Raw genomic sequence first — 63,605 nt, forward strand, 5'->3', positions numbered from 1 at the left:
TATCTTTTAGTTTTCTCATGATTTGTTTGGTCTAATTGTGTTGCTGTTGCTGTCTTGGGGCTCTGTGGGGTCTGTTTGTGAACAGAGCCCCCGGATCAGCTTGCTTAGGGGACTCTTCTCCAGGTTCATCTCTCTGTAGGTGATGGCTTTGTTATCGAAGTTTTGGGAATCACTTCCTCTTAGGTGGTTGTAGAATTTAACGCCTCTTTTCTGGATTTTTATAATTAGTGGTTATCGGCCTAATTCTGCTCTGCATGCATTATTTGGTGTTTTCCATTGTACACAGAGAATTCTGCATCCAGAGTCTCAATTTGGTGTTTGACACATTTTGTGAATTCTTGATTGGTGAGTGGATCCCAGACGTCACAAACATCAAGGGCAATGGGTTCTATAACTGATTCAAGTATTTTTTTTGCCAGATCCTAATTGGGATGTTGAATGTTATGTTCCTTTTGATGGCGTATAAGGCCATTCTTGCCTGGTCTCTCAGATCGTTCACAGCTTTGTGGAAGTTACCTGTGGTGCTGATGTTTTGGCCTGAGGTAGGTTTAGTTTTTTGTGTGCTCTAGGGCAACGGTGTCTAGATGAAATTTGTATTTGTGGTCCTGGAAACGGGACCTTTTGTGGAACACCATTATTTTTGTCTTACTGAGATTTACTGTCAGGGCGCAGGTCTGACAGAATCTGTGTAGATGATCTAAGTGCTGCTGTATGTCATCCTTGGTTGGTGACAGAAGCACCAGATCATCAGCAAACAGTAGACATTTGACTTCAGATTCTAGTAGGGAGCTGCAGACTATTCTAGTGCCCTCACCAATTTGTTGATATATACTGTATGTTGAAGAGGGTGGGGCTCAAGCCACATCCCCCACGGCCCTGTGGAAAGCAATATGTGTGTTTTTACATTTTTTACCCCCTTTTTCTCCCCAATTTAAATCGTCTCATCGCTGTAACTCCCCAAGGTGCTCGGGAATGGAAGGTCAAGTGATGCGTCTGTAACAGTATAACTTTAGACCGTCCCCTCGCCCATACCCGGGCACGAACCAGGGACCCTGTGCACACATCAACAACAGTCACCCACGAAGCATCGTTATCCATCGCTCCACAAAAGCCGCGGCCCTTGCAGAGCAAGGGGAACTACTACTTTAAGGTCTCAGAGCAAGTGACGTCACCGATTGAAATGCTATTTAGTGCGTACCACCGCTAACTAAGCTAGCGTTTCACATCCGTTACACGTCCTCCGAAACAGGACCGCCAAACTTTGCTTCTTAACACCCGACCGCATAATGTGTCGGAGGAAACACCGTTCACCTGATGACCGAGGTCAGCCTGCAGGCGCCCGGCCTACCACAAGGAGTTGCTAGAGAGCGATGAGCCAAGTTAAGCCCCCCCAGCCAATCCTTCCCCTAACCCGGACAATGCTGGGCCAAGTGTGCGCCGTGCTATAGGACTCCCGATCACGGCAGGTTGTGATACAGCCTAGGATCAAACCCAGGCCTGTAGTGACGCCTCTAGCACTGCGATGCAGTGACTTAGACTGCTGCGCCACCCAGGAGGCCGAAATGTGTGTTTTTGCCCATTTGAACTGCATAGTTGTTGTTTATGTACATGGATTTTATAATGTCGTATGTTTTTCCCTCAACACCGCTTTCCATCAATTTGTAATACAGACTCTCATGCCAAATTGAGTCAAAAGCTATTTTGAAATCAACAAATCATGAGAACACTTTTCCTTTGTTTTGGTTTGTTTGTTTGTTTGTTTGTCAATTATGGTGTGCAGGGTGAATACATTGTCCTTCTCTCTCTCTCTATGGCTGGCTGTACCTTTTCTTTCCCTGCTGACTGAAGGGCTGCTAAGTGAGCTACGGTATAGTCTCATCCAATGGTATGTGCTGCAGACACAGATAGGACTCCCAAAGGGTTGGCACAATGCAGAAGGTCAAAGACTGCCATTACAGCCTTCTAGCTCGTCTCTTCCTCAGCTCTATCCTTCTGCTCTATCACACTTTTTTAATGGAAAGAAAAAACTGCAGCCCCCAGTCGTCAGTACATCCCGTTCCATTGATAAAATTACGTATTGGTCCCATGCCCACTTTGCTCTCCCCCCACATTCATCAAGCTCTCCTCCCAGCCTCCCTCAAACTCCCTGTCCTCGGCACCTCCTCTCCTCACCAGCCCGGCGCTCGCCTCCCTCTCCTCGCCTGGCTGTCACCCCTCCTCCCTCTGCAGTGACCTTGAGTTACAGATGGAGGGATGGTGGCTCCTTTAATACAGTGATACTAGTCCCCCCAAATACACCCAGCTCTAGATACACAGTATATTTCACTTATGGACAGCTGTGTCTAAGAGGAAATAGAAACCCTCTAAATCAAAACAGGATTATACAGTCTCTCCCTGCATGGACATTTGTATTTCCCATTAAGCTCAAGTCAGAGATTAAATGTTGTTTTGTAGGATGAAATGCACAGCTATTGCAGCTCCAAAAGAAGGGCACTTCTACTGACAGCTGAAAGCTGAGATGAAGTGATGTGACGGAGTGCAAAGACAAAAGTGTCTGTTGTGATCAGCCACCTTCACACAACAACAACAACATGGCTCCATAGAAACCAACAACGGTGACATCTCTGATAGCCACCCAGCCCCCAACACTCCCCCAGCTCTGTCAGTGACAAAGCCACAGTCAGACAGAGATGATGCATGAAATTTTAATCAAATAAGCACTCAGTGAGAAGTGATAGGAATGGAAGGCAAACGTCCTGGCCGTGGTGAATTAATGAAGCCCCCGCCTGGCTTCCTGCATGCCAACGTCCTGGCCGTGGTGAATTAATGAAGCCCCCGCCTGGCTTCCTGCATGCCAACGTCCTGGCCGTGGTGAATTAATGAAGCCCCCGCCTGGCTTCCTGCATGCCAACGTCCTGGCCGTGGTGAATTAATGAAGCCCCCGCCTGGCTTCCTGCATGCCAACGTCCTGGCTGTGGTGAATTAATGAAGCCCCCGCCTGGCTTCCTGCATGCCAATGTCCTGGCCGTGGTGAATTAATGAAGCCCCCGCCTGGCTTCCTGCATGCCAACGTCCTGGCCGTGGTGAATTAATGAAGCCCCCGCCTGGCTTCCTGCATGCCAACGTCCTGGCCGTGGTGAATTAATGAAGCCCCCGCCTGGCTTCCTGCATGCCAACGTCCTGACTTGGCTCATCTCATCAACAGTCTCTTTACTGTATGACGTCTTCCAATCTCAAACGCAATCCCCCCAGGGCCCCTGGTCCCATTCCACACTATGCCAACCCTCCTGTCCTTTAGCACATCTCTGTCAGATCTGCGAGCCTGCCTGATTAGTCTTCAGTTCAGAGGCACGCATGCCCTCTTCTTGACTTTGAGGGCCATGCTGGAAACAGAGAAAGATGTCTTAATGAGTCTTAGTGTTACGGCTTTCTTCCGTTGAAAGAGAGTCGGACCAAAATGCAGCGTGGTAAGTTAGATACATATTTAATGAAGAAGAAAAAAAAAAAAAACCCGTAATGTGAAAACCTAAACAGTCTATCTTGTGCTAACACACACAGAGACATGAACAATCACCCACGAAACACTCAAAAAGAATATGGCTGCCTAAATATGGTTCCCAATCAGAGACAACGAGAATCACCTGCCTCTGATTGAGAACCGCCTCAGGCAACCATAGACTTTGCTAGAAAACCCCACTAAGCCACAATCCCAAAACCTACGAAAAACCCCCATACATAAACACAACACAAAATAAACCCATGTCACACCCTGGCCTGACCAAGTAAATATAGAAAACACAAAATACTAAGACCAGGGCGTGACACTTAGCAAAGAAAGTTTGACTTTTCATTCCCTCTAATGGCTGGCAGTGTCAGTGCTTGGAGGGAGAAAGTTGGGTCCCAGTACCTGGCTTCTTCTCTGCGCCAGCCCTGTCCAGAACTTCCACAGCAGACCACCTGAGGCTCTAGGTTCTTTCTCTTGTCCTATCAGCTGGCACTGCCACAGTGCCACCAGTCCCAATCCTCCCCTCCATACCTCCAACACCCAGACGGACCAGTCCTCTCAGGTACGGCCCTGACTAACACTCACTCCTCCTGCTTCTCTCCCTCTCTCTCTTTCTCTCCCTACCCACCAGGCAGTAACATCACTATGTGCACCTTTCCTGCTGCACACAAAATGTACACAAAAAAAGTGTAACATTTCACCAAGGCAGAGATGGACATTCCCATGGCAACTAGGTCCTGTTGTATAGGCAGGGAGATTAGGCCAAGCCTGATACCATTTGCATACAAATTGCCCAGCTGGTACCTTGTCGTTATGACAACGGCACACAGCTCCCAGAATGCCCGTGGAAGTGAGACACAAAGGCAAAGCAGCAGACCAGCAAAGTAAGAGTCATTGATAAAAAAATAAAATCACAATGAGAATTGTTTGACGACAATGTTCTCATTTGAAACCAATCTTCAGGTATCTGTTTGAAATTTAATTAAGATAGAGGAAGAAAGTACACTATGTAATGAATATGTGGAAAAAATATATAGATATATAATTTTGGGGGGTTATTGGGACATATACTTATCATATAAAAAGTGATAATAGTCATAAATACATCAACCTGAAACAACATCTGGTATAATGGTATAAGTTGCACAACAATTAGAAAACAAAATAAATGTATGTTTCTCTCTAATCAAGATGGTATGGCCATTTCCAAAAATGTCAACAATTGTATTTTTGCTTGACACTTGTTTGATACCTGATGATGCTTTTATAACGTGACACACAACAATAATCCATTTGAAATTCTCCGAGTTTTGCAGGATCCCTGAACTACACTTACAACATGTTGCCATCTAGTGGTCGGTTCTGGTAATGAATCTTACACAATAATAAGCCTCCTAACTGCTTAATATTTAGCCCAAGGGCAACAGAGCTCTCTCATTTCCATTGTCATCCTAGCTCAGTGTATTGACCAGCAGCTAAACAGCTGTGCTTGGATGTACTATGTTTTCCTTTGGGAGCTTGTGAACATTGCATAGCCTACTTGTTCACACCAGTGGTCCCAGTGGGGTCCATTTTAACCATTGGCCTGTGCTGCTGTCAAGCCCTTGCAGGCTAATCAACGCCTCCCTAGTGGGGAACAAAACAGTCCCCTACCTCCTTCCTAATAGTTCCAACTTCCCCGGGTTGACCTGCAGCGTTTTGGGACAGTAATTATGTGAGGGCAAGGTGAGTTATGTCTGTACACATTAAACCGTCTAGTTCCCCATAATGCTAATGTTGCTGAAGAATCCCATTGAACTGTTCTGTTACAGATTGTCAGAGACAACCGGTACAAACCACTTTGGCCTGGTTGTAAGAGACTTGTATCAGCAGCAGCAGCATTACATGACTGTATTAATCTCCGAGGGGTGTGTGTGTGTGTGTGTGTGAGGGGCAGCGGAGTGGAGAGCTGACATTCCCAGCCTCTCCAGCATATAAATACAGCAGCAGCTCTCCAGGGTGAAGCTACCAGCTCTGTGGACACGCTGTGGAGCTCCACTACATCTGACTACCCAGCGCTCCACAAGGTCACAACTGCTCTGACCCGAGGCCCAGGCACAACCCCTCTTACCTGCCAACTACCATCTGTTCAACATGGCGACCCGGTGGGGACTCTGCCATGTGGGGAAGATCAGCCACGACTTCAGTGTGGACATGAAAACCCTCCCTCCTGGAGACCACCAGGCACCCCACTCCACCCACCCAAACAAACACATTCTATTGTGATTCACATACTGGATGTCTCTCTTCCTCCTGCCTCTCTCTCTCTCTCTTCGTCGGCACTGACAGCTTGCCTAGAAGTAATGAATGTCTGTGTGTTTTCCCCTCTCGTTCCAGATAGTGGTGGTGGCTGCGAGGAGTCTGGAGCGTGCCCGGGAGTTTGCCAAGAAGCACAGCATCCCCAAGGCCTATGGGAGCTATGAAGAGCTGGCCAGCGATGCAGAGATTGGTGGGCTAACAGCCTCGGAGGGCCTGTCTGTGCAGCCACAGATAATGGCTTAATGACGTAACTGTTTGAAAATCAGCCTCCAGTCTGTGTACTGTGACTGTCCCTGCAGACATGGTGTACCTGGACGTGCTGCACACGGAGCACTGGCGCCTGGGCCTGCTGGTACTCCAGGCAGGGAAGAACATGCTGTGTGAGAAGCCCTTCGCCATGAACTCCAGGGAGGTGGGGGACCTCATTGCTGCCTCCAAGAAGTCCAACGTCTTTCTCATTGGGGTCTACAACTTGCAGTTTGTGCTGATGGTGTTCAACGGGGAGAGGCCAGAGTCCATCCATGCCACTGGAGTTCTTCTCAACTCAGGTATTAATCTTGGCACCTACATATAGTACAAAATGTCCTGTGCGTGCTGGCCAGCTAAACAATCTATCACAAGATACTACTCACTAGTCATGTAAGCCGAGTACTGGTCAAGTAAACCAGAGATTGTGGGACAGGGACAATGAGTTTGGAATTGGGCACAACCCAAGGATCAGATTAGCATTGGGGTCAGTATTGACTAGGCCTACGACAATAATTCATTACTTATTGAAGTGTAAAGGGCTAACTTGCTGTTTGACTTGTTGATGGTTGCCAGGAATGGATGAGCCCATGGTGGTGATGAAGTTTCCCAGGAACAGGCTGGCTTTCTGTTTCTTCTCCATCGCTGTTTCACTGCCTAACAACGCCACCATCAGCGGAACAACGGGCACCATCAGGGTATGTTGCTACTGAATCAACCTTTAAACGTCCCAGTCTGTTTTATCTTCATTTAGGGGAAATGTAATATAGTGACGAAAGAGTCAACAAATGCTAAACAATGTCTGATCTACAGTATGTCCCTGATTGAGACTTCATTGAGATAGGTATGGTGGCTCGCAAGGTCTTACCAGAGAAAAACACAATTTCTCTGTTCAAAGATGAGAGTTTGTTTGAACAGATATACAACAACAATCCAATTGCAATGCTGTTGGTATATCCTAGGTAATAAACAGTAAAAACAGTCAAATAAATAATAACATTGTTGTTACCTGCTGCTTCCAACCGGAATCTTTGCTTACAATACAGTCAGTCAATTTCTCCTTCTCTCCAGCAGGACTGAAGGAGAACCCCAGAATGCCCCTGTCCGAGTCGGCCCTGCTCACTGAGATTATGGATGAGTGCAGGAAACAGGTGGGAATGGTCTTCAATCAAGACAGCCAATAACCACCCCTCAATCGCCACTCGACCATGGTCAATCTGACCTGTGCCACAGGGTCTGGACATGAACAGAGCTGTGTACGACAGGAGGGAGGGATTAATCCCTGAGTGTACAATGATCCCCTCACGACTTAGCCCTATACAGCTTGCACCTGATATGAGACAAATTTGAACACAGTGATGACAAGGAAGCCTGAGTTGATCAGTAGCAACTGTGAGCTGCTAAAACTGACAGGTTGAATTAAGAGTGCTAAAGTCTGTCACGGTGAAGTGTAAGATTGATGGGTTCAATAAAGGACACTGATTGTCATGGTGAGGTTTATTTCATGAGGTGACAAGATCATCCTAAGAGGGTGATTATCAGTCAGAATACATTCAAATTGGAGAAAAAACTAATTGTCATAGACACATTGTAGGACCCCCATAAAACTATTGTCTGAGTAAACAATGACTTTGCTTCCCAAGGTCATGGGTTGAAACAAGGCCTGATGAGTCAGCAAGTTTATGTATGTCACATTTGACAACATAGGCTACCTTGGCCAGCTCTTAGGTTTCAGTACACCAAGCAGCACATGAGGAAATAATGTCATCTAAAAGTCATTAAAATATTTTAGATTAAAGATTTGAAGTGATTTGAAGGCCTAATCCAAAATATGAAAATAAATGATTCATAAGACACAAAACAATCAGCACCAAACCTCGGTCTATTATGGGTGTAAATTGGCACGTTGATTCCATCTGTTGGTGAATGTCCATTACTGCAGCACCAGTGTTTTATAACGTGTGCTTGATATACCTGGATGTATTTGTAATATTCCTGAACACTACTGGTTGGTTACTCGGGTCAATGACGCTATATCGTCATTTAATCAAAACAGAGTCTGTCTCCACCTGCTGGCTAATAGTTACATGTTGTTGACACCAATATGGCAACCAGGTGGGGAATCTGTAGCACTGGTAAAATCAGCCATGATTTCACAGTGGCACTGAAACCCTCCCTCTCGGAGACCACCAGTTACTTGTACCTGTTTACAGTAGACAGTGACACCCACCACCACATACTTTATTGTGGCCGTGTTCAAGCCTCAGTTTGCTATCGTCGGCGTGGAGTTTCAAATTAACGTGAATGATCTGAAATGTTTTATGATCAGAAATCAGAAGGTTTCACTGCACTCATGTAGTTAACTTTAAGTAGATTGGAACAGTTACAATGTGGCCCATTGTAATGATTTTTTTGAGTTGCTTACATTACAATCTCGTTTAATGCCGCAAGATATACTCTGTACAGATGGATGACTTACCGTAAAACTCGAACTAAATGAGCATGTAGGAAATGTAATATAGAAATGTGAAAGTGGCTTATTTAAAAGTGTCATATTCTACAAACATGTTGAAAATGTAAAATAATGAGTGAATGAAATAGCCCACCCTTTTGTTTGTTGCTGCTTGGAAACTACAGGACGCTCAGGAGTTTGCAAAGAAGCACAGCATCCCTCAAGCCTATGGCAGCTATTTTTTGTATTTTTTTTAACCTTTATTTAACTTGTCCTTCAGTTCAAGAACAAATTCTTATTTTCAATGATGGCCTAGGAACAGTGGGTTATCTGCCTGTTCCACTAGGCTACCCTGCTGCCCCATGAGGAAATGGCCAGAGATCCAGAGATTGGTCAGTGTTTTGTCTCAAACATAATCTAGCCGTCACCTCCGGTGCTTAATGTCCCTCTCAGTGTGTGTAATATGCATCAGAACAGTGTTTATTAGTGCATTTTATTATGGCATTTTTTAAAACCACCCTCACATTCAGTAATAAGATCTATTCCTCTTCTAATTCCTTAAAATGTATCCTTAATCCTGTCTCCTCATTGTCACTGTGTGTGGGTAGAGGTGGTATATGTGGGCACCACCCAGCCATACCACCTGCCGGTTGGCATGCTCTTCATGAAGGCCCAGAAGAATGTGCTATGTGAGAAGTCTATGGCCATGAACCTCAGAGGGGTGTAAGAGCTGATGGCTTCTGCTAAAACAAACAAAGTCTTTCTCATGGAGATAATACAGACTGTGTCATTATGACCACGTTACATACCCAACCAGTGTTTCAACAGCACGCAGGTGAAGGCCGTCCCGTGTGAGTGTCTGTGTGTAACCATAGTGCTCTCCCTCTTCCGCCTCCTCATCCTCCTCTCTTGATGCTCCAGGCAGTGTGGACCCGCTTCTTCTGAGCCTCTCTGGAGATTGAGTGCCTGCTGTCTCGGGGAGAGGTGGGTGAGGTGAAGATTGTAAAGGCAGACTGGTGCTTTACCTACTGGGGATATCCTACTAGTGCTTAGCTATTGGGGATATCCTACTAGTCTTTAGTTATTGGGGATATCCTACTAGTGCTTAGCTATTGGGGATATCCTACTAGTCTTTTACCTATTGGGGATATCCTACTAGTCTTTACCTATTGGGGATATCCTACTAGTGCTTTAGTTATTGGGGATATCCTACTAGTCCTTAAGTTATTGGGGATATCTTACTAGTCCTTAAGTTATTGGGGATATCCTACTAGTCATTTAGTTATTGGGGATTTCCTGCTAGTCCTTTAGTTATTGGGGATATCCAACTAGTCTTTTACCTATTGGGGGTATCCTACTAGTCCTTTACCTATTGGGGATATCCTACTAGTCCTTTCGTTATTGGGAATATCCTACTAGTCCTTTAGTTATTGGGGATATCCTACTAGTCCTTTAGTTATTGGGGATATCCTACTAGTCCTTTAGTTATTGGGGGTATCCTACAAGTCCTTTAATTATTGGGGATATCCTACTAGTCCTTTAGTTATTGGGGATATCCTACTAGTCCTTTAGTTATTGGGGATATCCTACTAGTCCTTTAGTTATTGGGGGTATCCTACAAGTCCTTTAGTTATTGGGGGTATCCTACAAGTCCTTTAGTTATTGGGGATATCCTACTAGTCTTTTAGTTATTGGGGATATCCTACTAGTCCTTTAGTTATTGGGGATATCCTACTAGTCCTTTAGTTATTGGGGATATCCTACTAGTCCTTTAGTTATTGGGGATATCCTACTAGTCCTTTAGTTATTGGGGGTCCTTTAGTATCCTACTAGTCCTTTAGTTATTGGGGATATCCTACTAGTCCTTTAGTTATTGGGGATATCCTACTAGTCCTTTAGTTATTGGGGATATCCTACTAGTCCTTTAGTTATTGGGGATATCCTACTAGTCCTTTAGTTATTGGGGATATCCTACTAGTCCTTTAGTTATTGGGGATATCCTACTAGTCCTTTAGTTATTGGGGATATCCTACTAGTCCTTTAGTTATTGGGGATATCCTACTAGTCCTTTAGTTATTGGGGATATCCTACTAGTCCTTTAGTTATTGGGGATATCCTACTAGTCCTTTAGTTATTGGGGATATCCTACTAGTCCTTTAGTTATTGGGGATATCCTACTAGTCCTTTAGTTATTCGATTGTTTTTTCTTGGTCAATTATTCCCCATGTATGTGTGCAACATGGATTGCCTTTCAACTTGCTCCCCGCCTTCCCTAAATGTTGAAGCAGTTACAGACTCATGTCTTGTTTACTCAGTATAAATTTACAAGGTGGCAGCAAACCATCTGAAATGCCCTTGACATGTCTCTCTGACATCCAGCTTACTCAAGACTTTGTAATGTTTCCCGAGACTACTCCACAGACAAAACAAATCACTGGAAAATTCAACAATGGGCCTTTTCATGAAATACAAATATATATTTGTGTGGAGAGAGAATATTTGTGAGATGATTTGCACACCACCCCAACATAACCATAGATGGAGCAGTCTCTATTGCACTCCACACTGCCCTTCCCCACCTGGACAAAAGGAACACTTGTGAGAATGCTGTTCATTGACTACAGCTCAGAGTTCAACACCATAGTGCCATCCAAGTTCATCACTAAGGTAAGGAGCTTGGGACTATACACCTCCCTCTGCAACTGGATCCTGGACTTCCTCCAGGTGGTGAGGGTAGGCAACAACACATCCGCCACACTGTCCCATCCTATGTTCCCTGTTCACCCACGACTGCATGGCCGCGCCCAACCCCATCATTAAGTTTGCCGGTGGTAGGCCTAATCCCTGACAACGATGAGCAGTGTGGTACCAGGTCAACAACCTTTCCCTCAACGTGGCAAGACAAAGGAGCTTATCTTGGACTACGGGAAACGGTGGGCCGGACACACCCCCATTCACATTGATGGGGCTCTTGTGGAGCGGGATGAGAGCTTCAAGTTCCTGTGTCCAAACACACCAACAATTGTGAACAGGGCACAACAACACCTCTTCACCCTCAGGCTGAAAAGTTTTGGCATGGGCCCTCAGATCCACCATTGAGAGCATCTTAACTGGCTGTATCACCGCTTGGTATGGCAACTGCTCAGCCTTCAACTAAGTTGCTACAGAGGATACTGCCCACAGCACATTTAAGTGGCCCTTTGTCCCCAGCACAAGTTGCATCTAAAGATCATGCCGTTTAATCAGTTTCTTGATATGCCACACCTGTCTGGTGGATGGATTAGCATGGCAAAGGAGGAATGCGAACATATGTGCACGAGAGAAATAAGCTTTGTGTGTATGGACATTTTTCAGCCTTATTGAAGCTCATGAAACCAAAACCTTGAGTTTATTTTCATTTAGCAAATATGTTTTTACTCTACATTGCTCAATAAAGTCTAGTCGGGTTGTATTAAGTGCATGTGACATTTTATTTGAGTACCTCAGGACAGTTGTACCTATCTCGGCAGTGGTTACATTACAAGACATCTGCAAAGATGGCGCTTGGCAAACTGTTAGAACGACGTAGTCGGTCAGACTCAACCTCTGGCGATTCTCTTGTATGTGGCCTGAAGGAGAGCCCCAGGATATCCCAGGCACTGTGCTCCTGGCTGAGGTGATGGGTCAGACACACAGGCAGGTGTGGGTGGTTTTACAGCCAGGACTGCCAGTGACAAACCGCTTTCTTACCTCTGTTCAATAAAATTACCCACTGAAATTGGCTTCAAGTACACTCATTAACTTTCCCTAATTTCTTGATATCATAGAGTCTATGGAGTCCTTGAAGTATTAAGACCACATTAATCAAATGAACTGAGGCACATGTGGAGTGTAAATTCTATGTACTGTAGTGTTAACAGTTCGTCAGTGGTGAGTAGCTCCAACACAGCAAAAGAGGCAAGCCGTTCTGAGATGGCATGTACACAAATGGTCTGTCTGACCTTAAGAGGATAGCTGGGTTTAAGACTGCCGTAATAACATGACAGGAACAAGACAGGTGCTCGTCTCTTTTAATGATTGAAATCCAGTCAGTCATGAAGGACAACTCATTACACCAGTTAACATTGTTAGACCTTACACCCTACCATCACAATCAAAGAAGCAGTTGGACATTTAGACACACACTAGATCACCTACAGGAACAAGAGAGCAGGTGCAGGAGGAATGAAGAGGTTTGGGGGCATGTCCAACTCATCCCTTTATCCACCCCCAGTGCCCTCTGAAAGACGCTCAAAGTACTGAATTCATACAGCACTAATTTGAGAGAACCATGTAGCAGCCTACAGCCTAGTGGTTCATAAGTGCCAACTTAGTTATATGACCAAAATACAAATAAATGTGAGGGCTTTAAGAATACTTCAACACACAAAACAAAAACTGTAGTCAAACTAACAGACACCCAATACATTATAGGATTTCTCTATGTTAGACAAAATATGTGGTATTGGATGCCCAGAATCTAAATTCAGTATAACACAGGATGTAACATTGTCTACAGTAGATTGAGAGTGTAAAGAAAGCAAGTATACAGTGCACAATGTAAATACAGACAACACTACAGGAGCTGTTTGGGAGAAGAGTTTAAATGACAGGGTCATAAAAAGCTGTTGGCTTCGGGTCGCCGCCATTTTGTTCGCGTTATAGGAATGGGAGTGTGTGGTTTGTTTACTAGTTACAGTACAGCAGGTGTGCCCCGCCTCCCCCTCAAAACAGAAGCGCCTGGGATGCGCAGATCGATAGCTCTGCAACCTAGCCTTTCAGTCTGGTTTGAATGTAAGAGTCATACATGGTTTTGTTTGTGTGAATAAATACAGCTGTTTCTGGTGGGCGCATACAGATACCCTGGAGATTGGGGTACAGGGGGAGCACAGAACACACCTACATGAGGGGAACCCTGGAGAGGAGTGGATTGTCGTGGGGAGGAGATTTCCTATTGGTCAAGTCACCACCAGGTGTTTGTTTCAGTGAGGTTAAACTGTTGTGGGATGTACAAGTCAGCCCTGGTGATGGGAGAGGGGGTGGTGAGCAGAGGGACAAGGGGAAGACAGTGGAGGGGTGAGAAGGGGAAAGGAGGGTAGTCATAATTCAAGGAACCACAACCACACGCATGGTGTTAGTGTAGCCAGAGCCTGGGCGCCAACCGGTCAGGACGATCACCACATCTCCCTCCTTGAAGAACCCTCGCTCCTTTCCTGGGAAACAAAGAGCACAGTTGTCAACACCATACCAGGTCCAGCATCGGCAATACCAGAGCAAGAAATAAGAGATTATCCAGAGTCAGAGAATGGCACTTGGAGACAGAAACTAGGCTACAACACTGACCTGACAAATCTTTGGGCAGATTGAGTTCAATATTACATTTGGAATGTTTAAAAATGAACATTTGAGACAGCCATTAATGAAGCAATTATACAATCAATTTGACTTGGGTAAAAACAATCCAACTACATCACGGTAATAATTTATGTGAATAGTAAATCTATTGACACTGTATATCAAGATGTAACCTAGGCCTACTCACTGGATGCTTTGGGTTGAGCTTATTTTGGCTGATTTCAGTTTGTCTCCTGGGGCTACAGGTGACGGCTTCCCTTCGGGACTTTATTGTACTGATCAACATTTGCAACGTAACAGCACTCTCCTTTTAAATGTGCAAGCTGTTTCTAAGACCGTCATTCATGAGGCACATGCAGTTACTTCGGCGGGGGAGACGTGAGGGAAAGATGATTAACCCAGTGAACGTTTGGTGACAGTCAGCTTTGAAAAAGGCATATGATCAAACAAAGTTCTAGGATAGTGAATTGATTTTAACTGAAGCTGTAAGCTAGCAAGGAAAGTTAGTATCGGTGTGCATCGTTCCCTTTCAAGAGAATTCGATACACGGACTCCGATACGTTTAGTTTCAAACTTCTTCTGTATGATTCGAGGAATGAATTGATGGTGTGATACGACACACTAACATTTGTTGCATACACACATTTTCCATTGTAAATTACAATATGCTGCTAATGGAGCTGGGCTTCTGAACTGGGTCTGTCAGAGTTGACTCAAATGCATGCAGTGAAAAACAAAATCTAAAACCAAGATATTAAATATAAAACAGAATTTGGAGAAGAAACTAAAAATATTTTATAGGGGCCCCCTTAGTGATTTATTAACCATTAAACTAGGTGGTTCAAGCCCTGAATGCTGATTGGCTGACAGCCGTATACCACGGGTATGACAAACTTGTATTTACTGCTCTAATTACACTGGAAACCAGTTTATAATAGCAAGGCATCTCAAGGGTTTGTGATAAATTGCCAATATACCACGGCTAAGGGCCGTGTCCAGGCACTCCGCCGTACGTAAGAACAGCCCTTAGCCGTGGAGTCTTGGCCATATAACACCTCCTCAGGCCTTATTTATTGCTTAATTGTTTTACCAGGTATATTGACAGAAAACAGCACAATATTTTCTCTTCAACACTAATGACACAAAAGGGTTGCAGGGGAGAGGATTAGTGTGCCCATTTGAAACGTTATATATATTTTTTTTTTCATGCTACAGAAAGGTTGGAGACCCCGTGGTTTAGACTGTTTGGAAGCTGACGGACTGACCGAGCTTCTCTTCTTCTGGTGAACACTAAATATCATAGATGTCCAGTTGATCTTACATCTCATGAAGAGAGATAATGGCTGCAGACCCTCACCCATTTCCATGGCGAAGTTGACCCTGAGGTCGACGTCCTCGGCCCAGACGTCGTGGGCAGGTTTGTTGTAGAAGACGGGGAAGATCCCGCGATACAGGTGGGCCTGGCGGGCGGTCTGGCCGTTACGAGTCACAGCAATGATGGGGGCGCGGGGCCTGTACCTGGAGATCAGGTGGGCTGACCTGCACACAGACAACAGCTCAGACTCCTTCAGCCAAGGACACACCCAAGGCCTGCTGACATTCCCATTTCAGATATGGGAATGGCAGCAGATATGGCTTGAACAAAACCTACACAAAATCTAGAAAGGGGGTAGATTTGAAACTTAAAATGCATTTCTGAAATATTAGGAAAATTATTTGATTAGTGGAGGACCTACTATAGTAAAATAAATATGCATTTATGTCAATGGGAGACGTCAACGAATATGGCTACACTAAGTCTAAGGATGTCTCAATGTGAACATTAAACAAGCCACAATCAAATTAACATTTCATCCTGTCGGTTGTGTTGGGGGTTACAAAGACAGTCACTCTAGACTGGTCAAACAAAGTCATCACAATGAGAGTTAAAAATAGTTAGGAAAATGTCACGGTTGAGCAGTCAAAAAGGGTCAGCGGATGTGAGAGTGAACACAACTCAATAACGACTGTGGAACCTTCTACCCTGACAAACTGTATGGCTCTACCAATGCAGGTGTTCCCAATAATGTTGAGGACTCTTCATGAATAGTGTTCTACTTGTATTTATCATCTACAGATCTGTCTACAGAGTGGCCTCTGTTAGAACAACCCATAACACTCCCCCACCCTTCTACAGCTCATATTACTGTCTCCACCCACAGGGGGGACACGACGACGTCTATCTGGGACCATGCAACCGTTCCCCACCAATCTAATGTAGGGGAACAGGATGTTAAGGGTCAGAGTTGCATGTTCTGTAAGTCCCTCTCCTCCCAGTCTTCCTCCTCCTACCTGCCTGCCCCTCTCCTCCCAGTCTTCCTCCTCCTACCTGCCTGCCTCTCTCCTCCCAGTCTTCCTCCTCCTACCTGCCTGCCTCTCTCCTCCCAGTCTTCCTCCTACCTGCCTGCCTCTCTCCTCCCAGTCTTCCTCCTACCTGCCTGCCTCTCTCCTCCCAGTCTTCCTCCTACCTGCCTGCCTCTCTCCTCCCAGTCTTCCTCCTACCTGCCTCTCTCCTCCCAGTCTTCCTCCTACCTGCCTATCTTTGTGAGTACGACGAGGGCGCTAGCACAGCACTTGAATGAGGACTCCACTGCGCCACAGGCCACGGCCTCAGAGGGGTCCCGGGTCAGGTGGGTGGTGCGTCGCAGCTCCTCAAACAGCTGTCTGTGAAAGGTGGCTGCCTCAGCCTCCCGAGCAATCTGAGTGCAAGGGTGGGCCCGGGGCACGAGGGTTACACTCAGTCACACCACCACGAGGCGTGCCTTGCACCTGAGAGGCATGGCAAACGCCCATCTAGTCCTGGTCCAGTTCATTTACGGAGTTGTGGATGTAACCACTAAAACATTGGCTGTCGATCAGAGGCACTACCAGATATATAGACTCTTCTTATAACGAGTCAACTGTCAGTGATCTCCAGTTTGTTGTGACCGTAAGGACCTGTAAACGCGTGCCATGCTCTTTCATTCAGTCCCTGTCTCTCCCTACTCCGGCTTCTCACAAACCTCCTGAGTCCCCCTCCCAAACAGCCGTGCTACATCCACCTGCCTACCTTCCAGAGTTAGTGAGCACAATGAACGCAGAGGACAAGATCTTAAAGGAGGCCTCCACGGCTCCGATGGCGATCGCCTCGGCCGGGTCGGTGGAGTGTGGTGCGGCACGCCGCAGGTCCTCGAACACCTGCCGATGGAACATGGCTGCTTCTGCCTCGCGAGCGATCTGGCACAGGCAAGATGTAGCAGACAGACAGGGAGAACACCAGACAGACAGATATAAGGAAAGAGTGATAGGAGACGAGATGAGGGTAGGACGTTAAGGTGAAAGGAATAGGAGATGGAGATGAGGTAGGCAGAGGGAAAGGAGAGAAATTTAGGTTTAGTCAGAGTGCAGTTTAGTGAGACAAGAACAAAACACACGTTAAAAACACATCCAATGGGCCACTGCAGCCAGTCCATGTAGCTATGGCATCTAACACCGCAACACATCACAGCATTAGAACACACTAAACTGCTTTTATGATTCTATGGTAATTCTATCGTTAGAATTACATTCTGATACTACATACCACCCAAACTGACTGCTCATTCAAACTAGTTAGCTGGTTAGAGGTTATGAGATGGGCAGATGACATAGTCAACTGGTGTTATAACATGCTTGCTTTGTACAGTCACATGTGACGAGATCGTAGAACAGGAAATTAAACGAAGAAGAAAGCTTCCAAAGTCCAATAAAAAAACTGAGAGAAAACATTCAAAGACCGTAAAAGAAAAGTTGTTAAGAGGCAGAGTTAGTCTGAGCCTAATGTCAGTCCTTGTGTAGGACAGTGCTTTCAGTTAACTCAATGCATTCTTAGAGGCGAAAACAGGTTAAGAGTGTGAAGGACATGGTGCTGCAGTGAACTCCTAGGCAGCTGCTCAAGGACTGCTGAGTCACTCCTGCTTGCATCCAGAGAGTAGTGCAGCAGCTGAACTAGAGCCAGCTGTTAAAGGCCTGACTTTTATTTATTTATTTTTATTTCACCTTTATTTAACCAGGTAGGCTAGTTGAGAACAAGTTCTCATTTACAACTGCGACCTGGCCAAGATAAAGCATAGCAGTGTGAGCAGACAACACAGAGTTACACATGGAATAAACAAATTAACAAGTCAATAACACAGTAGAAAACAAAGGGGGAGTCTATATACAATGTACAATGTGTGCAAAAGGCATGAGGAGGTAGACGAATAGTTACAATTTTGCAGATTAACACTGGAGTGATAAACAATCAGATGGTCATGTATCCAGGTAGAGATATTGGTGTGCAAAAGAGCAGAAAAGTAAATAAATAAAAACAGTATGGGGATGAGGTAGGTGAAAATGGGTGGGCCATTTACCAATAGACTATGTACAGCTGCAGCGATCGGTTAGCTGCTCAGATAGCTGATGTTTGAAGTTGGTGAGGGAGATAAAAGTCTCCAACTTCAGCGATTTTTGCAATTCGTTCCAGTCACAGGCAGCAGAGTACTGGAACGAAAGGCGGCCAAATGAGGTGTTGGCTTTAGGGATGATCAGTGAGATACACCTGCTGGAGCGCGTGCTACGGATGGGTGTTGCCATCGTGACCAGTGAACTGAGATAAGGCGGAGCTTTACCTAGCATGGACTTGTAGATGACCTGGAGCCAGTGGGTCTGGCGACGAATATGTAGCGAGGGCCAGCCGACTAGAGCATACAAGTCGCAGTGGTGGGTGGTATAAGGTGCTTTAGTGACAAAACGGATGGCACTGTGATATACTGCATCCAGTTTGCTGAGTAGAGTGTTGGAAGCCATTTTGTAGATGACATCGCCAAAGTCGAGGATTGGTAGGATAGTCAGTTTTACTAGGGTAAGCTTGGCGGCGTGAGTGAAGGAGGCTTTGTTGCGGAATAGAAAGCCGACTCTTGATTTGATTTTTGATTGGAGGTGTTTGATATGAGTCTGGAAGGAGAGTTTGCAGTCTAGCCAGACACCTAGGTACTTATAGATGTCCACATATTCAAGGTCGGAACCATCCAGGGTGGTGATGCTAGTCGGGCATGCGGGTGCAGGCAGCGATCGGTTGAAAAGCATGCATTTGGTTTTACTAGCGTTTAAGAGGAGTTGGAGGCCACGGAAGGAGTGTTGTATGGCATTGAAGCTTGTTTGGAGGTTAGATAGCACAGTGTCCAATGACGGGCCGAAAGTAGAAGGAAATGAGGGCAGCGTCAGCCAGATTCTCCACCCATGTCCTACACTCTGTACTATTAAAACCTAGTGAGCAAACCATTATGGATCATTACAACATTATGGCTCAATATAACAGTCTGAATCCAGATTGCTTTGCTGACCCTGACAAACAATCACATAAGACATAAAAATATGATAAATGTGTAAGTGGAAATGAATGGGACGTCATCAGCAACACGACTTCCAGTAGCCCTGAACCTGCTGTTGATAGGTCTATAAGGTGTAGGTCAGGACCAGTGGAAGTCCGGGGCTGATGACACCCGGACTGAAGGACAGTACTGGAGGGTAACTGTAGGGGGCAATGTCTCACCATGTGCTGTGTGCGGACAGCCTCCAGTGGGTAGTCTCCCTTGGCGGTCTCTCCACTCAGCATGATGCAGTCAGCTCCATCCAGCACGGCATTGGCCACATCACTGCCCTCAGCACGGGTGGGCCTGGGCTTCTTGATCATGCTCTCTAACATCTGTGGGAAACACAGGGGTTCACAATGTCAGGCTACCAACAGTGAAATAACACACAACCTTTCACATCACAACAAACTGTAGCATGCCTGTGGAAATAGAAATGTCTTTTTTTTTTAGGTATCACAACTAAACTGACCTGTGTGGCGCAGGTGATTGGCTTGCCGGCTCTGTTGCAGCGGCCAATCATCATCTTCTGGGCCAGGAACACCTTCTCTGTGGGGATCTCAATTCCCAGGTCTCCACGGGCAACCATGATGCCATCACTGGCTTCCATGATTTCGTCAAACCTGCACAGGGGACGGGAAACCGGATTCAGACGTACTAGTCGGATTTAACATTCCTATCGTGTTTACAAACTATGATAAGACATACTGTATGCCATTTATTTTAATGTCAATTGATTGACGGAATGTAAGGATTTTGGGCACAGGCCAGTCGAGCACAATTTCTACTAGTCAAGGATTAAAAAAAAAATTAAAAATCAGCTTGTATTTCTGTGCATTTAATGCCATCACACAGACCTGCGAACTCCCTCGTGGTTCTCCAGCTTGCTGATGATCTTGATGTTCTTGCCCTTCTCTCCCAGCACCTTCCTGACGGCGTGCACGTCGGCTGCTTTACGGATGAAAGAGGCAAACACCATGTCCACTCCTTGCTCCACGCCGAAGGTCAGGTCAGAGATGTCCTTGTCAGAGACAGCAGGCAGGTCCACAGCAGCACCAGGCAGGTTCACACCCTTCTTACTGCCCAGGGTCCCTCCATTCTCAATCTCACACATCAGGTAGTCCTCACCTGGGGACACACATTGAAGAGGAGACAGCGTTAACATCTCCAGGCTATAAAGAATAGGAAGCTCCATCTGGCCATCCTCTAACCACGCAAAAGTTCAGTAAGTGAGGGGATTCTAGGGCTCATAGCTCTGCAAAGGAATATTCTCTAGTCTATTCAGCTCTTAAGTGGGAGCCAGACATTAACTCACCGATCTCCTTGACCTGGAGGGACACGAGTCCATCGTCGATGTAGATCTTGCTGCCCAGCTCCACCACCCTGGTGATGTTCTTGTAGTCCAGCCACAGATTGTCTTCATCACAGTTCTCCTGATAGGCATCATCCAGGGTCAACTTGATCATGTTGCCCTTCTTCAGCTCCACCTCAGACGTGCCACTCTGACACACAGGACCATGGATGAGTCTCAATAGGAATCACGACTATGGGGGAGTTCAACCACTCAATGAAGAAAAAGGCGTTTGAAATTTACCATACCAATCTCAAGCTTGAAGTAGTCCAAAATATGCAGTAAATGTAAACCTTGTATATTTGAAGTTGAAGGTGGCTTATGAAATTTGCAATTCCACTAAAATTTCAGGCTTGATTTTGCCTTAAGAAAAAAAAAAGGATCAACACCTACAAAATGTCTATTAACTATAATCCTAATTTCCCGTTGCTGCAGTATTATTTTCCTGCTGTAGCAAACTGGCTCAAATTAAGATCCTACATCTGTACTCAATATTATGTACAACAAAATGTGTAGTAAACATTGGATAGGGCCTCCAGTGCTGGGAACATGGTATTTGGTTGTTTCTACTCACTCCCTTGATAAGTCCAGTCCTGATCTCAGGTCCCTTGGTGTCCAGAGCGATGGCCACGGGGCGGTAGTGGATGCTGCCTGCCTCAAAGCTCTCACAGGCCTCACGCACATTCTTAAAGGTCTCACCGTGGTACTGTGGAACAGAGAATAGAATTTTAAATACATTTTCTATAAAAAAGGAAATTATTTTTTGAACAGGCTTTTAACAAACACTAAAGCAACAACGCATCAGCCAGACATTGATATTATATTTCAGTGATGAAGTGAGATGGCCCAGGCATGGGAAAACTCAGAGGGTGGACACCTAGTGTAGGTGTAATGAGTCACAACTGAGCATAATCAGCTGACAACATACTGTATCAGGGCATAAACGTGAGAAATATGACCACAATCAAGGACATGGTCTAGACAACTGTTACCAGTAGGTCAAACATCTAGCTACCCTCTGTATAGTTTAAAATAATAGAAATGATAAAACCACTGCCCACAAAATTTAAGCTCACAAATCAAACAAGGAAAACCACTTAACACCAACCAAATCTGGTGAATTTAAACTCTTTCTAATGCTGTTAACGGCATGTCTCAACTCTCAATGAGAGAGATGCAGCCATGTCAGTAGCGCAAGTCACAGATCAAGTGGCGCTTGTAGTCCTCCATTTAGGAAATCACCTCACAATTCAAATGTTTCAGTTTAGACAGAATATTCATTTGACTTTGCTGCCTAGTGTGCTAGCTAGGAAGTGGGTCTAAAGTTTCATTAAATTTGCCATGACAAAAAGGCTTGTGGAAAAAGCAACTCCCTCACGAGCCTCATCATTGAAGGTATAGTTTGCCAAAAAGAACACCATCTACTTGACTACTGTAGAAAGTGGAGTTGATAATCCACATCATGAATACCTCTTCTCAGCAAGATAGAGAAAAGCAAGTTAGAGTTTGTGATTTAAAATATTTGTTTATATTCAGCTGAACTTTAATTCACCAGACACTATGGCTGGTTCATCAAAAAGTTGATTTCATACCCCCATGTTGGAGTGAAAGAATTCAATTTATAGCATGTGCAAGTGTAAAACCAAATACATTTTGAACAAGTAACCATAATCTTCAGGCATGTGAAAACTGCTCCCAACTTGCCAGATGGGCAAGTACCCATGAGAGCTTAATGTCAACCACTGATTTATGCCTAGTCCCTATTCAGATTAGGCACCACAGTGCAATACCCTTCAATTGTAAACACGTGGGTTTAACATGAAACCTTGTCCAGGTCATACTGTCTGAATATTTACTCAAGAGAACACGGTTTACAAAGAGTTAAATATGCTACTACAACCTGCCTGTTCACATGTACATCACAACTACATTAATGGTATTGAGTGGCAGTGCTAGCACTACCCTTGGAGACAGCTGCCCCAGATGGCTCATGCCATTTCTCCATCTGGGTAACCTGAGCTTTACCTAAGCACTTAATTGGTAGGTAATCACACAGGGCTTCATTTCCATTCACTCTTTCCCAGTTATACTGCACTTCTGTTACTGTATCACCACAAACAGCCTTGGCATCAAAGGGAGCCAATAGTGCAGTGCCAAATTACACCAAGATAAGTATATGCTGGAATGTAGTTAAGAGCAGCTAGTCAGACGAAGCCAGGTCTAGTTTCAGCAAGAGGAAATGTAATTTCATGAAGCTATAAATAAAGACGTGGAAGTGCCCTTCCTAACATTTTGATAAGCCTCCATGACACAGCACAGCCAGTAGAGGGCCAGGAGACAGGTGAGTGGCTCAGGCCCCCTGCCTGAGTGTAGCAGGTTAAGACAGAGGAAGCGTCTTTGGCCTGGTAAGTGACCTCTACTAAACAGGGAATTGAAGCAGGTGACAGTGTGACGAGTGGGAGTGACGCAACCGGTTGCTCCAGGCCTGCATCCTGGGTGGGGTGATAAAGCTACAAGAGGAAGGCACAGATTAAGAATTTAGTGGCACAAGCTACCCCAGGTAAGGTTTCCACTGCTCCATCACAGTTTAGGGCCTACCTTTGGAGTTGTCTGGTCAGGATCACCCTTGAACTGCACACCCTGGTTGGCACCTAGAACATCTCATATTCAAACGAAATCTTCTGAAGGTAGCTGATACTTTGCAAAGAAGCATGTCTAACAGACTATGACGACATTGGAGCAGGGAAGCGGTCAAGGTAACGTTTTAGTAGGCTGCGCGCCAATCATGTCCATGCCACGACAAAAAGAGAAGCTAGCTGTTCTATTGCTAAACAAGAGAGGAACGTTCTTAGACAACTGCCATAACTATGCTTGCCCTACGGATAATCTCACGCTTTCAAAGTCTGTTGAAGATGACGAGTTCCCCTCTTTAACCGGTTACTCCGTGCAAACCTCCACCCTCCAAAAAACCCAACAGGGACTTGACAGCTTGGCTACCCTGTCCCTACTCATCAACTCCAGGTCTGACGCCATTGAGAAAATGGTAGGCGCAAACACCATGGTAATCGAAGGCTGGAAAAAGACTGGAATTTGCGTGTGGTAAAATCAAGGATGTGAAAATTAGTGGCTACAGTTACAGAGTGTGGAAAAGGTGGAGCAGAATAACAATGTCTACCATAAATGTCACTGATCTGCAGTAATACACAAGATGGATCCTGAGACTACTTCATGCCCGAGGTGGAGAATGAGGATGTGCGACGCTATCCATATCTGCCAAGAAGTTACACCTGCAGAGAAGAACAAAGTCGGTGATACTGTCGGCGTTGAGCATCGGCAAGAGCAAAACAATTCAAGACCAAGGGGAAATCATCCTCGACTGCCAGAGTCTACAGGGATGCTGTCTGGAAAACCGTTCCTACAGAACCATGGTCTGCATGTCGAAAAGCATCTCAGCCTGGAGGACATAAAAATGAGGAACAAGTTGTGGCCAACGATCAAGAAATCACAAAATGAGCGAAATCCTGCCTACGTCAGAGGACGAGGCTTCATCAGTTTGGAAATCCATATTCCATTTTCCTTGTAATGACTACTTAACAAGCCTTGGGTGACAATTTCCCAGACTACTCAGTTAACTCAATTTGAGTTTTCCTCCCTTGTATGACCAGATGGCTGCCTATTTTGTTTACAAACTCAAGGACTGAAAGTAGTTTATTTTTTATGCATACAGATCTGCTCTGACTTACTTTACACTGTTATTGTTCTACGTAGTTATTAATACTTATTTGTACGTGAGAAAGGTCTCATGTACACACACAGCACCATTCAAAAGACACCTACAAGGGTTTCTTTATTTTTACTATTTTCTACATTGTAGAATATAGTGAAGACATCAAAACTATGAAATAACATATGGAATCAGGTAGTTTAAAAAAAGTTTGAATCAAAATATGAGATTCTTCAAAGTAGCCACCCTTTGCCTTGATGACAGCTCTGCACTCTTGGCATTCTTTCATTATCTCTAGGTGAACATATGCTGCTCTCTTTACAAATTAACGGTAAAATAAGCAAATAGATTAACCAGATGCTTTTCAAATTTCTGTGGAGAAACCGTACCCATTACATTAGGAAAAAAACTGATGTAATGAACAAGAGTACAGGGGGCTGAATTCTACACTTCAATTATACTTAGGAATTGATTTATCCAATTGATCTTAAGACCTACTATGTGGAACTCTATTCCTCTTCTATGTGGAACTCTATTCCTCTTCTATGTGGAACTCTATTCCTCTTCTATGTGGAACTCTATTCCTCTTCTATGTGGAACTCTATTCCTCTTCTATGTGGAACTCTATTCCTCTTCTATGTGGAACTCTATTCCTCTTCTATGTGGAACTCTATTCCTCTTCTATGTGGAACTCTATTCCTCTTCTATGTGGAACTCTATTCCTCTTCTATGTGGAACTCTATTCCTCTTCTATGTGGAACTCTATTCCTCTTCTATGTGGAACTCTATTCCTCTTCTATGTGGAACTCTATTCCTCTTCTATGTGGAACTCTATTCCTCTTCTATGTGGAACTCTATTCCTCTTCTATGTGGAACTCTATTCCTCTTCTATGTGGAACTCTATTCCTCTTCTATGTGGAACTCTATTCCTCTTCTATGTGGAACTCTATTCCTCTTCTATGTGGAACTCTATTCCTCTTCTATGTGGAACTCTATTCCTCTTCTATGTGGAACTCTATTCCTCTTCTATGTGGAACTCTATTCCTCTTCTATGTGGAACTCTATTCCTCTTCTATGTGGAACTCTATTCCTCTTCTATGTGGAACTCTATTCCTCTTCTATGTGGAACTCTATTCCTCTTCTATGTGGAACTCTATTCCTCTTCTATGTGGAACTCTATTCCTCTTCTATGTGGAACTCTATTCCTCTTCTATGTGGAACTCTATTCCTCTTCTATGTGGAACTCTATTCCTCTTCTATGTGGAACTCTATTCCTCTTCTATGTGGAACTCTATTCCTCTTCTATGTGGAACTCTATTCCTCTTCTATGTGGAACTCTATTCCTCTTCTATGTGGAACTCTATTCCTCTTCTATGTGGAACTCTATTCCTCTTCTATGTGGAACTCTATTCCTCTTCTATGTGGAACTCTATTCCTCTTCTATGTGGAACTCTATTCCTCTTCTATGTGGAACTCTATTCCTCTTCTATGTGGAACTCTTTCTCTTCTATGTGGAACTCTATTCCTCTTCTATGTGGAACTCTATTCCTCTTCTATGTGGAACTCTCCTTCCTCTTCTATGTGGAACTCTATTCCTCTTCTATGTGGAACTCTATTCCTCTTCTATGTGGAACTCTATTCCTCTTCTATGTGGAACTCTATTCCTCTTCTATGTGGAACTCTATTCCTCTTCTATGTGGAACTCTATTCCTCTTCTATGTGGAACTCTATTCCTCTTCTATGTGGAACTCTATTCCTCTTCTATGTGGAACTCTATTCCTCTTCTATGTGGAACTCTATTCCTTGTCATGTCTTCTCTACTTCTGGTGGCCTTTACTTCATTGGTTGGTTGGCAATTATAATATTGACAAACTTCCAGTGAAACTGCTCTGTCAGATTTTAGTCATAATTTATCCACAGATATGGAATAATCCGGACACATTGTATAAAAATACGGCTTTGTTTTTAGAATATCGGTTCTGAAATAATTTCCTATTGGTGAACCAACTGGTAAATTAAGAGGGTCTTTTACTTAGTTATAAGGAATTCTTATCACTATATAAGATCCCTGTAACACCTAAAGATCTTGAAATTGTTTTAGATGCCATTCCCTCAGGGGTTGCTTTATTATTCAGGAACGTGTCAAGACCAGACCCTCAGAACCTACCTTCCATTAATTAACCCTGTTGACTCAGTAGGAAAAATGTATTTTTCCCCCTTTTGGGCCATTCAGAGCTATACAAACCTTGTTTCAGCAGGATGTTGCATCTATACCCTGTCATACCTTTTTGGAAGAGTTTTATTGATAATATCTGTTGGAAAAAAGTTTGAATCATGCCACACACCTACTTAGGAACTTCATTAATTTGGTTATTTTCTAAATATTACCCTGCCAACCACTATATGAAGAAGTTGAAGAAAAACACCATTAGAAAAAGGCACAATTTGAATTAACCACTCAAAACAGTGTTGCATCTTTTTGACATTGTCTCCATGTAAGGAATCTGTTAAGATATCAATAGATTTATAATTGAACACATGAAGATTTCACACTATTATAGAGAGATGTATTGCATGGATTCTTTACCTACAATAGAAATAAGTTGAAACAATGTAATTCATTTCATTATTCTTTTGACCAAATTTCATATTCAAAATGTACATTTACACATTCTTACAAAAATAAATTGAACTATATTTTAAGACAATTAAATACTCTACCAACAAAAAAGGCAGTTACAATTATAATTCTATACATATCACATTACAAGGACCTTAAGGGACATTGTACCCCCTAGTCCAATTGTCATGTGTGATATAACACACACAATGTACTGATGTATTGATTTATTGTCAAAAAATAATTATACCTTGGTGCAGCTAAACTTGATTTAAAGCTCATCAAAACAGACTGTGGGTTTGTGCTAATCAGTAGAACTGGGAATTGGAATCGCGATATGATCACAATACTTTGGTGCCGATATGATACGCATCACGATTCATTAGTGTGATTTTATTGCAATTCAATGTTTAAAAAACATATTGCTCACCATATATGTTTAAAAAACATATTGCTCACCATATGTCTGCTGCAGAGGGACAAGTGGGCGCAATGAGAAACCTGTTTTGATCAGTCATGGAAATAAATACTGCAAAGAAATTTGCTCCCCATTTAAAAAAAGCTATGAATTAAAAATACTGACGTTTGTGCAGTTTCAGCCAAATAGTGCAAAAAGAGAGATAGTGAAAATAATATCCTGATATGTAACTATTGACTATGTATTGGTTTGTCTCCCCCCCCCCTCACTACTATTCAGATATATAAAGTTTAGGTCTGGATCCAGTCTGATCATCCTCCACTGCAGCAGTCTAGACATGCTAGGGAACCCACCTCGTGAGATCCATGGGAGAAGTTCATGCGAGCGATGTTCATCCCAGACTTGATCATCTCCTTCAGCATGTCCACAGAGCGGGAGGCTGGCCCTGTTATGACAGATAAGGGTTAGAGGTCGGGTTTAAACATCAGTACACACAGTGTGATGATATACAGTAGGTATTTCACAGCATCATCCTATAGTAGAGGGTCTTCGATGTAAAAAACAGTATAGGCTTACAGACATTTGAAAGCTAGCATCCATTGTGTGTGGCGATATACCGCATACCGGGGTATTTGGAAATAGCCACGGGATGGTTTTTCAATACTGTTGAAACCAATAAATATTTGTAGCTACTTTAAGTAAATACATGCAGTCAATTTGTGATGAAGAATTTCACCTGCACCTTAATTTTTTCATTATGAAACTCAGAAGTCCCCAGTCACATGGTGTTTACAAGCACACAACAAGACAGTAGCTTTGCGAGTCGGTCACTGTTGTGCAGCACACGCCAGGTGATCTAGTTACAGTATGGAACTAAAAGTTTGCCAACTATTAAGTTAATGTGCTAAAAGCTATGCAGTTGTGCATTTGGTTTACTAATTTAGTAGCTAGTTATCCCATCTTCAGCTAGATGGCTGTCTGTCCTCCAAATAGTTTAGGTCAGACATTTGGCAATGTATTCGTTAGCATTTTCTATGGGATTGTACATATACCTGTTAGCATTTCTAACCTTCGAATTACAGAAGTTCAGTTGAGTTTGAAAATAGCAGCCCTTGTGTTCAGTGGCGGTATTACCGAATATCCCAGATGGCACAAGGTCAGTATGAAGGTAAGACCATCTGGATACCGCCCTAGCCTAGCGTGTGTGTAGCCACTGACCAATAGTGCAGATGATGCCAGTGTTGCGGGCGGTGGTGGGCTCAGAGTCGATGTCCAGCAGGCACAGGTGCTCCAGGAATGTGTCGGCCATGGCAGCACCGAGCTGCTGCGTCTGGACGAAGGCGGAGCCCATGTCTTGAGACTTTGAACCGGGCATGATGGCAGATTTTGAAGAAGTCCTGGAGGAGGAGAGAGATGAGGTAATATGAAGGGCATACTACTAAGACAGTAAGGTGCTAACGGTTCACTCAATTCAGTGTCGCCAATCTCGGGCATTATCAGGTTGTGGACTGGACTGCCACATTAAACACAGAGGACCACACTGGTTCATGAAACCATCAACTTTAGATCCACCAGTCTACAACACTGTATAGCCTCAGGAATTAGCACGCAACAGCTTATTGGAGGCAGTGTGTGGCCTTGTATCAACTGACATCTGTGCAAATAACAGTTTGTTTGTGGAATGAGGACACCATTCAAAAGAGGAATACATCTGAAAAAGGAAGTGTGATTGAAACCCTTCCCTGCTGGTTCTCAGGCTGCACCATAGACAATAAAGACATGGGCCTAAATACGATTGATCTATAATACAGCCTGGGCTACAGTAACATTCCACAGCATTCTTTCACTGAGAAGCACATTGAGCTGTTTGCAAGTCATGGCAACCGCAGCACTGACTGGCACAGTGCTTTCATTACTTCCTCCGACCCAGGACAGATCACTTTCAACATGGTTCAATACAGAGCTGTTGAAAACAAGGGGACATTTTGCGAAGGACTGCATGAAACCCAATAGGTTACTTCATAGCACCATAAAGTTATCTTGCTCAAAAGTCAAAACACTTCCCTTTTCTAGTGTCCGTATTGACAGTATAACAAAACAGGCTCTTTGTACAGGTACTGTAGGTCAGGCCAAATTATCCATGGCTTTAGGGCAAGCTAAGAAAGTCAATGAGGTAGCTCTGTTTGTGTAAGGTGGAGCGTCGCTACTTTGAGTGTGTGGAGTCCCGAGGCAACTCTGCAAGCTGCGACAGGGGCTCTGTTGCCATGGTTGTGTTGTAACCCAGGAATGTGGCAATAGATAGCGAACATAGCACAGACAGAAGGTATGCATGACAAGGGGGATCCCTGGAGGGCTGCCCTGGATACAAGACAGGGTTACCAAACTGGACTAGCCTAAACACTAACCAGTGTAGAGTTGACTTTCACCCAGTGTAAATTATAGAGTAACACTCACATGAACAGAGAACACGCTCACTGATTGCATCAAGGTGGAGCTTCTAGGAAATACTAAGCTTTCTAATAGGCTACATCTGTTAGTCTACAGACCTCTAAGACACTACTTAAAAACAGATGAGAATCTGCAGGATGCATAGGGACAGAAAGAGCATGTTATCTTCCTCAGTAGCCCTGCTTACTGCAAAGCACAATCACATATTTCCCCTCAAAATTACTCACCTAGCTTGAATTAGCAGAGGCTAAATTTGTTAGCCTAACATTTGCATTACCCAATGTATTCTGCACCCCAAAACCTCCTTGTTCTCATTCATTTGGCTACAGATTCTCCTCTCTGCAAGTAGGCCATTTCAGCAGAGCTGGGAATTGCCTGGAAACTTAGGATATTATCACGATCCTATATGTATTGCGAGTCGATACTGTGATTTTCTTGCGATTCGATGTTCGAAACATATTGCTCACCATATGCCAGCTGCAGAGGGACGAGAGAGCCATAAGAAAATAAGCGCTCAGTCATGGGAAAAAAAGCTATGAAAACAAAAAATACTGGAGTTTCGGTGCAGGTACAGCCAACTAGCACAAAAATAATATTGCGATATTGTCAGAATAATATATTGTCAAAAATAATATCCTGATATGTAACTACCGACCCCCCCCACCACCCCACTACTATTTAGAGCATGCTACCCTCTAGAACCAGGCCTACACACAGCTCATCTCTTTCAGTGTGTAAATGAATCGTGACAGGAACCTGCCACACAGCAGCAGTAAAACCAATAGGCAGCAGCTCAGTGACGTCAGAGCCTCAAAGGCAGCAGCCTTGTGTTATACGTGAGCACGGTCACATCCTGCTCTCTACAGACTCCCAACTGCGTACACAGCATGATCTGTGATGATATCCCTGGAAAACACTATTTATAGCAGCCTGCAGGAAGCCTAACAGTGATTTTATTTGGGGGGGGTTGAGACATGTGATGGGCTGGTTATGTAACCAGCAACAAACTCAAGAGGTTGCAGATATCAAGTTCAACATTTGCACATTGAAAACAGTTCCGTAGGCTACAAAATGCATACAGTGGCACTTTATAGTGCAATTGCTTTTTATATGGTCACTGATTTTATTCCCATGAAATCAACAGGGACTAGTTTGGAACTATCCTACAGCCTCTGGTGGAGTCCTGACATGACCCAGCTATGCTTCCTCAGGAAACCCTCCCTACCCTGTGACTAACACAGCTAGGCTGATGGATCACCAAAAGATGCTCTACAGTCCAAGGCCATGCCAGGCCAATCTGAGCCACCATTCATATGCCTGTGACAAAGATGTAAAGTATGTAAAGGGTTGACCTGGGGCCAGTGACTCACACCAGTAAGACATGCATCTGGGTCACTTAGGTTTAACTTTAGAGCTGCTCTGCTGCTATCAATCCTCTCCAAACTCTTCCAACAGCACTGCTCACTGGAACCAAATATGCTTCCCTGCTCTCCATGCCTACGTACTGCCCCTCACCCTCGCTTTTACTCAAATTCACACAATGCGATGTCTCCACTGGCATTGGCAACATGGCCAGAAGTTGCCATACAGATGACACCCTAGGAGCAGCCATGACGACACTGACATAGCCTATAAACCTACACTGGTGACCTCGAGAAGCCTAGCTCACCCCCTGCGCTACATTGAGTCAGTCTCATCATTCAGCTATGTGACGTACCAGTAGACCCTTCTGTTCCTCCTGTGGACGTACAAGGACGTAGCTGCTACAGACCTCCAGAGGATGTCCAGCCTGTGTGACCCCCCCGGTCCCCACTGAGCGCAGCAGGAACAACAGCAGAGCTAACCGGACAGGCAGGAACTCCTGGTAGAGTGACTTGCCTGCCTACGCAGGGCTCAGGAATAAATCCTCTTCAGCGAGGATAACATGCTGCAGTACACAGTCCAGGTTTCTGCATCCATGGAGCAGGCTGTGTGCCCTGATACTGCGGCTAAACATGAGACAGTGTGCTGTGGTAAACGATGTTGGCAGCACTAGGTCATATCACCCCTAGGGTTCTAAAATGGTGGATGTATATTCTAATAATAAACACAGGGTAAGTCTGTGTAGAAAACAAAGTGCTAGCCTGGGATTAGTGCATTGCATCATGCTGCAATGGGGTGGCAGTAGTCATACATCACTGGTCGGGTGACACCGTTGCATTCTGTGCTGCATTGCATTACACAGCAGAAAGTATCCATGTTCTGCTGTGCTGCTGACTAGCGTTACGCAGCACCTGTAGCCACTATGCTAGTCATAGCCAAGAGGGTCTCGACCCCGCCCTGTGCAACTGGGTACTGGACTTCCTGACGGGCCGCCCCCAGGTGGTGAGGGTAGGCAACAACATCTCCTCCCCGCTGATCCTCAACACTGGGGCCCCACAAGAGTGCGTTCTGAGCCCTCTCCTGTACTCCCTGTTCACCCACGACTGCGTGGCCATGCACGCCTCCAACTCAATCATCAAGTTTGCGGACGACACAACAGTGGTAGGCTTGATTACCAACAACGACGAGACGGCCTACAGGGAGGAGGTGAGGGCCCTCGGAGTGTGGTGTCAGGAAAATAACCTCACACTCAACGTCAACAAAACTAAGGAGATGATTGTGGACTTCAGGAAACAGCAGAGGGAACACCCCCATCCACATCGATGGAACAGTAGTGGAGAGGGTAGCAAGTTTTAAGTTCCTCGGCATACACATCACAGACAAACTGAATTGGTCCACTCACACAGACAGCATCGTGAGGAAGGCGCAGCAGCGCCTCTTCAACCTCAGGAGGCTGAAGAAATTCGGCTTGTCACCAAAAGCACTCACAAACTTCTACAGATGCACAATCGAGAGCATCCTGGCGGGCTGTATCACCGCCTGGTATGGCAACTGCACCGCCCTCAACCGTAAGGCTCTCCAGAGGGTAGTGAGGTCTGCACAACGCATCACCGGGGCAAACTACCTGCCCTCCAGGACACCTACACCACCCGATGCTACAGGAAGGCCATAAAGATCATCAAGGACATCAACCACCCGAGCCACTGCCTGTTCACCCCGCTGCCATCCAGAAGGCGAGGTCAGTACAGGTGCATCAAAGCTGGGACCGAGAGACTGAAAAACAGCTTCTATCTCAAGGCCATCAGACTGTTAAACAGCCACCACTAACATTGAGTGGCTACTGCCAACACACTGTCAATGACACTGACTCTACTCCAGCCACTTTAATCATGGGAATCGATGGGAAATGATGTAAATATATCACTAGCCACTTTAAACAATGCTACCTTATATAATGTTACTTACCCTACATTGTTCATCTCATATGCATACGTTGATACTGTACTCTATATCATCGACTGCATCCTTATGTAATACATGTATCACTAGCCACTTTAACTATGCCACTTGGTTTACATACTTATCCCATATGTATATACTGTACTCGATATCATCTACTGTATCTTGCCTATGCTGCTCTGTACCATCACTCATTCATATATCCTTATGTACATATTCTTTATCCCCTTACACTGTGTATGACAGTAGTTTTTTTTGGAATTGTTAGTTAGATTACTTGCTCGTTATTACTGCATTGTCGGAACTAGAAGCACAAGCATTTCGCTACACTCGCATTAACATCTGCTAACCATGTGTATGTGACAAATAAAATTTGATTTGATTTGATTTGAAGAGCAGGAGGCAAGGCTACCACTATGCATGACAGGCTGCATGGAAGTGGCACCAGCTACAGCAGGACTATGCAGAAAAACAGATGCAGTCAGTGTAGGCCTACACCCCAAAACACTATATTTCTTCTTATTCAACTCTCAATAGCAGTTGAGTAGGAGACCAGGAGTATGCCATGCAAAATAGTGAGTCAGTTGGAGTTTTCAACCTGGGGATTCTGAGTAGTTATTCACCTCATTGAGAACAAACTTCAGAGGAAGAGGTGCCTAGTCAGTCATTCTCCCTGTGCACCGTTAGGGGCTATTGCATGATATTTAACACTCTGGAAAGTTACAGCAGGAAATGACTAAAAGGTGACACCATAGTGGGAGTATTTTAGACATTTACTGTGGGGCCTGCAGCCTACGTGCTCCCACCCCAGTACTCTGGCTATGCAGACTGCCAGATAGGGTACTGAAGTATACATTATAACCTAGGCCTCTCACACCCCTACGAGATGCACTATGTTGGGACATAGTATAGCCCAGCCCCTCCTGCCCCACTGATAACACAAGATTCCTCACCTACTGAGAAGTGCTCCTATGCCCTAGCACACCAAAATAGAAACCGGCTCCCTCAAGTGACCTGGCTGATACTTTACACAGCATAGGGCCAGGGTGGCTTGTATTTCCTCCTACACAGGGCTCTGGGCCAGAAGAATCTGTTACATAACAATGGCTGAGAATCTCAGGAATAGTCCTAACCAGACTTAAGAGGAGCACTAAACCTTAATGTGAAGCCTAAATTAGTTCTGAGACTGACTAAGCATACATTTGATATGAAATTTGCTAATTGTTCAAGGTAATCTAGACATGCTTCATAAAAAAATAAAAAAATGGAAGGCCTACATGACCATTTGATTTGGGAGCTGGGAGACATGGAACTGACCAAGTTCAGGGTTTGATGGAGGCTAACTGATAGAAAGAGCTATGGTATTGATGCATGACTAGTCAATAAACAGGCACTGCAGTGGAGGTTTTCTAGAAGGTTGCACTGACTCCCCTCCCAGTGACAAAGCCAATCCATTGTGATATATTTAGGGCCATATAAAAATTTGTTTTTTTGTCTGCGTTCACCGTATCGCAGATTTTATAGAGCCCTATAGTTTGACATGTCAGTGAGGCCACACTACTGCAGTAAAGGTGCTTGTTGTAGACTTATTTCTAACAAAAGGACACCAGACCACTGCAAGTCACAGTGCGAATAAACGTTTTGTTCAGGAGGCTGGGTGGACCGCACATATCTGATTAATTAACCGGTAGTTTTAATAATAAGATGGTAACATGAGAATAGTCGCAGTCATCAATTTGCAGTACAATCCATCCACTGATGCGCCACAGGGCACGTTTCCATCTCTGCGTCACATTTTCACGATTTTAAGATATTGCGAAGAGAAACTGGCCAATGGAATTCCAAGTTCATCGGTCAACCACACCCACCACGCAAGACACGCGCACTTGTATTTTACAATTCTCCCCGCTTTAAAATACATGTTTTAGACTGATACCATGTTAGTTCACGACAAATAACACCACTCAGAAAAATAGTCATTAAGTAGTAAGTTCCTGTATGAATAGTTAACTTGAGAAAGCTGCATCACACCGAGTTAATCAATGACAAACGACACCATTCTTTGTATGACTACAACACCACATGGTTTGCGGTTTTAAGATGGTTCAAAGTGACCACTACCTCTTACTATCTAGACAGTTTTCTTTCGGGAATACATCCATTGCCTGGACTATGCCACTAAAGAAACCAGCTGGCAACACAGAATATGAGACCGTCAAAAATTAATAAAATGGCCATTTGGTGACAGAAGTCCTGCAAAACAAACGTACATCATGTCATTAGCTAGCTATCTTGTGACGAGACTCACCTTACTTCGATGAACAACTGCTAGACTGACGTATTTCTCTTACACCCAGCTGCTCAAGGTGATCTCCCAAACTCAACCGGAACTATTTTTTTGTCCGATCCATCACGTATCCATCCGCGATAAAGAAGTAAGTCGCTATTCAAATGATATAATGCATTCAATCGAGATATATGGTTTCAGTAATTCATACATATTTAGAATGTATTTATGTATGATTTCTGATGTATTCTTTGAAGAAGAAAAAAAACACCCGGTAACCTAGGGCTTGGAACTATAAACCAAGGGAAAGTTTACATAAAGGAACATAATGAAAGTGCGGTGATGCGATACCGCTGATGTCCAATCAGGAACCTGAGAAGTATCTCTAAAGCATGGGGCAGACATGTGACTCAGAGATACGGTATAATTTCTTGAACATCGGATTGGGTACCATAGGGTCTTATATTCAATTACCTGTATTTCAGTGACACTATGCTCAATCTCACTGTATAGTCAATAATTGCATAAATGTATGCCCATCATGGTGGTTGGAGATGTGAAAATCCCAGGAAAGACACACCAAAAGATGCACGTACATCCTCGAAGCCGCAGTGCCTCATGGGATGCACCATGACTGAAAGGTTATATTATTGTGTAAGTAACAAATATGTAAGAACATGATTGTATCTCACTCTCAAACAAATCAGTACTTCTCTCCTTTCCAGTCTCCACTCCTCTCACCCACACACATAGTATCCGATGATGATGACGACGATATTTGACATAATTGTAGTTACATTACAATATTATTTATCATGCAAGGCAAGTTCCACAACATGTCACTTTAACAGTTCATTCAGGGAATTCAGAGGGGTCTGTCAGCAGCACCAGTATAACCACAGATAAAAGCAGGAGCCAGTATCTTTGGTATAACAGTTGAGAATGAGGTCATTTATAATCAACAGCTCCCTCTAGTGTTCATTAGGAAGAAGAGCTTAGCTGAGGCTTAGCTTACTGTGGCTAAACTACAGTTGAATATTCTTTTCCCCAACACAAACCTTTGATAGTTTCCCTCTAACATTTTCTCTTACTTTTATATCATGCAATATATTTTTGGTAAGGTAGTTATATAAACAAAAACCCTTTCACTCAATCTGAATTGTTGAATTCCTACTCAACTCAACCTCTTATCACAGATGGGAGAGAGACTACATGTCCCGTCTAACCCTTATCAAGCCAAGTTAGAGGCAAATTCCTACCTGCTGTCACTGTTGAAGTGTTCTAACTGTAGGGATTGTCTACATGTCATCATGTTCACCATTCAGTCCTGGCATGTAACCCCTCCCTCTCTGTCCCCTCCTACAGTAGTCCTCACCTGATCTCAACGGTAACGTTGCTGCAGCTGCTGCCACTGCCCATGTTGGCTTCTCCCTGGCCCCAGCCAGACTCTGGCTGTGTCCTGCACTCTGCTCTGCTCCCTCAGACCAATGGACACCTGCCCAGGTGAGGGACATTCCCTCCAACCCAATCACCTGGCCACACTGGCAAAGCCCCCACCTGTCACAGGGCATTATCGTCTCACACACCACAGCCATGAGGTACAGTGAGATAGCCCTCACCCTGGTGAAATCCTCAGTCAAATCCTATAGATGTATAGATATTAGATGAGAGCTGTTATGATATATTCGTATTTTTATTTGTGAAAATATATGTTGTCTGACTATGATGATCGTTTATTTACATATAATGTCAAATCTTCAAGTTTTTATCATTTTTGAATGAAGTGATTATATTTTTTTAAAGACCTAGAACAGCAGTATTCACTGCAGAACTATCTATTCTATGTCTATGGCAAGTCTCCCCTGTATGCATGGAGCTAGAGCCATCCTCTGAGAAGGTATGTACACTTGTCCTGTCTAATTATTTCTATTGAAATGGTCATGCACTGTGCAGTAGAACTTAGTAGATCAAATGATTATGGCATGCTCCCCCACCATAGGCTCTTGAAGTACAGTGCATTCGTGAAGTATTCAGACCCTTTCCCTCTTTCCATATTTTGTTGCGTTACTGCCTTGGATTAAATAAAAAATGTCTTCATCAATCTACACACAATATCCCATGATGACAAAGATAAAACAGGTTATTAAAAATGTTTGCAAATGTGTTAAAAATAAAAAACAGCAATACCTTATTTACATAAGTATTCAGACTCTTTTCTATGATACTTGAAATTGAGCTCCGGTGCATCTTGTTTCCATTGATCATCCTTGAGATGTTTCTACAACTTGATTGGAGTCCACCTGTGGAAAATTAAATTGATTGGACATGATTTTGAAAGACACACACGTCTATATAAGGTCCCACAGTTGACAGTGGATGTCAGAGCAAAAACCAAGCCATGAGATCAAAGGAATTATCCATAGAGCGCCGAGACAGGATTGTGTCGAGGTACAGATCTGGTGCCCAAAATTGTCTGCAGAATTGATGTTCCCCGAGAACACAGTGGCCTCAATCATTCTTAAACGAAAGAAGTTCGGAACCACCGAGACTCTTCCTAGAGCTGGGTTCCCGGCCAAACTGGAGAAGAAATTGGAGGAGAAGGGCCTTGGTCAGGGAGGTGACCAAAAACTCTGACAGAGCACCAGTTCCTCTGTGGAGATGGGATAACCTTCCAGAAGGACAACCATCTCTGCAGCACTCCACCAATCAGGCCTTTATGGTAGGGTGGCCAGACGGAAGCCACTGACTCCTCAGTAAAAGGCACATGACAGCCCACTTCAAGTTTGGCAAAAGGCACCTAAAGGAATCTCAGACCATGGGAAACAAGATTCTCTGGTCTGAGGAAACCAAGATTGAACTCTTTGACCTGAATGCCAAGCATCACGTCTGGAGGATGGTGTTGGCAACATGGTGGTGACAACATCATGCTGTGGAGATGTTTTTCAGCAGCAGAGACTGGGAGACTAGTCAGGATCGAGGGAAAGATGAACAGAGCAAAGTACAGAGAGATCCTTGATGAAAACCTGCTCCAGAGCGCTCAGGACCTCAGACTGGGACGAAGGTTCACCTTCCAACAGGACAACAACACTAAGCACACAGCCAAGACAACGGAGGAGTGGCTTCGGAACAAGTCTCTGAATGTCCTATAGTGGCCCAGCCAGAGCCCAGACTTGAACCCGATCTAACATCTCTGGAGAGACCTGAAAATAGCTGTACAGCAACGCTCCCCATCCAACCTGTCAGAGGTTGAGAGAAAGAAAAAAAAATTAAAGGGTCTGAATACTTATGTTGAATACTTAAACTTGCAAAAATTTCTGAAACCTGTTTTTGCTTTGTCATTATGGGGTGTTGTGTGTAGATTAGTGAGATTATTTTTGTTTCATCCATTTTAGAATAAGGCTGTAATGTAACAAAATGTGGAAAAGGTCAAGGGGCCTGAATACTTTCCGAATGCACTGTATGTCCTATATTTCTCTTCAGGCAGAAAATCTTAACAAGGGTCACTGCACTTTGGCATTCCTGCCATAACACATCAGCAAAGAGACAGCACTCCTTACTAAGAGTGGACACACAGCAGAGCCAGAGCCTAATCTGTCCATTATATTGGTCAGTACTTACCACGATGCGGGGAGCTAACCAGGCTAAACACTGATTAAGACCGTTGCACAGAGGCTAATTGCCATTGGCTCAGACGCTGACTCAGCCACTGTACGATTTCCTAAACAATATGCAGCTCTATAATTGCTATACACACTGCAATGCATTAAATACTGTTCCGTTGCTTCTACATTTCATGAGTTAATTAGAATGTGTTTTGTTCCTGAGGATTCACTTTATATATTTTTTTAATTTCATCTTTTAGAAAAGGCGATTTGTGAGCGTAACAGACAGAACGGTCCTAAAATAGTATCAGACAATAGACATGCACTTCTTTCTCAAAAAGTGATTGCTCTGGCAGAGACACAGGCACAGACTTAGAAACAGACTCAGAAACACACAGTCATCACAGCACTAACAGGACTGCCATGTTCCTCCATTTTCCTCTCGCCCTTCTCCCCCTTAGCAGAAACACAGTCAGCTGCAAGTCACATGACCAGCTGCTAGCTCCAACTGAGCATGCTCAGGCCCCTCAGTGTTGTCAGGCAAAAAATAAGACGGCAGTATGAGTCGAGATCTGCAATAGATAAACACAGACATAGAGCAGCCACCGGGAAGCAGAGAGGCTGATGCTGACAGGGAGCGAGAGGGAGGCAGCCATTTTGGCATTTACAATTCTCACTGCTGTTTTTTAAATCATTTTATTTTCATTTTTCATTCAGGGGGGACATAGCAAGGATATAAAAGCAGGTGTTCCCTTTAAGAGGGAAAGGATCAGGACCAAGGACAGCATCCTCCATCTCCATCCTCCATCTCCAGCTCCTGTATAGGTAAGCGTGTCAGCCGGAGGAGAGGTGGGGGAGGGGGAATGCTGCAAGCCTCTGCGTGTGTTTAATTTTCATTGAGGGGATGAGGGGAGGGGGTCAGTTTGCATCTCTATCTGTATGTGAGATGACAGAGAGAGGCGTGAGGGGGTCGGGACATGGCAATGCAGGCGGGAGAGGACAGGAGGGGGGTGATAATGGCGAGTGGGTTTGGGGGGCTTTCCAAAAGAGGATTGCTGAACATCCAGGATATATGGAAAACCATTAATAGCAATAGGACGCATGATAAATACACTATAGTTGAAGTGGAATGTGGTCTCACTAGAGGCAGTTTCTGGTGAAACAAAATGGCTCAGTTTTGGGGAGAGATGAGGTCGCTGAACTGAGTAAGCACAGAAGAAGAAGGGAGAGAGACAGAGAGAGACAAAGTGTTTCTTCATTTTTACTGACTCATACGTATCTGGTAGAGGAGGCATCGTTGGATTTTGTCGTTGACTCTAACAGCCACAGGCTGTGTATGTGTTGTGAGTTTATTAGCGGGTTCTGTGCCAACAACCTGTATTCAACTATGAGCATCGTACAGTAGACAGGAGTCCATTACCATGAGGTATTGCCCTCAGTGCATGTTGTCTTTAGCTTAGGGGACACAATGTCTGATGTGTTTACATCTGAATGTAAAGATATGGCAGCTGAAATGTGTGGAGGGAAGTACGGTATAATCTGGAACGCGATTATGTTTTTGTTGGGAGCTGTTAGGGATATATCATAGATTCAGTTTGTCTATCTAGCACAGTGATCTCATCCTCTGAGGACATTGTGAGGTCTGAGAGCTTAATGACTGATTATGATTGCTCTGTTGAAATATCACAATTTTAGGATGCTGAGAAAATGTCAAAAATGCCCTGAGAGAAATATATCCCTCCCTGGCTTTAACTCCTAATTCGGCCAGGTAAATCTTTTGCACAATTTCAATGATTGTTCCTAACAAAGACGATTCCTAAACTTGAGAGTGCAGGTAATACAATGAAGTGATTTCATCAAATGGACGGCCCTTTCCTTACCTTTTGCGCACAGATTGAAAAGGTTAGATGAAGATTCTGTTGAATATTCAGACGACCTAAACATAAAATTGTGCACAAAGCACAAACACGTAAAGCCTCTCTCTCCCACACACTCTCCGTCTTCACTGTGAGTAATGGGAGGGTGACAGACGGCAAAAGTGGCTGTTGCTAGGATACATGGCACGATGGAGTGCAGATGATTGAAAGAAAAAGGGAAAAGGAGGCCACCATTAGGAAGTGGCAATGCGGAAAACGTCATTGCATCACTGTTTAGTAAGCTGTGTTTATTAAAGGTAGATGCTTCGTAAAAAAAATGCTGAAATAAGAGACATTACTGTAAGATTATTGTTCTTGTTCCTCCTGTCTCTCATGCCAAATGGTTAGGTACCACAGTTTGAGAGGAAGTCCGAGTGACCAGGCCAGACTTCAACCTCAGTCCCTCCACCTACATGGAGCTCAGCTGTTATGGATGGGAGAAGCCTAACCCAGTCTGAGAAACCCCTATGAACAACAGACCCAATGGTGAGACAACTCTTATAACACCATATCCAATGGTAATATCATAGACGTAGTACTGTAGTCTCTGTTTATCATCAGACTGCAGTTATCATAATAGATACAGTCGGAATGGCTGATGTATGTAGATATTTAATAGACATATAAGGCGAGATGCCTTGCTGCCGATAGCTACTAAGCCAAACAAAAACACAATAGGGAATCGTCGTACATGTTTTGCAAATAATGTATTGAATATCTGTGGCTTATTTCATGTCTAGTTGTACTTTGTTTATCCAAATGGATCTCCGTCCATCCCTTTGACGTGACATCAAAAGCTTTATTTTGAAGTCTTTGAAGAACTGGCAGCTAAATGGACAGAGAGAGAGAAAGGATGGGAGACGGAGCGATAATACCTAGAATGGCGTTTCACATCTGTCTGTATGCCTGCAGGACATCAAAGGCCAGTCCTGGACTGATGAGGAATCAGATGGGGAGAATGAGTCGGAGCAGTTCCTCTATGGGATCCAGGTACCCAGGCTGTCATGACATCCTCCCAGGCTTCCTATCCCTCCCAGAGGGCAAACCGGACAAAATGTCATAATGACATCTTTTCAACCAGTTTTGCCCGCTAGGCTCTTTGGTCCATTACAATCAGAATCATCACTTGGAGTCTTCAGAACTCCCCGTAGTGGTCCTCAGAAACTGTTATCTTATTACATCAAATCCTATGTGACATACACAATATGTTCATCTTTCAATCAGCTTTTTACAAAAAGTTATCTCTAAAGGCTCGGTTTGAAAGTACTGTAAATTCAGTCCGGTTTTAAAAGCCTATTCTCCATTGGATTCAGACCATCGACCAAGAGCTGAGAGCCTGTTTGTCGGCACTGATATATGTGTGTGATAACGAGACAGATAGAAGATCGGACTAGAGATAGAGAGACACACAGATACAGTCCTGTGAGACAGCAGAACTGGAGACTGGCCCTGTACCTTGTCTAATACTACAGTCATTTCATACATGAGTATCAGAGCTAGCTCATATTACTGTAAATGGAGGCTACAGCAGCATCTCCATGGATAATTCAGTGGTCTGACCTCTGCCCCTCCCGGCCTGTAGGGGAGCTGTGCTGCTGACCTGTACCGACACCCCCAACTGGATGCAGACATCGAGGCAGTGAAGGACATCTATACCGACAGTGCTGTCTCTGTCAGGTACTACAGTACACACACAGTCGCCACAGCCAAGTCTGGAAACCAAGACCACTGACTGTTATTATCATGATCAGTAAATACGTTGCTCCAGACAACATCAGACCCACTGAGATGTCAAGTTTCTTAGCATGGAAAAGCTGATCAGTTTATGTGATTATTAAATCTGTATGTTTGCTATTCTTCTTCTTTCAGAGAGTATGGAACCATTGATGATGTGGACATTGACCTTCAGATTAACATCGGTTTCTTGGATGTGAGTTTTCATTTTTTTTTCTATGGGCATTCCAGTATTACAATTCATCATAGTAGACAGTGTATGTGTATATCATACGTGTGTGTGTGTGTTTGTGTATGTGTTTGTTCCAGGAGGAGGTGGCAACAGCCTGGAAGATCATCCGAACAGAGCCCATCATTCTGAGACTGCGCTTCTCTCTCTCGCAGTACCTAGATGGACCGGGTGAGCAGAGCCCCAGTGGCCGTGTGTTTGTGTGCGCGCATGCGTATGCCTGCCTGTGTTTGTGTAATCAGAGCTGAGTTCTTCACTCCTATGTGTTGCATAATAATGAGTCATCTATTCTCAGAACCGTCAGTGGAGGTGTTCCAGCCCTCCAATAAAGAGGGCTTCAGCCTGGGCCTGCAGCTCAAGAAGTGAGTCCTATTCGAGTCACATGCCACTCAGCACGATTCCTCACATTCTGGTTCAGAGAGGCAATCCATGGGTCCTACGCTAATTTCACAAGATTTCCACCATTTTCAATGACACCTATACAACTTCTACTATCTATGCAAAAGTATGTGGACGCCCCTTCAGCCACACCCATTGCTGACAGGTGTATAAAATCGAGCACACCGCCATGCAATCTCCATAGACAAACATTGGCAGTAGAATGGCCTTACTGAAGTGCTCAGTGACATTCAATTGTCTGCCCTAGAGAGCTGCCCTGGTCAGCTGTAAGTGCTGTTATTGTGCAGTGGAAATGTCTAAGAGCAACAGTGGCTCAGCCGCAAAGTGGTAGGCCACAGAATGGGACCACAGAACGGAACCGCCGAGTGCTGAAGCGTGTAGCGTGTAAAAATTGTCTGTCCTCATTTGCAACACTCAGTATTTGAGTTCCAAAATGCCTCTGGAAGCAATGTCAGCACAAGAACTGTTCGTCAGGAGTTTCATGAAATGGGTTTCCATGGCCAAGCAGACGCAAACAAGTCTAAGATCACCATGCGCAATTACAATTGTCGACTGGAGTGGTGTAAAGCTCGCCACCATTGGACTCTGGAGCAGTGGAAACGTGTTCTCTGGAGTGATGAATCACACTTCACCATCTGGCAGTCCGACGAACAAATCTGTGCTTGGCGGATGCCAGGAGAGCCCTACCTACCCAAATGCACAGGGCCAAATGTAATGTTTGAAGGAGGAGGAATAATGGTCTGGGGCTGTTTTTCAGGGTTCGGGTTAGGCCCCTTAGTTCCAATGAAGGGAAATCTTCACGCTACAGTATCCACAATTCTGTGCTTCCAGTTTTGTGGCAACACTTTGGGGAAGGCCCTTTCCTGTTTCAGCATGGCAATGCCCCTGTGCCCAAAGCGAGGTCAATACAGAAATGGTTTGTCTAGATCGGCGTGGAAGACTGACCTCAACCCCACCGAATACCTTTGGGATAAATTGGAGCACCGATTGCGAGCCAGGCATTATTGCCCAATATCAGTGCCCGATCTCACTAATTCTCAATGTGGTTGAATGGAAGCAAGTCCCCTCAGCAATGTTCCAACAAGACTGTAGGCTGTTATAGCAGAAAGGGAGTGACCAACTCCATATTAATGCCCATGATTTTGGAATGAGATGTTCGACGAGTAGGTGTCCACATACCTTTGGTCATTTAGTGTATATTATGTACCTAAATGTCTAGTAGAGTCAATGACATCTGCTAATTTCGTCCGAATTCAGTGATTGGGACTGGTTGTGCTGTCTGCCCTGTAGGATCCTGAGTACGTTCACGTCCCAGCAGTGGAAGCACCTCAGTAATGAGTTCCTGAAGGCCCAGCAGGAGAAGAGACACAGCTGGTTCAAGGCCGGGGGAACCATTAAGAAGTTCCGCGCAGGACTCAGCATCTTCTCTCCCATCCCCAAGTATGGCTCCTATTACCGCTTCTAGTAGGATGCTATTATAGCTTCACATTCACTATCCTGGTCAGATTTCATCATCACTGTCATCTCAGTAGTCAATGGGTATGTTTACATCCATTCAATAAAACAATTCTTGTGAATACTCTGATTTAATGTAATGTTTAGATTAAAACGTTTACACGGTTTGCAAGAAGAACAATTTCGCTTACAATCCTCTATACATGGACAGGCTTCCTGATGGAAAAATGTAGAAAATTGGCAATCAAAGTTAACGTTTTATCACGGGGGACCATGTTATTTTTGGGAAGCCTGTTTGAGTTTGGACATATAAAGTTTGTGTGTGTAAACTATTTTAAGGACATTTTCCCGAACTCACTTCACTCGAGGGAGCTCACGCGCAGATCAAATACAACACAGGCACTCCAATAAAGGTGTTTACATGTCCTAGATTGCTAGAAAATGGAGGTGTTTTAACTGGGTTATGCTTTTACTTTGCTTGACCTTACGCAGATTAAGATAATCAGAGTAAGGTGGTTACATGACTAGTGCCAAACTAGTATTTGTCATAATCAGCTTAATATCAAATTATTAGTGTGCATGTAAACATACTCACTAATTAGTTGCTCTGAACTTTCGTGTTTGTATAATTTTCGTCCATAGGTCTCTGAATGACTGTCTGTATGTCTATGTGCTGTATACTTCCAGGTCTATCCATTAATGGTCTCTGGGTTGTGTGTCTGTGTGTTCCCAGGTCCCCCAGCTTCCCTCTGATCCAGGACACGGTTCTGAAGGGGAAGCTGAGTGTTCCAGAGCTGAGGGTGACCCGGCTCATGAATCGCTCCATCTCCTGCACCATGAAGAACCCCAAGGGGGAGCTGTTCAGCTACCCCCCCAACAGCCAGGTCGGAGGTCACCTTCCCTCACCACCACCATCACACACCCCTCTCCTGACTGGCCCTCTTACCCCTATACACATCAGCACAGACAACACAATATTTATTTATTTTTGATTTATTACGTTGATTTAGACAACAATAACATACATCTGAGAAGTGAGAAGTGATGCGTTGTACCAGATTTAGCTAACAGCTAAGTTACATCTGCAGTCCCCGGGAAGGTGAACATATATAAACATGGAAACATTGTATACAAAAGGACAACATACATGCGTCAGACATGTTCAAAACAGCAGTCAGGACATACAGACACGGTTCAAAACAGGGGTCAAGACAATACACGTAAAAGTCATTCCACATATTGTTGTTGGACCTGAGTTGTAAAACACAAATCACACTGCGTGCACAATTATTAGGCAAATTGTATTCCTCAGGTTATTGTTGAACAGACAGAATGCTCTCAGTCAATCCAAAATGTTATTGAATCTCCAACCTGAACGTTTAACAAAGGAAAAGTGAGTTTTGTCTTTCTCAGGGAAATATATGTGTGCACAATCATTAGGCAACTAATATACAAAAATAATTTCTCCCAATTCACTTGTTTATTCTCAATTTTTAGATTAAGTATAACAAATAAGTAACAGAAAATGGCAATTAAATAACATTTTGGGCCTTTCAAAAATATTCAGTGACCAATATAGCCACCGTTCCATCCATGGAGTCTGTCAGATTCTTGATCTCCCAAATTCTGTTCAAAGAGGTGTATTGTCTTCCCTCACTGTAAATCTCAAGTTTGAGAAGTTCTCAATAGGATTTAAGTCAGGTGAGGAAGGGGACCAGATCATTATTCGGGCATCTATGAGGCCCTTGCTGGCTAGCCAAGCAGTGGAGTACTTGGATGCATATGATGGATAATTGTCCTGCATAAAGGTCATGGCCTTCCTGAATACTGAGGACTTCTTCCTGTACCACTGCTTGAAGAAAGAATGTTCTAGAAACTGGCAGTATGTTTAGGAGTTGAGTTTCAGTCCATCTTCAACCCAAAAAGGTCCAACTACCTCATCCTAAATGATAGCAGCCCATACCAGTACACCTCCTCCACCTTGCTGGCGCCTGACTCAAAGTGGTGGCCTGTGTCCATTACTGATCCAGCCACGGGCCCATCCATCTGGTCCATGAAGAGTCACTCTCATTTCATCTGTCCATAAAACCCGAGAAAATCTGTCTTCAGGTGTTTCTTTGCCCAATCTTGAGGCTTCAACTTGTGAATCTTATTCAGTGGTGGTCGTGTTTCAGCCTTCTTGACCTTGGCCATGTCTCTGAGCACTTGACACCTTGTACTCCAGGTAGGTAGCAGCTCTGAAATATGGTGGCACTGAAGGATAATGGGTTCCGGGTATCTTGACGTTTAATTCTTCTCAGCTCTGGAATATGGTGGCACTGGAGGATAATGGGTTCCTGGTAGCTTGACGTTTAATTCTTCTCAGCTCTGGAATATGGTGGCACTGGAGGATAATGGGTTCCTGGTAGCTTGACGTTTAATTCTTCTCAGCTCTGGAATATGGTGGCACTGGAGGATAATGGGTTCCTGGTAGCTTGACGTTTAATTGTTCTCAGCTCTGGAATATGGTGGCACTGGAGGATAATGGGTTCCTCGTAGCTTGACGTTTAATTGTTCTCAGCTCTGGAATATGGTGGCACTGGAGGATAATGGGTTCCTGGTAGCTTGACGTTTAATTCTTCTCAGTTCTGGAATATGGTGGCACTGGAGGATCATGGGTTCCTGGTAGCTTGACGTTTAATTCTTCTCAGCTCTGGAATATGGTGGCACTGGAGGATAATGGGTTCCTGGTAGCTTGATGTTTAATTCTTCTCAGTTCTGGAATATGGTGGCACTGGAGGATAATGGGTTCCTGGTAGCTTGACGTTTAATTCTTCTCAGTTCTGGAATATGGTGGCACTGGAGGATAATGGGTTCCTGGTAGCTTGACGTTTAATTCTTCCCAGTTCTGGAATATGGTGGCACTGGAGGATAATGGGTTCCTGGTAGCTTGACGTTTAATTCTTCTCAGCTCTGGAATATGGTGGCACTGGAGGATAATGGGTTCCTGGTAGCTTGACGTTTAATTCTTCTCAGCTCTGGAATATGGTGGCACTGGAGGATCATGGGTTCCTGGTAGCTTGACGTTTAATTCTTCTCAGGTCTTTTGCAGTTCATTCGTGCCTTTTCTTCTCCATGCGTTCTTTACACCCCCCCATGTCGACTTTTCAGTCTCAGTTGCATCTCTTTTTTGGCCCATTTTACCTGAGGCAATGAAGCTGCCTAATAATTATACACACCTTAATATAAGGTGTTATTCACTTTCACCACACCCTCCCTCATTACACAGATACATATCACCTGAAAATGATTACATCCAATAAGCATTCAAGTTCATATGTTTCGGAGTTGGAAAATGTGCTTAGAAATAATGATAAGATAAGAATACTCACTTGCCTAATAATTGTGCACGCAGTGTATTGCACAAAGCCCAATTATTGCACCTCATGAAATTGCACGAGTGTTTTGATGGGTATTCTATTCACTGTGACCGTACAGCTAGCTAGAACAGTCAAACACAATTCATCATCCATATCAGAAAGTGCATGAATTCAGAGCATTACTCGTAACAAACAACTAGTTCCCCATTCTATTATCCACACTATCTAATTGTTTTCTCGCTTTGAACTACCTGACAACTTTGAATGTTCCCCTCCCCCAACCAACACACCTACAGTACTGTACCTACCTTCCTTCCTGAGCCTCTCCCTACCCATACCTGACCACGGCTGGCGCCGTGTCCCATAATGCTTTGTCTTCACTGTACCCATCAGACTGTGGCTGTCCCGGCGGCCAGGGCCCCAGCGCAGATTACCACGAGGCAGCTGATTGAATTGTTTTTCTCATCCCAGGCGGGTGGCCACTGCAAGAACATCCCTACCTTGGAGTATGGCTTCTTAGTACAGGTAGATAAGACCTCAAGGGCAAAGCTAGGGCCCTAAACAGGCTTTTAGTTCACTCTGAACGTCCTTCCAAAACAACTCCAAAGCACAAACACTGATAGGACTATCAAGGGTCAATCACACGTACAGGAGTTAGAGGACATAGTGTGTGCTTAAAGAAGGTCTCCACCTCTGTTTGTTTGATTCATGAAAGTTGAAATGAGGAAGTGTTTTATCTTTATATTTAATGTGCCCGTGTATGATGTGTTTGTTTCAACCCTGGGTAAAGTGACAGACTAAAGCGTTGATAAGAGGCCAACTCAGCTGATGATGTCATCATAAAAATCAAATCAAATCAATCAAATCAAATTTTATTTGTCACATACACATGGTTAGCAGATGTTAATGCGAGTGTAGCGAAATGCTTGTGCTTCTAGTTCCGACAATGCAGTAATAACGAGCAAGTAATCTAACTAACAATTCCAAAAAAACTACTGTCTTATACACAGTGTAAGGGGATAAAGAATATGTACATAAGGATATATGAATGAGTGATGGTACAGAGCAGCATAGGCAAGATACAGTAGATGATATCGAGTACAGTATATACATATGAGATAAGTATGTAAACCAAGTGGCATAGTTAAAGTGGCTAGTGATACATGTATTACATAAGGATGCAGTCGATGATATAGAGTACAGTATCAACGTATGCATATGAGATGAACAATGTAGGGTAAGTAACATTATATAAGGTAGCATTGTTTAAAGTGGCTAGTGATATATTTACATCATTTCCCATCAATTCCCATGATTAAAGTGGCTGGAGTAGAGTCAGTGTCATTGACAGTGTGTTGGCAGTAGCCACTCAATGTTAGTGGTGGCTGTTTAACAGTCTGATGGCCTTGAGATAGAAGCTGTTTTTCAGTCTCTCGGTCCCAGCTTTGATGCACCTGTACTGACCTCGCCTTCTGGATGGCAGCGGGGTGAACAGGCAGTGGCTCGGGTGGTTGATGTCCTTGATGATCTTTATGGCCTTCCTGTAGCATTGGGTGGTGTAGGTGTCCTGGAGGGCAGGTAGTTTGCCCCCGGTGATGCGTTGTGCAGACCTCACTACCCTCTGGAGAGCCTTACGGTTGAGGGCGGTGCAGTTGCCATACCAGGCGGTGATACAGCCCGCCAGGATGCTCTCGATTGTGCATCTGTAGAAGTTTGTGAGTGCTTTTGGTGACAAGCCGAATTTCTTCAGCCTCCTGAGGTTGAAGAGGCGCTGCTGCGCCTTCCTCACGATGCTGTCTGTGTGAGTGGACCAATTCAGTTTGTCTGTGATGTGTATGCCGAGGAACTTAAAACTTGCTACCCTCTCCACTACTGTTCCATCGATGTGGATGGGGGTGTTCCCTCTGCTGTTTCCTGAAGTCCACAATCATCTCCTTAGTTTTGTTGACGTTGAGTGTGAGGTTATTTTCCAGACACCACACTCCGAGGGCCCTCACCTCCTCCCTGTAGGCCGTCTCGTCGTTGTTGGTAATCAAGCCTACCACTGTTGTGTCGTCCGCAAACTTGATGATTGAGTTGGAGGCGTGCATGGCCACGCAGTCGTGGGTGAACAGGGAGTACAGGAGGGGGCTCAGAACGCACCCTTGTGGGGCCCCAGTGTTGAGGATCAGCGGGGAGGAGATGTTGTTGCCTACCCTCACCACCTGGGGGCGGCCCGTCAGGAAGTCCAGTACCCAGTTGCACAGGGCGGGGTCGAGACCCAGGGTCTCGAGCTTGATGACGAGCTTGGAGGGTACTATGGTGTTGAATGCCGAGCTGTAGTCGATGAACAGCATTCTCACATAGGTATTCCTCTTGTCCAGATGGGTTAGGGCAGTGTGCAGTGTGGTTGAGATTGCATCGTCTGTGGACCTATTTGGGCGGTAAGCAAATTGGAGTGGGTCAAGGGTGTCAGGTAGGGTGGAGGTGATATGGTCCTTGACTAGTCTCTCAAAGCACTTCATGATGACGGATGTGAGTGCTACGGGCGGTAGTCGTTTAGCTCAGTTACCTTAGCTTTCTTGGGAACAGGAACAATGGTGGCCCTCTTGAAGCATGTGGGAACAGCAGACTGGTATAGGGATTGGTTGAATATGTCCGTAAACACACCGGCCAGCTGGTCTGCGCATGCTCTGAGGGCGCGGCTGGGGATGCCGTCTGGGCCTGCAGCCTTGCGAGGGTTAACACGTTTAAATGTCTTACTCACTTCGGCTGCAGTGAAGGAGAGACCGCATGATTCCGTTGCAGGCCGTGTCAGTGGCACTGTATTGTCCTCAAAGCGGGCAAAAAGTTATTTAGTCTGCCTGGGAGCAAGACATCCTGGTCCGTGACTGGGCTGGGTTTCTTCCTGTAGTCCGTGATTGACTGTAGACCCTGCCACATACCTCTTGTGTCTGAGCCGTTGAATTGAGATTCTACTTTGTCTCTGTACTGGCGCTTAGCTTGTTTGATAGCCTTGCGGAGGGAATAGCTGCATTGTTTGTATTCAGTCATGTTACCAGACACCTTGCCCTGATTAAAAGCAGTGGTTCGTGCCTTCAGTTTCACACGAATGCTGCCATCAATCCACGGTTTCTGGTTAGGGAATGTTTTAATCGTTGCTATGGGAACGACATCTTCAACGCACGTTCTAATGAACTCGCACACCGTATCAGCGTATTCGTCAATGTTGTTGTCTGACGCAATACGAAACATCTCCCAGTCCACGTGATGGAAGCAGTCTTGGAGTGTGGAGTCAGCTTGGTCGGACCAGCGTTGGACAGACCTCAGCGTGGGAGCTTCTTGTTTTAGTTTCTGTCTGTAGGCAGGGATCAACAAAATGGAGTCGTGGTCAGCTTTTCCGAAAGGGGGCGGGGCAGGGCCTTATATGCGTCGCAGAAGTTAGAGTAACAATGATCCAGGGTCTTTCCACCCCTGGTTGCGCAATCAATATGCTGATAAAATTTAGGGAGTCTTGTTTTCAGATTAGCCTTGTTAAAATCTATCATAGGATAGTGATATATGGTGCTGGAGGAGAGGAGGGAGTGATTGGCAGGAAAACCATGTTTTGTCTCCTGACAGATAATGAAATACTCGGAGCAGAGGATCCCCACTCTCAATGAGTACTGTGTGGTCTGTGACGAGCAGCACGTCTTTCAGAACGGATCCATGTTGAAGGTAGACCACATTAAAAAAGACATACAGTGTGAAGTGAACGTTAAAATGTAAACGTTTCAATTCAGCTATGAGCAAGTTTCTCTGTTTCACTCAGATTGATGTTTGTTCATGTGCGTGTGTGTGCCACTTGCCCTGTGTGTGTGTGTGTGTGTGGGGGTGTGTGGGTGTGGGTGCGCAGCCAGCTGTGTGCACTAGAGAGCTGTGTGTGTTCTCCTTCTACACTCTGGGTGTGATGTCAGGAGCAGCAGAGGAGGTGGCCACTGGAGCAGAGGTGACTGCCTGACTAACAACACACACACTTTCTCTATCCCCCTGTCTGGTCTGTCTGTCCTTGTCTATGTGGTGATAACTGATGGGCTTTCATGTTGATCCCTAGGTGGTGGATCTGCTGGTGGCTATGTGTCGGGCTGCTCTGGAGTCTCCTCGTAAAAGCATCATCTTTGAACCCTACCCGTCTGTGGTCGACCCCAACGACCCCAAGACTCTGGCCTTCAACCCAAAGGTTACCCACTGTTGCTATGGTTACACACCACGATACATGTTGTCTGGTATATGTGATAACATTCTAGAACATTACTTTGGGCTCATTGAATGGGTTGTGGGTATTAATCCAATGTTTTTCTCTCTCCCTGTCCTTCTGACGCCTGTCTCTGTGGCTCCATCTTGCTCCCTGGTCACAGAAGAAGAACTATGAGAGATTGCAAAAAGCACTGGACAGTGTCATGTCCATCCGCGAGATGACCCAGGTACTGAGGCTGGGGGAGGCTGGGATGAAGGAAGGGCAGTCCTGTGCTGGAATTGGGCTGTAAAAAAGAGACTATATATGTGTTGTTGCATTGAATCGTCTCCTTGTCATATTTAGATTTGGTAGCCTAGTGACGAAAGGATAGTGGGGTGTGAAATAATGAAAGCTGTCTTTTCCAGGGCTCATATCTGGAGATTAAGAAACAGATGGACAAACTGGACCCCCTGGCTCACCCTCTACTGCAGTGGTAGGTAGAAGGTCTCTGCTTACACCTCCTGCAATCTAAACCTCCAACCTTGTTCTGCCACTTTCACTAACCTGTTTTCTTCTCCCCGCCCTATCCCATCCTCTCTCCTCCCTCTCTCCTCCCTCTCTCTCTCTCCCTCTCTCCCTCTCCCTCTCTCTCCCCTCCCTCTCTCTCTCTCCCTCTCTCTCTCCCTCTCTCCCTGTTCCATCCTCTCTCCTCCCTCTCTCTCTCTCTCCCTCTCTCCCTCTCCCTTCTCTCTCCTCCCTCTCTCTCTCTCCCCCCTCTCTCTCTCCCTCTCTCCCTCTCCCTCTCTCTCCTCCCTCTCTCTCTCTCTCTCTCCTCCCTCTCTCTCTCTCTCCCTCTCCCCTCTCTCTCTCTCTCCCTCTCTCCCTCTCTCTCTACTCCCTCTCTCTCTCTCCCTCTCTCTCCTCCCTCTCTCTCTCTCCCTCTCTCTCTCCTCCCTCTCTCTCTCTCCCTCTCTCTCCTCCCTCTCTCTCTCCCTCTCTCTCCTCCCTCTCTCTCTCTCCCTCTCTCCCTCTCCCTCTCTCTCCTCCCTCTCTCTCTCTCCCTCTCTCCCTCTCTAGGATCATATCCAGTAACCGATCCCATATCGTCAAGCTGCCTCTGAGCAGGGTATGAATATCACAGATCTCTGGTGTCTGCTCTTCCTCGTAACTGTTGCCGTGTGTTCTCCACTACATGATTCTCTATTCTCTCTCTCCTTCCCTCCGTCTCTCTCTCTCCTATAGCAACTGAAGTTCATGCACACATCCCACCAGTTCCTATTACTCAGCAGCCCGCCTGCCAAGGAGGCACGCTTTCGCACGGCCAAGAAGCTCTACGGCAGCACCTTTGCCTTCCAGTGAGTCCCCTCTCTCTCCCCTAAGGGTGCCACTCCCCTGTAGTGGTCCCATATACAGTATATGGCAGCACCAACCTCCCCTTAACCATAGACTCCCACATACAGAATAGGTACTATGTTTTATTAAGTTTGAGATAACTTTATTTGTAAATTGTACACAAAGTACAACCGAAATGTATCCCATCCCCTCCCAAAGACACTCAAACATACAGGTTGGAGAGGTTGGAGCAGGGGGTTGCCACACTGGGTGCCCGTGGAGCAGTTGTTGTGGGTGGTTAAGTGCCTTGCTCAAGGGTACAATGGCAGGCAACGCATTTAGGATTAGATACCCGCATCCTCCGGTTGCCAGCTCACTTCCACACCGATTTTCATTTTCCCGTCAGACCCAGGATTCAAACTGGTAACCCTCCGGTTGCTGGGTCGCCTCTCTAACTTCTAGGCTACCTGCCGCCCGGTCTTATAGACAGAGACAACACATAATATAGTCCCACATAGCTGGTAGTTACAGCATCCACCAGCTGACGGCACAGTGAGCAGACACCACGCCCTGTTTTCCCAGCAGTACTGGGTCCCTGATGTAGAGACATCAGTGTGAGCAACAGACAGAGTCAGACAGCCAATGCCGAAAGGCACGAAGCAGAAGCATGCATGGGACCATCTCAAAGCAATCAGAACTGTCTCAGTCCCTCAGGGAGCTAGCTGAATTCAATTCAACGACCACTCCTCTTGAACTTTGTCTCTGTTAAGAATAACAGCATGGCTACCCTGTTTCACCCCTGGGGTTTATTTGAGGACAATAAGAGATGAGAGACGGTACAGTTTGATGTATTCCCACTGAGACTTCTATTCACGTAACATCCTGCTGTTGAAAAGAGAAGGAGGGGTGATGTAATATCAGGAGATTTCTGAGCTGTTTTTGTGCTGTAGGTCCTCGGCCATCCTGCTGTTTTTAGCAAACAAACACGGCAAGTTTAGAAAATGTGAGAAAATAGAATTACTATCCCATACAATCAGCCAAAAACACAGTGGAAACAGACTTATTGCATGGCCAATACGATGTAGATATCTCACGGGCATGAATGCTTTACTCGAGGTACAGTATAACAATCTGTCCATAAATGGTGGGCATGCAAACGTGGCAATAATTCCATTTTGAACGATCTCTGCACAGCATTGTTGGAGCCTTTAGAAAGCACTGGCCCTGTTTGAGGAAGAAGTGTTCAGTATTCACAGCTCTCCCTATCTCTCTCTCTCCCTGCACCTGCTCTAGTGGTTCCCATATAGAGAACTGGCACTCCGTTCTGAGAAATGGACTAGTCAATGCCTCTTATACCAAACTGCAGGTATGTAGATCCAGCAGTTGGCTGAACTAAGACGCATCCTCCCTTGGACAGCGCCTGTCTGTCCTCCTCACACACAGTGCAGGTTGGCTGTCCAGCTGATCCATTTTGACAGTAACGGATGCCAGGTTTCTCTCTCATTGTATTGCCAGGCCCACCGGTAATTTTCCCCTGGCATATGTCGAGCACTTCCTGTTTCCTGCTCTGACAGCAGTGGACGCCACGCCTCTTCCTGTCCTGATAGAGAGGCGGAGGGGCTGTGTTGTCTGCTGGGGGGCTGGGGGTTACCAGTCGGCCTGGCTGGAGGCGTGGCTGCCTGGGTAGACGACTAAGAGCACTGAGTAGACTAGGTCAGAGGTTGCGACTGCTGCCCCGCCCCATGTCTGTTTCGCTATGAGGATCCACAGAATGGGTGAGTAGGTGAGTGGGTGAGGGATCCAAGGAAGGTTAGTAACGGTCATCACCTATACTGTCTCTCTTATTTACCTCTATGCTGATCCTAATGATGTTTCATATGTAAGGTATATGGCTGAACCTCCTGGTAGTTCAAGACCCTGTACAAGACATTAAACCACATGCATGACAATCTATTTTTATGTCTTAAGGTTCATAATGTATGCACCTTTGAAACACGGCATCTCGCTCCTTCCTGTTATTATATTATGCCTTATGCATGGGAGAAGTCAGCAGGGTGTTTGTTGTCAGTGAGTGGTTTATTATGAGTATATTACAGTATTAGAACCTTAGTTGTTAGATCTTTGAAGACTCGTCTTTCATCCCCTTGTTCTGCATCCCTCGCGCTCCCTCTCCCTCCTCCTCACCCTGAGCGTTTGTTTGTTCATTCTCTCACTCCTTCAGCTTGCACAGCAAATCTCATTGTGTCTCTGTCTCCTAGCCCTCGTTCTGTTTTCCAAACTCAGAAGGGATTCTTCTTTCTCCATCCAGTTCACCCTCCACTCTCACAAAGTATTTCTGTGGGTGTCACCTCTCCACTGGAGTTGAAACCCCCTCTGCTCTGCCATGGATGTCCATCAAACATTCCCCGTCTTCTTCATCCTCTTCCTCCTCATCCTCACCTTGTTCTGTCGCCGTGCGTTCTGATGCAGCGCCATGTCCTTATGGATGATTTACATGAATGTTCAACACAAGACTTCAACATGGACATTTGTTAACTCACCTCAACATCTTATGAGGTCTCAGTGGGTAGTGGAACAGGAGACTATGGGGTCCAACAATAGTCAATGTATTGCACTTTAGGCAGGTGTCTTTTTCTATTGCACTTCACCTGGTGGTGTCTCTCTTGTGTGTGTGTGTATGAGCGTATGTGTCTCTGAGTGTATGTTCCTCTGGCAGTGTGTGTGTGTGTGTGTGTGTGTGTGTGTGTGTGTGTGTGTGTGTGTGTGTGTGTGTGTGTGTGTGTGTGTGTGTGTGTGTGTGTGTGTGTGTGTGTGTGTGTGTGTGTGTGTGAGCGTGTGTGTCTCTGAGTGTGTGTGTGTCTCTGGCAGTGTGTCTTTGAGTGTGTGTGTATGGTGCTGGTGGGCTCTGAGTGATTCTTCCCCTTGCTCTTTTCAACGCAAGCTGCATGGTGCAGCCTATGGAAAGGGTATCTATCTCAGCCCCATCTCCAGCATTTCCTTTGGATACTCAGGTAGGAAGCCAAGGCCTGCTCTCTCTCTCTCTCTCTCTGTCTCTGTCTGTCTGTCTTTCTGTCTGTCTTTCTGTCTGTCTGTCTTTCTGTCTGTCTTTTCTCTCTGTCTGTCTTTCTGTCTGTCTGTCTTTCTGTCTCTTTCTCTCTCTCTGTCTCTCTCTCTGTCTGTCTTTCTGTCTCTCTGTCTCTCTGTCTCTCTCTCTCTCTGTCTCTTTGTCTCTCTCTGTCTCTGTCTTTGTCTCTCTCTTTCTGTCTGTCTCTATATTTCTATCACTCTATCTCTGTCTGTCTATTTCTATCACTGTCTGTCTTTCTGTCTGTCTGTCTTTCTCTCTGTCTTTCTCTCTGTCTGTCTTTCTCTCTGTCTTTCTCTCTGTCTGTCTTTCTCTCTGTCTGTCTTTCTCTCTGTCTGTCTTTCTCTCTGTCTTTCTCTCTGTCTTTCTCACTGTCTTTCTCTCTGTCTGTCTGTCTTTCTTTCTCTCTGTCTTTGTCTCTGTCTGTCTGTCTTTCTGTCTGTCTTTCTGTCTGTCTGTCTTTCTGTCTGTCTTTCTCTCTGTCTTTCTCTCTGTCTGTCTGTCTTTCTCTCTGTCTGTCTTTCTGTCTGTCTGTCTGTCTGTCTGTCTGTCTGTCTGTCTGTCTGTCTGTCTGTCTGTCTGTCTGTCTGTCTTTCTCTCTCACCCCTCGTCCTTCAAACTGTTGGTTGTGTTTGCTCTGCTTGTTTAGTTGACTTGTCTCTGGTACAGTCCATCTTCATCTTTGGGTTGGGTTCACCTACCTGTGCTGTCCCTGCACTACATGTCCTGTGTGTCCACTGTGGGGCTGCTGGTTTGGTCTGTATGTGTCTGGCTCTGTGCATTGCATATCACACCGTGCTGTGATCATGTAGTCATCTGATATCATCTAGTTTTGTGTGCATGTGTGTCTAGGTCTAACTGGGTAAGCAAGCAGCCATCTTTAAGTAAGGTTGAGCAATACCCTGACCCTATGCCATCCTCACCTGTTGTTCCATCAACAGAACTCAACATATGTTCAGCTGTTGACATGTTCTCAGCATCCTGTACAGCTCTGACCAGCTTTGCGTTTGTTCCCATCCGTGTGTGTGTGTTCAGGGATGGGTAAAGGACAGCACCGCATGCCCACCAAAGATGAGCTGGTGCAGCGTTACAACCGAATGAATACCGTTCCACAGGTGCAGTGTCTGATGGTGAGAGACACGTAGGACTTACAACCATTTGCCCTGTTGATACGTGTCCGAGCATGACATCATGCTCTGTGTTGACTGCCTCCACAGAGCCGTCCTATCCAGTCAAGGTTTCTCCAGAGCCGGAATCTAAACTGCATTGCCCTTTGTGAAGGTAAATACTGTACCACATGAAATGTATAGACGAGCGTGGTCAATTTGAGCCATTGTTCTTGGTCGTGTTGTGGTGTGTTTTGTTAACCCCTTCCATGTCTCGCTGTCTGCCTGTCTCAGTGATCACGTCCAAGGACCTGCAGAAGCACGGCAACATCTGGGTGTGTCCTGTGTCCGACCACGTCTGCACGCGCTTCTTCTTCGTGTGAGTAACACGACTCTTATCGTTCCCCTAGAAATCTACGTGACGCACAGCAAGACAGGCAGCTAACAGATGCATCGCTTCATCCGATGTGAACAGTCACCTCTGTGTTGCAGGTACGAGGACGGCCAGGTGGGAGATGCCAACATCAACACCCAGGAGCCCAAGGTGCAGAAGGAGATCATGCGTGTGATCGGCACTCAGATCTACTCCAGCTAATGGAGGCTCCCCGGGGGCCCTTGGAGGAACAGGTCTGTACTGAAGATATGAATACAGACAGACATTTGGGAGACACAAACTCAGACCAGATGAGGGAGGTTGATGATCTTTACGCCTCATATCTACAGTCTCGTTCCCTTTCCTCACTTTATATTCCACTGCTTTCTGTTCTCACTGTGTAGCAGTTCCTCCTTTGTGCTCCAGTGAGCCACACCCGTGGGCTAGATAGTGCTGGAGAACACAGGGATGAATGAAGGAAACCTTAGCTGGACTGGTTTGCCACACACACACACACACACACACCCGCACTCTGAGCTGAAGCGCACGAACACACTCACTTCCCTTTCAGCCCCCTGGTATCTCATTTCCTCCTGAGCCACTGTCAAGTCTCATCCACTCTCTTTTATCAGCTGCAAATGTGAGAATCCTTTGGACTATGTATCTATATTCATCAGTTCTCATTGTGGATATCTAGAAGAAGAACAGCGAGTCATGTTTAGTTTATTACACCCCCCTGTGGGTGTTGAATGGTGGGTCTACATGCATGTAGAAGTTTGTTATTTTATTGTGTTTGTTGTAGGCATTATCTCAGTGATCCGTTTATTTCCTATTCTTTGACTAATGACATAAATTAACGGGCCAAGATGCAATTATCTCCCGGGTCAAAGCAGTGTTGTGGGTCACTTTGTCTTCAGATAGCACAGAGAGAGGGACCTGAAGCCCTCTGGTTGAGTAACACGATCGTATGTTGCACAGGAGAATCCATCACGGGCTAATATTGTTACCAGTCTGTCAGGAGAGACTAGTCACAGACAGACACAGCCACAGCCTGCTCCATCTGTCGACTAAAGCCTTTTCTTGTCTTCTCCTGACGTTTCATTTAGGGAAATTAGACCGGAGAGTCAAAATGATGACACAGAGAATACTGGTGCCCCCTAGACTGCTGAATCTGAGAGAGCATGATGCAAAACCCATAGCAACACTCTTCTTCGAAAAATCACACTGACAAGAGGAGCTGTTCTGCCATGGCCATAGACTTATCTTTGTGACTTGATCCATAAAGTACAGTCCATCCCACTCTGAGTGACTAGGGCTGTGACCCCAGGTGAGTCCATGCCCTACAGCACACTATCCCTCCCTACTCAGAGATATAATACATGGAGTTATTATTTGGCTATGGCTCTACCAACAGGATGTTGTTGTGCTTTACTTACATATTTACGGTTTACCTTGGGGAACGGCAACCCTGTGTATAATTTACCCTGTTTATCAATTAGCTGTATGTATGTGTGGGTTATTCGTAATTTCTGTACAATCGTACATTATACTGGACATTGCACTTATTCAACATTTGCCTAGCCCAGATAAAATGTATGTTCTTTTTCTCTCTCTCTCTCTCTCTCTCTCTCTCTCTCTCTCTCTCTCTCTCTCTCTCTCTCTCTCTCTCTCAGACTGTCTCAAGGTCTACCTGTCTAGTGTGTAGAAAGATAGGGAACCACAGAAAGATTTATATTTGGATTAAAAGTAAACTAAACTACTAAATGTCCCTTATGTTGAAATGTCTTCACTAGGACATGCATACTGAACATGACTTGGCAATAGGTGCTGGGGACAAATGCAGAGCGTCGTTGGTGTTGAACAACAACAACAAGAGTGTATTGTAAACATAAATATGGACCAGAGAAGGAGAAATGTACTGTTGGGAGAGAAATGGCTCTATCTGCACAAGTCAAGTATTGTTTGTCGAGATGAAAAGACTGGGGGAAACACCTTACCCAGCCTTCAGTATCTAGTGCTCCTTCTGGCTGCGGTGTGTAGGGCCTGTTGACAGCTGATACCTATTGTCCCCCCATTAAGAGTGACTGTATTCAGATCCCTATCTGTTCTTGTCCCTCTCTGTCAGTGGTGTGTTCATGATGGTGACGACGATGGAAAGATATGATGAAAGGAATGAATAAAGATTTTGCACAATTTTAATAATTGCCTCCTTTTCTTTTCCGTAATGTTTAGAGAGTCGTTGCTTGTGTTGTGGAGCGGAAAGGGTGTTGTTACCGCACGACGTTACATGAAAATATGCACTGGTGTCTCGTAGCCTGCAGGGGGCGTCCTCGCTCCGTGTGACTACCCAGACGTGATTACTGTCCACCATTCCAACTGTTGAAGCAGTGTGTCTTACGACTGTGAGGATCAATGGCAGTTTTATTAAACATCTAACTTCATCAATGAAAAATTACATTTATAGGCTAAAGCCACTCCGGTGTTCAGGTGCATCGTGGTGATGCCAATAATTGTGGGATTTGGTCAGGCGAATGCATTAACAGGAGACCTGTTTGTTGTGCTTGGTGTTGGTAGGTAGGTGCTCATATGATGTCAGCAGGGAGCACTTTTCCCTCATAGAGAGGGGTTGTTAAGACCTGTTCTCCAGCCAAATTCCCACTCTGACTCTCTAAATCTGACCGTAGAAACTGACTGAGCCCAGCGCTGCCACTCCACTGCAAAACTCTAAAATGATGGGGTTTTTGGCACCAAAATGGCTACTGCGTCTCACAAGTGGTGAATGTGGAGAGAGAGAGAGCATTTGAAGTACTACAGTGAAGTACTTACAGACCCTTGAAAGGCACTTAATGTGTGTATTTGCGGGCACAGTAATTGAGCCCCTCCCTTTCATATTGACCCATTTGATAGGCGCTGTGTTCGGGGCCTTGTGTTTGAGTGAAATGTCTTCATTTCTGTGACTGGCAGATGATGTGTATGGTTCCCATGCTGCTGTGATCTTACACATGCTGCGTCACGTTGGACACATGCCCTGGGTTTGGCTCGTCCCCTCAGCAGTACGGCCAGTTGGCTGTTAGCTCAGAGCCCAGAGTGTGGACTGTGCTGGCCTGCTGCAATACAACAACCGTCCACTGTGGGGAGCTCTGGTGTCGCTCACCTCAGAACCCTCTCTCTTCCTCTCTCTCTACCTCGCTCTCCCTACCTGCCAGAGACACATACTCACACATGCACACACACACACACACACACACACACACACACACACACACACACACACACACACACACACACATCAGATCACACAGACGCTGGTTGTTTAGTTTAGTGGGATAAAAAGGTGGTGATGTGAGACGTGAGGGCAGGCAGAGGGTTAGCAGAGGTCTCTGGCCCTCTCGTCGGCGTCGTCGGCACGGTCAGCTCTCTGCCCCTCCCATACCTGTGTAATCAGTGTGACCGTTTGATTCCCGCACAAAAGGAGCAATTAAGGGGAGTTGTTTAATCACCCACACTTTTATTGAGCTCGGGGGTTCTTCGCTTGCAGCTCCAGCCCCCTGTCTGCAGTGGCGGCAGACAGGAGTGACAGAGGAGGTTGCCGGTTTAACAGGGCGCTAAGGGTTTCCTCCCAGTCAGACTCTATATGTCTACGCTACCTGCACTCTGGTGCAGGGGGGACAATGGACAGACATTCACACACACACACACGCAGATTTGGTTAATAGTTACATGTTAATAATTACATGTACAGGGTTGCAGGTGTGATTGCAGAGTACAGTGTAGTCACACACACACACACACACACACACACACACACACACACAAGCCCAAAGACCAGCCCAAAGACACTGCATTACACAAGGAGCAACCAGTACAGTTCCCTTAGAAACCTTAACAATGTTCAGATTGAATTGGTGGCTTTTACTTGGTAATATGATGTGTGTGTGTGTGTGTGTGTGTGTGTGTGTGTGTGTGTGTGTGTGTGTGTGTGTGTGTGTGTGTGTGTGTGTGTGTGTGTGTGTGTGTGTGTGTGTGTGTGGATTTAAATGATTGGGCTGTTGCACTTTTCCCCTGTCTATTCCCTGAGGGGGAGTGTGAGGTGAGAAGGGGACATGTTGCTTTAAAATGTCACAAACTGGGAGTGAACAGCACCACTGTGCATATCGATCCAGAGAGAAGGGTGAGGGGGTGGGAAAGAGCACACCAGCTCTGCTCATAAAGCCAACAGCTGCGTGGGTAATGTTTTGTGACACACAGCCTCTCTGAGCCCTTCTGTTTCCCCCAGTGCCAGGAGACGCCATTTTCCGTTGTCACAAATGTCTCTGCCATTCACCCCCTAAGTCTTAATTATCACTTTGAGTTTTTGGCCACGTTTTGCACATGATGGTGAATGGATCCATCTACATGCTGTATAATTCCACTCCGTGATTTACAAGTGCCGTTTATTACAATCGGCAGCGCCGCCTCTTTAACACTGGCAGCCCTCTCCAGAAAGACACCAGGAACAAAAGACCAGGGCAATCTGGCAGCCACAGGGCTTTGACTACTGCCTCTGCCATGGCCCATCTCCTCCCCTCCTTCTCTCTCTATTTCTATCCTCTGTCTGACTATCCTCTCCTCTCTCTCTCTCCTTCTCTCTCTCCCCCCACATCGTCACTAATTTATCTGTTTTTATTTGCTCTCTCATTTATTAATTACATTTTTTTCGTGGTTCAGAGAAATAGTTGAAATTGGCCCCTATCTTGCTTGAAGCAGAGAGGAGAGGAAAGAAGCTAATGTGGATTTTTCCTCCTCGTCCTTCATGTAATTCATTTTGGATTAATTCTCCTGTCTTCTGAGACAACCCTAATTCTTTATTATTTCCACTTCACAGACTTAATGACATCCACACATCACATCCCCTGTCTGCTAACATCACACCTGGCAAACTACCCTCCATGTTAGCTGCTCCAGCTCAGTTAGCCTCCAGGCTTCTGTCTGGAGAGAGACAGGACACCCAATGGAAGTCTGTTGTCTGTCAATGTGCCACCTCGGCCCCCTCACTTCATACTGTAGAGCTTGTAGAACCTCGAGAGAAATGAGAAAGCCATACGTTCCATTAACATGCCATTCACAAAATCATTGATTTGGTTCTTGCCAATCTTCTTCATATATTATTGCACTGTATATCACTCTGTCCATCCCAACAGTCACTTGTCAATTCCTGTGGTATGAGAGCCTGCTCAATGACAGATGGACTCAAGGAGGGTGATCTTGCCTCTCCCTTCTCTGTCTCTCTCTGTCTCTAACTCTCTCTCTGTGTCTGTCTCTAACTCTCTGTCTCTAACTCAATTCAATTCAATTCAAGGGCTTTATTGGCATGGGAAACATGTGTTAAC

At 45.1% G+C, this 63,605-nt stretch overlaps 3 protein-coding genes across 13 annotated transcripts; 2 read left to right on the forward strand and 1 right to left on the reverse strand.

The window, feature by feature from the left end:
• Window positions 1-5,535: 5,535 nt before the first annotated feature.
• Window positions 5,536-9,228, forward strand: LOC112264191 (trans-1,2-dihydrobenzene-1,2-diol dehydrogenase-like). The gene is made up of 6 exons (XM_024440756.2): window positions 5,536-5,728; window positions 5,882-5,993; window positions 6,103-6,351; window positions 6,626-6,747; window positions 8,848-8,893; window positions 9,110-9,228. The coding sequence occupies exons 1-6, from the start codon at window positions 5,639-5,641 to the stop codon at window positions 9,226-9,228; spliced, it is 738 nt and encodes a 245-aa protein (XP_024296524.1). The 5' UTR covers window positions 5,536-5,638.
• Window positions 9,229-12,536: 3,308 nt separating this feature from the next.
• Window positions 12,537-36,910, reverse strand: LOC112263654 (pyruvate kinase PKM). 5 transcript variants are annotated; one of them, XM_042330895.1, is made up of 11 exons: window positions 36,827-36,910; window positions 28,614-28,792; window positions 27,749-27,840; window positions 21,208-21,339; window positions 20,598-20,784; window positions 20,140-20,410; window positions 19,755-19,905; window positions 19,465-19,617; window positions 16,963-17,129; window positions 15,232-15,413; window positions 12,537-13,732 (listed from the first exon to the last, which is right to left on the reverse strand). In XM_042330895.1, the coding sequence occupies exons 1-11, from the start codon at window positions 36,868-36,870 to the stop codon at window positions 13,626-13,628; spliced, it is 1,665 nt and encodes a 554-aa protein (XP_042186829.1). In that variant the 5' UTR covers window positions 36,871-36,910; the 3' UTR covers window positions 12,537-13,625. The 5 variants fall into 5 exon arrangements, with proteins under 5 accessions (XP_042186829.1, XP_042186828.1, XP_042186831.1 ...); XM_042330894.1 differs by lacking the exon at window positions 36,827-36,910 and adding an exon at window positions 36,711-36,778; XM_042330897.1 differs by lacking the exon at window positions 36,827-36,910 and adding an exon at window positions 35,473-35,607.
• Window positions 36,911-39,598: 2,688 nt separating this feature from the next.
• LOC112263655 (protein mono-ADP-ribosyltransferase PARP6) lies at window positions 39,599-60,435 on the forward strand. Of its 7 annotated transcripts, none has more exons than XR_006084722.1 (24): window positions 39,603-39,878; window positions 41,318-41,455; window positions 41,882-41,959; window positions 42,552-42,646; window positions 42,839-42,899; window positions 43,013-43,103; window positions 43,228-43,294; window positions 44,622-44,771; window positions 45,520-45,670; window positions 48,539-48,670; window positions 51,746-51,841; window positions 52,020-52,112; window positions 52,218-52,343; window positions 52,522-52,587; window positions 52,766-52,833; window positions 53,418-53,466; window positions 53,583-53,695; window positions 54,966-55,038; window positions 56,614-56,683; window positions 57,793-57,887; window positions 57,975-58,038; window positions 58,158-58,242; window positions 58,356-59,563; window positions 59,910-60,435. XR_006084722.1 is itself a non-coding variant. In XM_042330900.1 (24 exons), the coding sequence occupies exons 2-23, from the start codon at window positions 41,453-41,455 to the stop codon at window positions 58,456-58,458; spliced, it is 1,929 nt and encodes a 642-aa protein (XP_042186834.1). In that variant the 5' UTR covers window positions 39,603-39,878; window positions 41,318-41,452; the 3' UTR covers window positions 58,459-58,490; window positions 59,343-60,435. The 7 variants fall into 7 exon arrangements, 4 of the variants coding, with proteins under 4 accessions (XP_042186836.1, XP_042186835.1, XP_042186834.1 ...); XR_006084723.1 differs by having other exon boundaries at window positions 60,362-60,435; XM_042330900.1 differs by having other exon boundaries at window positions 58,356-58,490; window positions 59,343-60,435.
• The last annotated feature ends 3,170 nt before the right edge of the window (window positions 60,436-63,605 follow it).

Source organism: Oncorhynchus tshawytscha, linkage group LG12, assembly GCF_018296145.1.
Source record: "Oncorhynchus tshawytscha isolate Ot180627B linkage group LG12, Otsh_v2.0, whole genome shotgun sequence".
Taxonomy (NCBI): Eukaryota; Metazoa; Chordata; class Actinopteri; order Salmoniformes; family Salmonidae; genus Oncorhynchus; species Oncorhynchus tshawytscha.

What these genes read in the sequence shown, in the direction of transcription:
- LOC112264191 (XM_024440756.2), top strand. Translation starts at nt 5,639, where the DNA reads ATGGCGACCCGGTGGGGACTCTGCCATGTGGGGAAGATCAGCCACGAC. An exon ending in TCCCTCCTGGAGACCACCAG is followed by an intron (nt 5,729 to 5,881) that starts GCACCCCACTCC and finishes CTCTCGTTCCAG; the next exon opens with ATAGTGGTGGTGGCTGCGAG. An exon ending in GGCCAGCGATGCAGAGATTG is followed by an intron (nt 5,994 to 6,102) that starts GTGGGCTAACAG and finishes CTGTCCCTGCAG; the next exon opens with ACATGGTGTACCTGGACGTG.
- LOC112263654 (XM_042330894.1), bottom strand. Translation starts at nt 36,772, where the DNA reads ATGGTGAACATGATGACATGTAGACAATCCCTACAGTTAGAACACTTC. An exon ending in TGGCATCATCTGCACTATTG is followed by an intron (nt 27,841 to 28,613) that starts GTCAGTGGCTAC and finishes CTGTCATAACAG; the next exon opens with GGCCAGCCTCCCGCTCTGTG. An exon ending in AACCACGAGGGAGTTCGCAG is followed by an intron (nt 19,906 to 20,139) that starts GTCTGTGTGATG and finishes TCCCCTGTGCAG; the next exon opens with GTTTGACGAAATCATGGAAG.
- LOC112263655 (XM_042330899.1), top strand. An exon ending in ATCTTCTCTCCCATCCCCAA is followed by an intron (nt 44,772 to 45,519) that starts GTATGGCTCCTA and finishes GTGTGTTCCCAG; the next exon opens with GTCCCCCAGCTTCCCTCTGA. An exon ending in CCATCCGCGAGATGACCCAG is followed by an intron (nt 52,588 to 52,765) that starts GTACTGAGGCTG and finishes TGTCTTTTCCAG; the next exon opens with GGCTCATATCTGGAGATTAA.